General features: G+C 38.0%; 4 protein-coding genes across 5 annotated transcripts; all 4 read left to right on the forward strand.

Annotated features, from left to right (window-relative positions):
- The first annotated feature begins 15367 nt into the window (after positions 1-15367).
- Positions 15368-16306, forward strand: LOC101839052 (olfactory receptor 6C2). Its single transcript, XM_005079681.2, has one exon. The coding sequence runs from the start codon at positions 15368-15370 to the stop codon at positions 16304-16306; it is 939 nt and encodes a 312-aa protein (XP_005079738.2).
- A 23945-nt stretch (positions 16307-40251) lies between these two features.
- LOC101826289 (olfactory receptor 6C76-like) lies at positions 40252-42587 on the forward strand. Of its 2 annotated transcripts, XM_040754287.1 has the most exons (2): positions 40252-41177; positions 42566-42587. In XM_040754287.1, exons 1-2 carry the CDS (start codon positions 40258-40260, stop codon positions 42585-42587), a joined length of 942 nt encoding a protein of 313 aa, XP_040610221.1. In that variant the 5' UTR covers positions 40252-40257. The 2 variants fall into 2 exon arrangements, with proteins under 2 accessions (XP_040610221.1, XP_005079864.2); XM_005079807.2 differs by lacking the exon at positions 42566-42587 and having other exon boundaries at positions 40258-41193.
- An 18103-nt stretch (positions 42588-60690) lies between these two features.
- LOC101826553 (olfactory receptor 10P1) lies at positions 60691-61632 on the forward strand. Its single transcript, XM_005079808.1, has one exon. The coding sequence runs from the start codon at positions 60691-60693 to the stop codon at positions 61630-61632; it is 942 nt and encodes a 313-aa protein (XP_005079865.1).
- Positions 61633-70684: 9052 nt separating this feature from the next.
- On the forward strand, positions 70685-71623 carry LOC101839317 (olfactory receptor 6C68). The gene has a single exon (XM_005079682.4). It carries the CDS (start codon positions 70685-70687, stop codon positions 71621-71623), a length of 939 nt encoding a protein of 312 aa, XP_005079739.1.
- The last annotated feature ends 466 nt before the right edge of the window (positions 71624-72089 follow it).

The raw sequence follows: 72089 nt of genomic DNA on the forward strand, positions 1-72089 counted from the left end.
CAAGGGAACACATGTTCCCCCAAAGAAGGGGAGGGGAACAAGTACGCCTGAACACATCGGGGTGAGGGGGAGGAGGGAGGTGGGAAGAGAAGTAGAGGAGAATGGGAAGGAGGTAGAGAACAGGAGGGATCAAGAAGACTGAGACAGGAGAGGAACAGAGGAGGGCAAGAAAAGAGATGCCTTGAAAGAGGGAGCCTGTATAGGTTTGGAGAGATGTCTGGCACTGGAGAAATGTTCGGAAATTCACAGGGATGATCCAAACTAAGAATCTAGGCAGTAGTGGAGAGGCTGCCTTTGATACCCTTCCCCTATAATGATATCAATGACTACCTTGGTTGCTATTCCTAGAGTCTTCATCCAGTAGCTTATCTAAGCATAAGCAGGCACCCACAGTTAAACACTGAGCAATACTCTGGGAGTACAGTTATGGAGAGTGAGGAGGGATAAACAAAGGAGTCAAGACCATGCTGGAGAAACCCACGGAAACAGTTGACCTGACCTAGTGAGAGCACAGAGACTCTAGTCATAAAACTGGAGAACCAGCATTGGGTTGAACCAAGCCCTCTGAATGTGGGTGCCAGCTAGGAGGCCAGGGTAGTCTATGGGACCTCTAACAGTAGAGCCAGTGTTTATCTCTAGTGCACAAATAGGCCTTTGGAGCCCATTCCCTATAGAGAGATACTATTACAGCCCAGATATATGAATGACAGCCTAGGAACTCCCCCAAATGATTGGATGAACTTTGATGCCCCCCCTGAGGCTCACTATCCTTGGGAAGTGTGTGGGGGGTGGGTTGGTGTGGTCAATGGGAAGCATGGGAGGTTGGGAAGGTGAGGGGACAGAGGATTGATATATAAAATAAGACTGATTCTAAAATTAGAAAATATAAACAAAAAAAAGAATTCTTTCTCAGAATAAGGAAGTTTGCTTTTACTTCACAGGTATAACCTATTGGCATATTATAGTCCTGTTGTGGTGGCAGCTAATGACAGTGTTTTTATTTTTTTCTTCTTTTCTAAATTAGAAACAAGCTTGTTTTACAAGTCAATCCCAGTTCCCTCTCCCTTCCCTCCTCCCCTGCCCCCCAACAACCCCTATCCCATCCACTTTCTGCTCCCCAGGGAGGATGAGGTCTTTGATGGGGAATCTTCAAAGTCTGTCACATAATTTGGAGCAGGGCCTAGACCCTCCCCTGTGTGTCTAGGCTGAGAGAGTATCCCTCTATGTGGAATAGGCTCCCAAAGTCCATTCGTATACTAGGGATAAATACTGATCCTCTACCAGAGGACCCATAGATTGCCCAGGCCTCCAAACTGACACCCACATTTAGGAGATCTGTATCAGTCCTATTCTGGTTTCCCAGCTATCAGTCTGGGTTCCATGAACTCCTCCTTGTTCAGGTCAGCTGTTTCTGTGGGTTTCTCCAGCCTGGTCTTCACCGCTTTGCTCATCACTCCTCTCTCTCTACAACTGGATTCCAGGAGTTCAATTCAGTGGTTAGCTGTGGGTGTCTGCTTCTGTTTCTATCAGCTTCTGGATGAAGGCTCCAGGATGACATATAATGTAGTCATCAATCTCATTATCAGAAAAGGGCATTTAAGACAGCCTCGCCACTATTGCTTAGATTCTTGTTGGTGTCATCCTTGTAGATCTCTGGACATTTCCCTAGTGCCAGATTTCTCTTTACACCTATAATGGCTCCCTCTATTATGGTATCTCTTTTCTTGCTCTCCTCTATTCTTCCCCTGACTCGATCTTCCTGCTCTCTCCTGTCCTCATCTCTCCTCCTCTTTTCCCTTCTCTTTCTCCTAACTCCCTCTCCCCTCCCCCATGCTCCCAATTAACTCAGGAGATCTTGTCCATTTTCCATTCTCTAGGGGACCATATCCAAATAGAATTTTTAAAACAAATGTAATGTTAAATTAACAAAGCAGAACTTTTCAAATTAAGCTTCCAAAAGTTAAAGGACATTTCAAACATTGGAATGACAGGAAGGGGAAAAACTATTTGCAAACACAATGGCAAACAAAAAGTTTAGACATATGACAGAATATGAAACAAGGAGTCAAGAAAATTAAAGTGGAGTGCACACATAACTGGATATGTTTTAATTACAACTATGAGTGCCAAATTCAAAACAAAGAAAAACAAAGAATAAAATATCTAAAACAAGAAAATCTGGGTAAAAGAATGGCCAGTTAGAAGAACAAAGGTAAACTCACAGCACAGAGAAAATACATAGAAAAGAAAAGTGTGGAAAGAGAGACTGCTAAGGTCTATTTCATTTATTCTTCAGAGGGATGAAAAAATACAGACTTTCTCATACAAACAAAACCTGGGTGTTATGAGTGGATCTGACCTATCAGAAATGTTGTAAAAAGTTATTTAAGCAGATGGAAAATTGTATAAGTCAGAGACTCCATTCTACATGGAAAAGTGTAGCACAACAATAAATAATTTAATTAAGTTTTCTTTTTAAATATTTTGTAATACAAAACCATTTTGTTTTATATGTGAGGGTTTTGCCTACATGTATCTATGTTCTCTGCATGTATGCCCTGTGCCCACAAAGGTCAGAAGAGAGCATCTGATACCCTGGAACTGGAGTTATACACAATTGTGAGCTACCATGTGAGTCCCAGGGCTCAAACCCTGATCCTCTGTAAGAGCAACAAGTGCTCTTAACCATTGAGCCATATCTCCAATCAAGTAGTCTTAATGAACCAGAAAAACAAATACTATTCAAATAAATACTAGTAAATACTTACCAGTAAATAAGACATGAATATACAAAATGCATGACATTAATATCATAAAACTCAGAGTATATTGTCATAAAATACCACTTTACATGAACAGTGTAGTTTGGCTAAAATTAGTTTTTTAATATATATTGAAACTCTTTAGTAACTGTTTAATAAGCAAAATATACATCTGATAAATTAAGATGAGTAATAAAAATCATATAAATTTATTATTAAGGATGTAAAATAAGAATTCAAAGTAAGTATAAAAATTACAAATATAAGAGATATCTGAATTTTAGCAAACATTACTTTAAATGTTACTAATTGGACTGTATAAATTGAAAGGCTGAGATGATGAGGGGAATTAAAAATCATATTATTAAAAACTAAATTTAATGGGTTGGAGAGATGGCTCAGAGGTGAAGAGCACTGTCTGCTCTTCCAGAGGTTCTGAGTTCAATTCCCAGCACCCACATGGTGGCTCACAGCCATCTGTAATGAGATCTGGTGCTCTCTTCTGGCTTGCAGGGATACATGCAGGCAGAACACTGAACACATAATAAATACATAAATCTTAATAAATAAGTAAATCTTTAACTTAAAAACTAAATTTAAGTATAAAGACACATCTAGGTTCAAAGTAAAGGGACAGAGAGCCCAAAATGGAGCATATGTACTGTCCATACAGTATATACACAGGAAAGATACAAGAGCCTGAGGTGCTGGATGGCCACAAGAAAACAGTGGCTTCTAGACTCAGCAGGGACACTGTACAGATGAAGCCACAGGAGTTGTGACACCAAGTACGAGACTTGTGCATGTCTGAAACAGACCATCTCCCAGGATGGAGAGTAGGATCTATTAAGAACTGAACACTGCCATAAGAGGAAGGGTCAATTTTGTCTAAAAGTGTAGGCTCTCATGAGTCTATTACTCCAAGAGAACACCACTCACCCAAGAACATTTGCTTAGCATAAATTGTCATCAATAGGGAAACAAAAAATCACAAAGCTGCATGGGAAGGTAAGACGTGTGGAAAGGGCAAATACAACCAAAATATGTTGAACAAAATTCTCAAAGACTATTTTTTAAGTAAAGGAAGAGGGCCTGGGGATATAACTTAAAGGGTAAAGTGTCTAGCATGCAAAAAAGCCTTAGTTTCCAATGTCCTGCACTGTGGTGTATATCTGTGATCCAAATCCTTAGGGGACTGAAGCAAGAAAGTCAGAAGTTCGAGTCATTCTCAACTGCATATATAACAAATTGAGAAAAATTTTAATTAATCAAGTTGAACAGGCCCTAAAATTAACATCTATGCTTAGTCTAGTTAATAATTTGAAAATTATTTTAAATAATTTATCACATCACTAACCTCAAAAAGAAAAATTATATGAATAATTAAGAATTATTTTATATCAAGTGAAATATTCCTTTTAGAAAATTTATTTCATTTTTTCTCAGCCCTGTAAAAATGCATTTTAGTAGCATTATACAGACTGACCAGATTATAGGTAGGAATATATATGTATACATACATGTATGTAATAATAATAAAAAGGAGACCATAAATTTGAAAGAGAGAAGGGAAAAGTTTTGGGAGGGTTTGGAGGAGAAGTGATGTAATTATATGAAATCTCAAAACTAAAAAGATACGAAAATAGAAGGGGAGCTAGGTGGAAGTCAGAGAGCAATAAAGGGTAACAGTGGATGACCAGATTGAAACACATTGTCATGTGTAATAAAGCCCATTATTAAACATAATTCAGAGATACTAATTTAAGTACTAAGATTTGTTTCAGTGAGAAAAGTAATAAACATTTTATAAACTAAATGGAGTTTTATTCATCCACAAATTAAAACAAAATTCTGTCTTTTAAAAAAATGAGTGAAAGATTACATCCCTCATCTTGTTAAACAAAACATATGAGATTCAGAAAGGCAAATATGTGGTGGGTGTGTGTGTGTGTGTGTGTGTGTGTGAGCGTGTGTGTATTTTGTGTATGTATTGTGTGTATGTATTGTTTGTGTGTTTTGTGTGTGTGTGTCAGTAATATAGAAAGAATATTATGTTGAAAGACAAAGGAGCATAAAGATAGGGGAGAAAGAGATGGTATTAAGAGCTCTAAGAAAGACAATGTATCACATTTCTTTTCACAGACCTAGATTTACCTGTATATAGTACCTAGTGTGCATACATGAACACACACATAACTACACATATACATATCTATACATGCATACATATGACATGAAAACAGAAGGACTATTGCAGGGAGGAAAGAACCAGCAAATGTGGGAACAAGAGAAAGGGAGGGTGGGAGGTACAGGCAAAATAATTTTTTTATCAAAATGCCTTTTAAACCAATTATAAAATACCAATGATTAAACTTTAATTATAAAATGAAGTAATAAAATAGCGAAAATCATACAATATATTTTGGTAATGTTCCCTCAAAACCACTTTATTTACATGTGATATTATATTCTATATGGAAAACTCTGAAAAAATGATTGACATAGTACTTTTAAATATATGTAAAAAATAGATCATCCAGTGAATGAAATACAAGCAATGAAACTGTAGAAAATATTCACAAATAAATAACATAAAGAACTTTTCTCCAAAATGTACAAGAAATTCTCAAAGTGAGTAAGAAATTCCCTAAGCATTCCTTTTTGCTTTTCTTCTTATTTTTATTTTATTTTTTTGTGGTTTGTGGAGATGTTTTAATTGGAGGGATTTGTAGATACAGTGGTTAATCTGTTGCTCACAGTTCCTTATCAATGAGGCTGCATGCTGGGATACCCTAAATGCCCACTATCTTAACACAGGATGATCACAGACTACATTCTCATGTTACAAACTTTACATCTCTACTAAACCAAGGACTGTGGTATAAAACGAGTATTTCATAGCTGACAGTTTGCTAGAAACATCAGGTACTTTAGAATTTGTTTTTTTGTTTTTGTTTTTGTTTTTTTTTGGGGTTTTTTTTTTTTTTTTTTTTGCTTTTTCGAGACAGGGTATCTCTGTGGCTTTGGAGGCTGTCCTGGAACTAGTTCTTGTAGATCAGGCTGGTCTTGAACTCACAGAGATCTCCCTGCCTCTGCTCCTGAGTGTTGGGATTTAAGATGTGTACCACTACCACCAGGGCATACTTTAGAATATTTTATTATAAAAATAAGTTGAATTTCTGTATACTAACTGTGTGTGTGTGTGCGCGCATGCACATATTTGTGCCTATTACTAAATGCAGCCATTTGTAACAAAATAAGACAGTTTGGGACCAGGCTACACATGCACACCAGCCTGAACTCCCCAGGTAAGGCCCTGTGTCACCAACTGCAACAGTCCATCCAAATTCAACTCTAGACTGTACTTGTAGTTAAACACATCCACAGGCACTGGCAAACCAATCCATGCAGGTGCCACTAGCCATGAGGACACAAGTTACTCCAATTTCAGAGTGGAGACTTATGTCTACAGACTTATGCATGGGTTCAGGCCTCCCTTTCTTGGTCCCTACACTTGAGCTACTGGTGACTGTTCCCATGTGTCTTGGTTAGGGTTTCTATAGCTATGATGAGACACCATGACAATGGCAACTCTTATAAAGGAAAATATCTAATTGGGGTGGCTTATGGTTCAGAGGTTCTGTCCATTATCATCATGGTGGGACATACAGCTTGCAGGCAGACATGGTGATAGAGAGGGAGCTAAAAGTTTCACAACTTTAATATGCAGACAACAAGAAGTAAACTGAGACACTGGACATAGCTTGGACATATATGAGACCTCAAAGCCCACCAATACAGTGACACACTTCCTCCAACAAGGTCATACATACTCCAACAAAACCACACTTCCTAGTGTGTTTATTGGGACCAATTATATTCAGACTAACATATTCCACCCCCTGGACCCCATAAGCTTGCAACAATATCATAATGCAAAACGTATTTAGTTCGATTTCAAAAGTCCCCATAGTCTATCACAGTTTCAACAATGTTCTAAAGTTCAAAGTCTCTTCTGAGATTCATACAGTCTCTTAACTGTAATCCCCTATAAAATCAAAATAAGAAGATCACATACTTCCAACATATAATGGTATAGGACATGCATTGTTGTTCCAAAAATGTAGGAAAGAGAGCATAGCAAGGAAATACTGAACCAAAGCAATACTAAGAAACCAGCTGGGCAAACTCCAAACTCTGCATCTCCATGTCCCATGTCTAAGTACTCTTCAGATCTCCAACTCCTTTCAGCTTTGTTGAACGCAGCACACTGTTTTCTCTTGAGCTGGTTCCACTCCCTATTAGCTACTCTCCTTGGCAGGTATCCTATGACACTGACATAGCCAACATCTTTGGGTCTCCAAGGCAATCCAGGCTTCACCTTCACAGCATCACACAATGGCCTCTACAGGCCTTCATTCAGAGATACCCCTGAAACATGCCTGGCTTTCCTTAGTCAAAGAGGGAGATTCCATAATGCCTTTCTTTTATCCTTTATTCTAACACCAAAACCATGTGGCTGAACCTGCCAAGTTCTGCTACTTGTAAGGGCTCTAACATGGCCCCCTCATTCAATTACATCTTCTGTTTTCCGTGGTTTCCTTTGTTGCCAATGTTTGTCTGTTCTGGAGTTTGCTCTGTAGAATAGGCTGACCTCAAACTCAGAGGTCTGCCAGCCTCTGCCTTCCTAGTGCTGGGATTAAAGTTGTGTATCACTGCACCAAACTCTAAACTTTTCTTTAATTCCTTCTCACAAGTTGGAAAACTTATCTGGGTGGGATCTTACCCTGAGATCACCACACCCTTTATTCTGTTTCTGAATCTGTTTATCTTCTTGAACACAGGATTTAGTTCCTGGTACTCTTTTTCTCCTCAATTTGTACAGTTTTCCCCTCTTCCGCTTGCTATTTTTATTATAAATCTTCATCATTGAAAACACTAGTAAACACACAACAAAGTGTATACTAAGCTGTTTTGAGATTTCCTCTCATCAATGGAATTAATCCAAATCTCTTTACTTTAGCCTCAGGCAGACTCTTCAGACAACAGCAAAAAGCAGCCACATTCTTTATCAAAATTATCATAAAAATGATTTCTAGGCCACATACTAATATTCTTCTCCTCTGAAACCTCTTAACTCAGTCCCCACACAGTTCAATCACTTTAGCACTACTGTCTTCCATGCTCTTACTAGTATGATTCATTAAGCAGCACTTAAAGCATTTAACAGCTTTTCTAATTCACAGTCCCTAGGTATATATATTCCTTCAAACAAAAATATGGTCAGGCCTATCCCAGCAATACCCCAGTCCCTGGTACCAATTTCTGTCTTAGAGTTTCTATTGCTGTGAATAGATACCATGATCACAGAGACTCTTATAAAGAAAACATTTAATTGGGTGACTTACAGTACAGAGGTTCAGTTCATTAGCATTGTGGTGAGACATGCAGTGTGCAGGCAGACATAGTTCCAGAGAAGGAGCTAAGCATTTTTATATCTTTGTCTGTAAAAAACAGAAAGTAAACGGAGACACTTGGATTGAACATATGAGACTTCAAAACCCACCCACTTCTTCCAACAAGGTCATACCTACTCTATCAAAGCCACATTTCATAATGATGACACCCTCTTTGAGTTTATGGGGGCTAATTAAATTCGAACTACCGCACCATGACAAGTGCCTTCCAAGAAGACTCAGAAATAAGCCTGGTAGTGAAGATTATAATCCCTGGAAGCCCAGGGCTCTAAACAGTGAGAAGTATGCCTGCAATAAAACTAGTTCCTAGGGATTTACCAAGTACAAAAGTTTATCATTTTGCTGCAGTTGAAATGCTGACATCAGTATTAAAATAAAAACAAGTTTACATAACAATTAAAATACAAAAGATTGAAGGAACAGACCCTGTATGAAACACTGAACCAATTCAGTGAACCAAGATTGCATATGTCAATGGCAGAAAAGGAAAAGGCACCTATCCAACCCTGCCAGATGATTGGTAACTCTAAGAAATAACTTAGATCTACAAAAAGTTGTAAACAAGTTCTTGGCAAGCCAATCCCACTCATCATGGAGCCACAGGGCCTCTGTTTATGAAGGAGCAAACATCTTTGCTTATGCCTGAAGTGTTTTCTCATATTTTGCTCTGTTTGGACAGTAAATTATGTAGGCCTCTACCTGAGCTGAATATTTGGTTTATTTAGAAGTTCTTGTGTTCATAATAAGACCTGTTTGATCATGATAGTTGGCTTCCAGCCCTTGTCTTTCTCCAGGACAATCAGGAATGCTGTGTCAGAAGTATACACTTTTAAGTAGAATAGTGGTGGCTCAAAGTCACATTTTGGTGATGAGGATAGATAGTCATCTTTGAACAAGCCCCCTTCCCAATGGAGTCCCCTTCTTTCCAGGGATAGCACGCTCCCAGTTCATCAACTTCATTGGAATACCCTCAAAGACAAAGGGGATAGTCCTTCCTCCATGGCTTCTGTCTTGACTAAGTTAAAAACTTAGGAAGATAAGTCCCTACTGTTGAAGACCCACATACTTGGTAGGACTTAGAGGAATTGAAATAGCAATATCCAAACTCTCATCTCTGAACACTACCTTTCACAGTATGGGAAGGTTCTACACAAGATGCCAAGGGAGATCAATAAATCAATAGTCACATACATTATGATACTCATGAGCACCAGCAATGACCAGCAAGGCAAGATCTCTAAAGGTATAATATCAGCACTTATACAGCTCTCTAATTGGACGTAAGCCCCGTTCAATAGGATGGCAATCACACAATACTATAAACCTAGCCAACTTCCTCAGGGAAGTTGTTTATGGGTTTGTTGATGAGGTAAACCTATGATTGCCACTTTCATAAATGAGTATACTTCCTAACTGAATTCTAAGTATTTAACTTGTATACCTGCAGGTAAGTGTAGACCACACATTACTTATAAGAAGCTTTTTTATAAGAAAAATAGAGACCATTACAGACAGTCACAATAATGGGCAAAATACAGAGAAAAGATGATCATAGGCTGCCCAACACAAGGCAATACATCGACAAAAACACTCCCACACACCTAAGAGTCAGAGAACATGTTGAGAGGGGGAGGGAATTATAAGAGCCAGAGGACCAGGAAGTTTGCCATTAGATTTTTGTCTTCTAGCTATGGCAGGAAATTACACCCATGAAATTTCAACAATATGGCTGTCTAAACAAGACCGTAAGAGTAATAACACCAATTGACATGCCAACATGGATGGGAAAATCTCATGGAGCTCCACTCCTAGATGAAGACCAACAGGCAATGAACAACTGCTGGGAAGTGATTACTTCAGGGATAAGCTCCCTAACTGCTTATCCAATAGTCCTAAAACATATACATACAAGCAACATAAAAGGTATTCAATGTGATATATTCATATATATTCATATACATATATTGTGTATATATAATTAAAGATTAGTAGATTATGAATTTGAGAGGGAGTAGGGAGAAAGTGAGAAATAGTTATATTTTAATTTTAAAATTATTTTAAAAATAAAGCCTTTGCCTACACAAAAACTACATGTCCAGTTTATGACGCTACCCTAACTGGAAGCATTTAGTATGCTCATTAATAGATGAATGGATTACAAAATAGAGTTAGAGGCATACAAAACCATTTTTCAGTAGATAAAGCAAATAAGAAATTAATTCAGACACACATGAATGACCCTTGAATGAACACTGCTAAGTGATGAAAGCATACCTGAAAAGACAGCATAACATGTGATTCAAATGAAATAAAACTATTAGGAATGTAAAGATGTTAGTGGCTACCAGCAGCTAATGAGAAAAAGATAATTAATGTACTTTTTGCAAGTACAATATAACACAAGGAAATTATAACTAATAATTGAAAACTGTAGTTGTCAAAAAGGAGCAGACTCGGGGTGGACTAGGGGGATGTGGGGGAAGGAGGAAGGGTGAGAGGGAGAACTTTGTTTGAACTATAAAATGAGATTTAAAAGAATAAATAAATTTTAAAAAACTAAAATAAAAATGATGAATAATGTTTGGCAGAGAGTGTAGCAATAAAACTTGTATTTGCTAGATTTCTTGAAAACCCTTGGGAGAGGCACCAGAAGTTAATGCATGTGTCAGACTACAGCAGGCTGTAGTTGTGTGACACTGGCTAGTGTGCTTTGCCAGCATGTCAGTACCAGTTCTCCCAGGTCAGTAACAATCCCCTAAGTTTTCTGTGTAATTGTCCATTTCCTATGAAGATCTCTTGAAAAAGAACTGAGGTATGCTGTGTGTATCCTGTGAGACTCCCTAAGAAGGAAGAATTTGCTTTTTTTCCACACCCAAGGGCTCACATTATTTGCAGAAATATTTTTAAGAGTACAGTAAGTAAAACATCATTTGTACAACAAACTAATTGTTATCTCCTGGGGGACATGATAACAACTTCATTCAATGATGAAGAAATAGTAAGAACCCTGGAGACTATGCTTGCAAGGGATGCAAATGTTCATTGCTAGTGCTATAAATAATCAGTGCTGGATAAGGAATTGGGGTGCATATCATTCCATAATCAGAAGTACAGCCTTTTCTTTTGCTGAAAAATATACATAAGAGTCAGAAATGACATCAACACAATGAGAAATTGATGCAGGTAAAAGGAGCAACTAATGATAGTACTTTATTTGTGTCTCAATTATAAGATATATTTATGAGTGTGTATATATAGATGACTTCTTATGATATAGGACTGCAGTGATGGAGGACATAGATGACAATGTCAAGGTTGAAAAGCAAATATTTTCTTGCCTACGTGATTCTCTCACATTGCTCTTTTATGATACTCTTAAGCATCATACTTCAAATACTCTATTTTCTAATTTTTGCACTACTCTAAAAAACTTACTCCTCTAATTCCTGGTGAAAATGTAGGGATGCTGGCTGACTTTGGAACTGATGTCTGTGAGAGATATTTTGGTAATATTATTTACAGAATTTCATACATTTGGTAACAGTCGACTTCAGGCACTCTTGGAGCTAATGGTAAAGCATTAAAATCACGGGCATATCTTTAGTACAAATTAAATGTTTTAAGACATGGCACCTAACCAACTCCTATGCAAGTAGTAGACACCAGAGAAGATAATTTCATTTGAAATTAATTGTTTCTTATTTTCCAGCAGTTAAGGGGAAACAGACAACATAAAATTAAGTGATATCCTTTAATGTAAGAAGGATAGAGAGTTATTCACTCCTCAGGAAAACGAGAGCCAAGAAGGTGTCAGGTTAAACCACTCCATATAACGAATGTACACGATCGCTGTGCCTCAGGAGCCAGGCAAAAGGAAGCTTAGAGTTCAGGGAAATGACAATGGAGAACCAAGATTATAAAGTAAGCAAGACCTTCATATCACAGACTTCGCTATCCTGTACTTACAGAAAGAATCTGAGAAGATACAATCAATGCAAAATAGAAAGATTGGAGGAATCTATCTTCTGATATAGGCGCAATGTACTCACTCATACAAAAAAACACAAATATTAAAGGGAATTACTTCAAAGGAAAAAATAGAACACTTGTTAAATTTAAAGTTTATGAAAGGATCAAGTAAAAAGGGAGACATCTTAAATAAACAGCCAAATCTAATTTGGGGGAAATTCAGAATAAGCATCATACGACTTTTCTAAATGATGCTGATAACAGCGGATAGGATTGAATAACAACTTATTCACAAGGGACTGTGCAGAATCTGTCTCAACCTGTAAATAATTAAGGAAGTTACAGCTTATTTAAATAGTGCTATGGTTTTTGATATATACATTTCTTATTTTACAACTTTACTGGAGTACAGACAGATAATTATATAGAGTGATGTGACTTTAATGAGCTTGAACATTTTATATTCCCATGAAAACACCATGACAATGAAAACAAAGAACATGTACATTTTAAAAAAGTTTTTTGCATTTCTTCATAGCTTTTTCCTTTCCTTTGTTTAATATGTTGTAATACAGCTTAACATGCTAGCATTGCTCTTAATATTTTTCAGTGTACAGTAAGGAAGTATAAAGCATAACACAGTATAGTGCAGCAGATCCTAGACTTACCCATTCCTTACTAAAATTTTAAAGATGCAGAACATCACTCTATTTACCAATATCCCCAACACCTAGCCACTGACATTCAAGACCTCTTGCCTCTCACCTGTTGCCTCTCCCCTACATACACACACACACACACGTTGAATATTTCAGATATCTAAGATTTATTCTTTGTTCTCTAACTGGATAATTCACTTTAAAATGTCTTTCAGATTCATCCTTGTTGTATATTGTATGATTTTGAGATTTTAATACTCCTCCAATGTAGGTATGTTTCACTTTTTAAAAATTATCTATCTGTTGGGATATAGTAGCCATTTCTATATCTTTCCTTTTATGAATTACACTAAAATGAATTCAAAAAGCAAATGTTTCTTTGATAACTAATTCACTCTTTTGGATTATTTGGCAAGAAAATATATTATTGCTAGATTATATCAATAGCTTTGATTTTTTAGTTTTATAATTAATTAAATTCTTTTCATTTATTTTATATCCCAACCAGAGTTTTTCTTCCCTCCTCTTCTCCAATTCCCTCCCCCTGCCTCCCCTCTACCCCTTCACCCCATTCCTCCTCCATTCAGAAAGGGGCAGGCCTCCCATGGGCATCAACAATCATGACACAACTAGTTGAGGCAAGACCAAGCTCCTCCCCTATATGAAGGCTGGGCCAGGCAACCAGGCATAGGGAATAGGTTCCCAAAAGCCATCTCAAGCCCCAGGGACATGTTGTTTCTACTGCTCAGAGCCCCATAAACAAACCAAGCTACATATTGTCACAGACATGCAGTTTTTGTAACATTTCCAAATTCTGCATATACACAAGAATAATATATTAGTGTCCTAGTCATATGAAGTAACATCCCTTTATGGTTTTGATTTGTGTTTTTCTGATAGTTACTAATAGTAATCATTTCACATGTGTGTTGCAGGATTCATGCCTGGGTCCCATCGCCACATTAGCCCCCAAATAACACATGAGACACTCTATTAATTATGAAGCTGTTGGTAATTTGCTATGGTTTCTTAATGGCTAGCTCTGACTTAATTATTAACCCATAATTACTAATATATATTTTATAAGGACTTATCTTTCCACGGAAGCCCTTGTGATGCATCCTATCTTCCCTGGGATCACATGGTGACTCCCCACCCTTGACTTCATTTCCCAAAATCCTCCTCCACTCCTAACCCCACCTATCTTGCCTCCCTATTGGCCAAAAGTGCTATATTTACATACATACAGAAGGACTTCCCAATCACATGTGTGTTGGGCCATTTTTATGTCTCATTGGAGAAATATCTATGTATAGTTTTTGCTCATGAATTGCTTAGTTTTTGATTACTGTATTATGTGAGAACAAAATATATTTTGGAGACCAGTTCTTTTCAATATTTTTTCTGCAAATATTTTCTCCCATTTCATGGGTTGCATACTTAAACACAATTCTGAGAATTATTATTCTATGTTCATTTCATTTTATATTAGATTAGACTCTATATAATGTTAATTTATAGAAATGTAAATAGAATATTTTTACACTCTGATATTTGTATCTAAGCTATCCTATATAGCTACATATTTAAGTGTGCTTATACTTCTTAAGTGGCAGCAGGTTCACCAAAAATGCAAAAATTTTTTTATTAATTTTTTTATTTAAATTAAAAACAATCTTATCTTATATACCAATGCCAAGCTCAGACTGGGCATTTGTAACTAAGAATAAGCCTCTGTGTGTGATTTATTGAGGAACTTGGGGCCAAAAAAGTGAAAACATAACACAACAATCTCCCCCTCTCTAAGGAACTCCCAGTTTTCCTTTTCCCCATCAGATCACATGTATTTTTTTTTAAAAATCGAGAAGACACTGAAAAAAAGCATAGCCCATAAATACTTAATTAGTTGTACTGTGGATTTTATGTATTTGAAAACCAAATGACCACAATCAACTAGTAAAATATATAACAAAAGCACGTGAGTATATTCCTTCCATGAGAATATTGAATATAGCATTTTGTGGCACTAAAAATAAACAGATGCACCCTAATAATCTTTCAAGTAAAAATGATTCTATCATCTCTGTTGCTTGTTTTTCAGGGGAAAACATCTTATACTTAAAACAATACCCAAGTAATAACATTGAAGAAAATTTATGTTCTTAGATATCTACATGCATCCACTATCCAGAATTTGTCTGAGACAATGTTTCTCTAAACAGACTTGTAAGTCCTTTCCAAATAATGAATTAAAATCAACTACATCTGGAAATCCTTAAGGGCAATAGCTAATTCTTTAGACTTTACTCTTTTTATATTAACATGAATCCTTAAGAAAATCTCCACTGCTCATTTGAAAAATCCAGGCAATGGCAACACTTGTTATGATATAAACTTAGAAAATAAATACAGGCTCATTTGTTGACATCTGTATCGACAGGCCTTTGCTAGACTTTCACTAGCTGTGACTTTATAAAACCTTAATTTCCAACAGGCAGTAATGAGAAACCACTCAGCAATAACAACCTTCATCCTTCTGGGACTAACAGATGACCCACAACTTCAAATTCTACTTTTCATTTTCCTATTTCTCACGTACATGCTGAGTGTAACAGGTAACCTGACTATTATCATCCTCACATTGATGGATCCCCATCTTAAAACACCTATGTACTTTTTCCTTAGAAATTTTTCTTTCCTAGAGGTTTCCTTTACCACAGTCTGTATTCCTAGATTTCTATACAGTATATCAAGTGGAGACAATACCATTACCTATAATGCTTGTGCAAGTCAAATATTCTTTGTTATTCTCTTTGGAGCAACTGAGTTTTTTCTCTTGGCAGCTATGTCCTATGATCGCTATGTGGCTATCTGTAAACCCCTTCATTATATGACCATCATGAACCCCAGGATATGTACCTTACTAGTCATCTCATGTTGGGTGTCTGGTTTAATGATTATTGTCCCACCCCTTAGCTTGGGCCTCCAACTTGACTTCTGTGACTCCAATACTATTGATCATTTCAGCTGTGATGCAGGTCCCCTTCTAAAGATCTCATGCTCAGACACATGGGTAATAGAACAGATGGTTATACTTGTGGCTGTCTTTGCACTCATTATTACCCTAATCTGTGTGGTTCTATCCTACACATACATCATCAGAACAATTCTGAGATTCCCCTCTGCACAGCAAAGGAAGAAGGCTTTTTCTACCTGCTCCTCTCACATGATTGTGGTTTCCATCACCTATGGAAGTTGCATCTTCATCTACATCAAGCCATCAGCTAAGGATGAAGTAGCCATAAATAAAGGTGTTTCGGTTCTCACTACTTCTGTTGCCCCTCTGTTGAACCCTTTCATTTACACCTTAAGGAACAAGCAAGTGAAACAAGCTTTTGGTGACTCTGTAAAGAGGATTGCATTTATATCAAAGAGCTAGAAGTCATGATGAATCAGATTCTCTGTTATCACCTTTCAGAATTAACCTTTGCAATGACAACTAACATTTCACCCAGAACTTACCTTTAGGAAACTCATTCTTTAAATTAAGCTCATATGTGATATTATCATCAATCATGCTCAAACTATAAAATGTTCATCCAAGAAATCAAGGCTTTCTCCCTTCTTGTCTTTTCATTACTCTAGGGAAGAAATGAGAGTAATGATATTTAAAAGTGTATTCATAAATAGTGCCACTCTCTTTCTTTGGTATAAAGTTATCAAAATTAACATCACAAACCCAAAAATCAGAGCAGCAGAAATGGAAAACAACATCAGCAGAGATTTATTAAAAGCAAAGAAAATAAGCCACTGTAGACTAATTAAAATAGTTGGGGAAAAAATAAATAGCACCCTGTGGTTATTCAGTATTGAAAAAATGTGTCCGCAATCACTAATATGATGTATTTATTATTTATTTATATTAAGTAAGAGAGGTTCTGAAGCTTGAGAGATGACCAGTGGTTAAGAGAACACACTGCTCTTCAGATGACTAGATTTCACTTTCAAGAACCTCTGTTAGGTAGTTCACAACCACCTATAACTCCAGATCCAGTGAGTTAGATACACAAACCCTAACAAAACAGAAGTAGAAATTAAAAATATCCCAACCAAAAATGAGCCCAAGGACAGATGGTTTCATGGAAGAAGTCTACCAGACTTTCAAAGAAGAATGGATATCTATAATGCTAAAATAATTATACATAAACAGAAGCTGAAGGCATGTTTTCTAATTCTTTTTATTATGTCACTATTAACCCAATACTAACACCACACAAAGACACATATAAAAAGAAAATTTTAGACCAATAGCCCTTGTGAACATAAATACAAAATTCTCAATAAAATATTTGCAAACCAAAATCAAGAACACAACAAAAAAGATTATCCACCATGATCCAGTTGGCCTCATTTCAGAAATGAGAGAATAATTCAACATACATAAATCAATAAGATAAAGACCTCCCCAAAATCACATGATTGTCTCATTAAATGCAGAAAAGGCCTTGACAAAATCCAACATTTTTTCCATGATAAACGTTCTAGAGAGATGAAAAATACAACAGTCATACCGTAACATAATAAAGCCAAATTACAGCCATCTGGCAGCCAACATCATCCTATGCAGATATAATCTCAAAACATTTTCACTAAAACCAGGAACAAGACAAGGTAACTATTCAATATACTACTTGTAGTCTTAGCTAAAGTAATAAGATATCTGAAAGGGAGAAAGGGGATACAGGCAGGGAAGAAAGTGATCAGTGTCCTTATTTGCAGAAGATTATTATTTTTTATGAAGATTTTTATGTTACTATTCTTTTTTATATCATTTTTTATTTTAATTTAAACAGCTTGTTTTACATGTCAATCCCAGTTCCCTCTCCCTCCCCTCCTCCCTCACTCCCCTTCCCCCCCACCATCCCACCCTATTGCCAAATCCTTCCACATAGGGGATATCTAGAGTCTGTCATTTTACTCTGGGTAGGGTCCAGGCACTCCCCTAAGAGTCCAGGCTGAGAGAGCATCCCTCTTTGTGCTACAGGCACACAAAGACTGTTTGTATACCAGGGATAGACACTGATCCACAGCTCAGGGCCCCATAGGTGGCCCAGGCCTTCTGGCTGACACTCACATTTGGGGGGTCCAGATCAGTCTCATGCTGGCCTCCCCACTGTCGCTCTGGGGTCCAAGAGCTCTCCCCTGTTCAGATCAGCTGTCTCTGCTGGTTTTGCCAGCCCATTCTTTGCCAATTTGCTCATCACTCCTCTCTCTCTGTCACTGGGTTCCTTGGGTTCAGTTCAGTGATTAATTGGGTGTTTGCCTCTGCTTCCATCAGTCACGGGATGAAGGCTCCCGGATGGTTATAGACATCAAGTTCATTATCAGGAATGGGCATTCGGGTGGTCTCTCCACTATTGCTTAGCTTGCCAGTTGGTGTTATCCCTTTAGATCACTCGAGGTCGCTCTGGTGCCTGATCTGTATTCGATCCTATGATTCCCTCTTCTCCCTATTCTACCCCCACCCCCTCAACTTCCTGTTCCCCCATGACCAACTCTCTTCCTCTTCACCCCCTCTCTTCTTCCCAGGTCCCGCTCCCCCCCCCCAACCCTCGCCGTGTTCCCCATCCATTCAGAGGATCTTGTCTCCATCCTCTTCTCTTGGGTACTGTGCATATATGCATATCTTTTAGGTTCTTTCCTGTTTCCCACACTCTCTATCAGTGAAAGTGCAGACTGGCACTATCCTGATCCATGTCTAAAATCCATATATGAGTGAGTACATACCATGTTTGTCTTTTTGCGACTGGGTTACCTCACTCAGGATGGTTTCTTCCAGTGCTGTCCATTTCCCTGCGAATTTCATTGTTTTTTTTTTCTGCTGAGTAATACTCCATTGTGTAAATGTATCACATGTCTCTATCCACTCTTCAGTTGAGGGGCATCTAGGTTGCTTTCAGGTTCTGGCTATTACAAATAATGCTGCTATGAACATAGTGGAGCAGATGCCCTGGTTGTATGAACTTGCCTCATTTGGATATATGCCTAAGAGTGGAATTGCTGGGTCTAGTGGTAGATTAATTCCCATTTTCTGAGGAATCTCCATACAGATTTCCAAAGAGGCTGTATGAGTCGGCACTCCCACCAGCAGTGGAGGAGTGTTCCTCTCTCTCCACATCCTCTCCAGCATAAATTGTCTTCGGTGTTTTTGATTCTAGCCATTCTGACAGGAGTAAGATGGTATCTCAGAGTTGTTTTGATTTGCATTTCCCTGATGGCTAGGGATGTTGAGCACTTTCTTAAGTGTCTCTTGGCCATTTTAGCCTCCTCTACTGAGAATTCTCTATTTAGCTCTGTACCCCACCTTTTAATCGGGTCCTTTGGTGTTTTGGAGACTTGCTTCTTGAGTTCCTTGTAAATTTTGGAGATTAGCCCTCTGTCAGATGTAGGGTTAGTGAATATCTTTTCCCATTCTGTGGCCTGCCTTTTTGTCTTTTTGACTGTGTCCTTTGCCTTACAGAAGCTTTTTAGTTTCAGAAGGTCCCATTTGTTAATTGTCGATCTCAGTGCCTGTGCCACTGGTGTTATGTTTAGGAAGTGGTCTCCTGTACCAACTCGTTGAAGACTATCTCCCACTTTCTCTTCTAAAAGTTTCAGTGTGGCTGGATTTATGTTGAGATCTTTGATCCATTTGGACTTAAGTTTTGTACAAGGCGATAAACATGGATCTATCTGCAGTCTTCTGCATACCAGTACCCAGTTATGCCAGCACCATTTGTTGAAGATGCTTTCTTTTTTCCATTGTACAGTTTTAGCTTCTTTGTCAAAAATCAAGTGTTCATAGGTGTGTGAGTTAAAATTAGGGCTTTCGATTCGGTTCCATTGGTCTACCTGCCTATTTTTGTGCCAATACCAAGCTGTTTTCAGGACTATAGCTCTATAATAGAGCTTGACGTCAGGTATGGTGATGCCTCCTGAAGTTCCTTTATTGTATAGGGATGTTTTAGCTATCCTGGGCCTTTTGTTTTTCCATATAAAGTTGATTAATGTTCTTTCCAGGTCCTTGAAGAATTGTGATGGAATTTTGATAGGGATTGCATTGAATCTGTAGACTGCTTTTGGCAAGATTGGCATTTTTATTATGTTGATCCTACCAATCCAAGACCATGGGAGATCTTTCCATTTTCTGGTATCTTCTTTGATTTCTTTCTTTAAAGACACAAAGTTCTTGATATACAGGTCTTTAACTTCCTTGGTTAACATTATCCCCAGATATCTGATGCTGTTTTTGGCTATTGTAAAGGGTGATGTTTCTCTGATTTCTATCTCAGTCACTTCATCATCTGTATATAATAGGGCCACTGATTTTTTTGAGTTTACCTTGTATCCTGCCACATTGCTGAAGGTGTTTATCAGCTCTAGGAGTAACCTTGTGGAGTTTTTTGGGTCACTTATGTAAACTATCATATCATCTGCAAATAGTGAAAGTTTGACTTCTTCTTTTCCTATTTGTATCCCCTTTATCTCCTTTTGTTGTCTTATTGCTGTAGCTAGAACTTCAAGTACAATATTGAAGAGATATGGAGAGAGTGGACAGCCTTGTCTTGTTCCTGATTTTAGAGGAATTGCTTTGAGTTTCTCTCCATTTGGTTTGATGTTGACTGTTGGTTTACTGTATATAGCTTTTATGATGTTTAGGTATGTTGCTGTTATCCCGGATCTTCCAAGACCTTTATCATGATGGGGTGCTGGATTTTGTCAAAGGCTTTTTCAGCATCTAGTGAGATGATCATGTGTTTTTTCTTTTGCAGATTGTTAATATGGTGGATTACACTGATAGATTTTCTAATGTTGAACCATCCCTTCATCTCTAGAATGAAACCTACTTGATCATGGTGGATGAGTTTTCTGATGTGTTCTTGTATATGATTTGCCAGTGTTTTATTGACTATTTTTACATCAATGTTCATGAGGGATATTGCTCTGAAGTTCTCTTTATTAGTTGTGTCTTTGTGTGGCTTGGCTATCAAGGTTACTGAAGTTTTTAAAAATGAGTTTGGCAAATATCCTTTTTTTCTATTGTGTGGAAAAGTTTGAGGAGAATTGGTATAAGCTGTTCTTTGAATTTCTGGTAGAATTCTGCACTGAGGCCATCTGTTTCTGGGCCTTTTTTGGTTGGGAGTCTTTTGATGACTGCTTCTATTTCATTAGAGGTTATAGGTCTATTTAAATTGCTTATCTGTTGTTTATTTAATTTTGGCAAGTGATATCTATCCAGAAAATTGTCCATTTTCTTTAGATTTTCAAATTTTGTGGCATACAAAATTTCAGAGTATGACCTGATGATTCTCTGGATTTCCTCAGTGTCTGTTGTTATTTCCCCCTTTTCATTTCTGATTTTGTTAATTTGCATGTTCTCACTCTGTCATTTTGTAAGTTTGGATAAAGGTTTGTCTGTCTTGTTGATTTTCTCAAAGAACCAACTTTTTGTTACATTGATTCTTTTGTATTGTTTTCCTGGCTTCTACTTTAGTGATTTCAGCTCTCAATTTGAATATTTCCTTGCTTCTCTGTATTCTAGGGCTTTCAGGTGTGCTGTTAATTTTCTAGAGTGACTGTTCTCCAGTTTCTTCATGAGGGCACTTGGTGCTATGAACTTTCCTCATAGTACTGCTTTCAAAGTACTCATAAATTTGGGTATAATGTGTCTTCATTCTCATTGAATTCCAGGGAGTCTTGAAGTTCTTTTTTTTAAATATTTGACCCAGGAATGGTACAATTGCACATTACTCAATTTTCATGAGTTTGTAAGTTTTCTGTAATTTGTGTTATTGTTGAATTCTAACTTTAGCACATGGTGGTCTGATATGATAAATGGAGTTATTCCAATTCTTTTGTGCCTGTTGAGGTTTGATATTTTGCTAAGTATGTGGTCAATTTTTAAGAAGGTTCCATGTGGCACTGAAAATAAGGTATGTTCTTTTTTATTTGAATGGAATGTTCTATAAATGTCTACTAATCCAAATTGTGTAGTAACTTCTTTTGCTTCTTTGTTAAGTTTCTATCTGGTAGTCCTGTCTAGTGATGAGAGTGGAGTGTTGACATCTCCCACTATAAGTATATGAGGTTTTATATGTGATTTTAGTTTTATTAATGTTTCTTTTAGAAATGTGGATACCTTTGTATTTGGGGCATAAATGTTCAGAATTGAGACTTCATCGTTGTGGATCTTCTTAGTGATGAGTATGAAATGACCTCCTTCATCTCTTTGGGTTGCTTTTAGTTTAAAGTCCAATTTGTTAGATATTAGGATTGCTATCCCTGCTTGTTTCTTAGGTCCATTTTCTTGGAAGATCTTTTTCCAACCCTCAACTCTGAGGTAATGTCTGTCTTTGAAACTGAGATTTGTTTCTTTTATGCTGTAGAAGGATGGATTCTGTCTCTGAATTCATTCTTTTAGCCTGGGTCTTTGTATGAGCAAATTAAGCCCATTAATTTTGAGGGATATTATTGACCATTGATTGCTCATTTTTTTGGAGTTTTTTATTTTTGGTGGTGGGATTGTGTGTGGATTTTCACTCCTTCTTTTCTTTTGGCTATTGATAATGTGAGATTATCTTTTGCCTATGTTTTTCTGGTTGTAGTTAACTTCCTTGGGTTGGAATTTTCCTTCGAGAACTTTCTGTAGTGCTGGATTAGTGAATATGTACAGTTTTGTCATGGAATATCTTGTTTTCTCCTTCTATTGTGAATGAAAGCTTTGCTGGGTATAGTAGTTTGGGCTGGCATCTATTGTCTCTTCGTGTTCATAGAATAGCTATTCTGGACCTTCTGGCTTTCAGAGTTTCCATGGAGAAGTCAGGTGTAATTCTGATAGGTTTGCTTTTGTATGTTACTTGAGGTTTTTCCTTAGCTGCTCTTAATATTCTTTCTTTATTCTATATGTTTGGGGTCTTAATTATTATGTGGCCAGGGGATTTTTTTGTCCACTCTATTTGGTGTCCTGTAAGCTTCTTGTACCTTCATTGGCAAGTCTTTCTATAGGTTGGGAAAGTTTTATTCTATGATTTTGTTGAATATGTTTTCTATCCCTTTAAGGTGGTTTTCGTCACAGTCGTCCATACCTATTCTTAGGTTTGGTTGCCCGCAGGGCACTGGAAATTGTGCCAGAGATAGGCCTAGGCCTACCTAGTTCCATGGGTGGAGAAAGGGACAAGGATGCTGACAGTCTCTGGGTGGGTTGACTCCCACCGAGGTGGGAGCCACAGTGTGCAGTCCCCTGGCCTTGGCTAGTTGTGCACAGAGCAGTGGAAAGTAGGCCAGAAACAGATCCAGGCCTACATAGTCCCATGGGTGGAGAAAAGGAATATGGTGCTGGCAGTCTATGGGCAGCCTGAATCCCATTGGGAAGGGATCTGCAGTGTGCAGTCCCTAGGTCTCCCATCATTCTATACAGGGTCCCAGAAGGCAGGCCCATACTTACCTCACCTGTCCTGTGGGTGGAGAATGGAACTTGAATGCTAGCAGTCTCTGGGCAGGCTGGCTCCCATTGGGATGGGATGCTCAGCATGGAGTCCCCAGGTCACAGCTGGTTGCCTGAAGGGCACTAGAAAGTGGACCGGAGTTAGGCCCAGGCCTACCTAGTCTTTTGGGTGGAGAAAGGGACCAGGATGCTGGCAGTCTCTGGCAGGGTTGACTCCTGCCATGGTGAGAGACACAGTGTGCAGTCCCCTGGACTCAGCTAGTTGTGCTCCTCTTCTATCCATATTATTCTTAGGACTGGTCTTTTCATGGTATCCCAGATTTACTGGATGTTTTGTGTTAAGAATTTGTTGGATTTAACATTTTCTTATATATATATATATATATATATATATATATATATATAATTTAAATTAGAAACACTCTTATTTTACATATCAATCCCAGTTCCATCTCCTTCCCATCCTCCCATGCTCCCCACCAATTCTCCATCCCATCTCCCATCCACCATCCACTCCCCAGGGAGTGTGAGGTCTTCCATGAGGGTTCATCAAATTTATCACTTCATTTGGGTAGGGCCTAGGTCCTCTCCTGTGTATCTAGACTGAGAGAATATCCTTCCATAGGGAATAGGCTCTCAAAGTCCATTTGTTCACTAGGGATAAATACTGGTTCCACTGCCAGAAGATTAAACATTTTCTTTGATGAATTTATTTCCTCTATTATATCTTAAACTCCTGATATTCTCTCTGTGTTCTGTTGATTATGCTTGCATTTTAGTTCTTGTTCATTTACACAGGTTTTCCATTTCCAGAATTCCCTCAGTTTGTGTGTTCTTTATTGCCTCTATTTCAATTTTCAAGTTTTAAACTGTTTGAATTGTTGGCTTCACCTCTTTCATTTTTTTCTTGATTTCTTTCAAATTTTTGTTTGTCTTTTCCTCCATTTCCTTAAGGAAATGTTTTATTTCCTCTTTATGGGTCTCTATCATCTTCTTGAAGTTAAATTTAAGGTCATTTTCTTCTGCTTCTTCTGGGTTAGGATGTCCAGGTCTTCCTGTTGTGTGACCACTATATTCTGGTGTTGCCGTATTGCTCTTTAGGTTGTTGAATATATTCTTGCATTGGAACCTACCCATCTCTTCCTCCAACTGGTGCAGGCACTTAGTCCAATCTGTGTCTTAAGGATCCTCTCTTGAACTGATCATTGCAATTGCTGTCTGTGTGTCAGGGAGCTGCTTTTGATTTGCTCTGTAAACCATTATCTGTGCTTTGGAGAGCGACTAAAGTCTCCAGGGATTGGGTGGGTTGGGGGGCAGAGTGGGGCTTATAGATTACAGGTTCTAATGGAGGGGTTATGGAAGAGGTTGCCTGCAGGTGGTTTACTCACTGACCTGTTGGTGCAGTGGAGGCTGGTGGGGGAGGTGCCAGGATTTTGCTCTTGGGTATAGGGCCTAGATACTGGGCTGTCCAGCTGGGGGGTGAGGGCTGGTCACTCAACCCTTTGTCCTCTCTGTGCAGTGCCTTATTTTTTAATTGTGTTGTCTTGGTATCTTTGAAATCATTCATGTATCTGTGTGTTGATGTAATATGTCCCATTTCATTTGCATTTAAGATTTGGAATTCTTTTTAGAAATTTATTTTTCATATAACATATGGTCTATATAATCGTATTTTCCCTCCAAACTATTCCCAGGTCCTCCCTATCTCTTACCCACAGACTTCAGGTTCTTTTTACCTCTTTCCTTATTTTCCCCAAACCAAAAAAATTATCAAAACAAACACATATATAAACCCAACACATAAAAATTCAAAACAAAAAAGCACAAGTGAGAGTACATGTGTGTGTGTGTGTGTGTGTGTGCGTGTGTGCACACACACAGTTCATTTTGTGTTGGTTAACAGTCCTAGGCATGGGGCCTGCACTAGAATGTGGTCGGTATAACCCGTGACACTCAATTGAAGCAAACTAACTTTCTCTTTCCCACTAGGTATCAGATATGAGTAGCTTCTTGATTAAGGGTGGAACTTTGCATCTATGTATCCTTCTCTGTGCTGTTTTTTTTGTCTGTTTGGAACCCATGCAGGTGTTTTGAATGCATGCATTCTGCCACAGTCTCTGTAAGTAAATGAGTGTATAAGGCTTATTTTGTTTGGAAGGCAATGTTTTCTTTTAATCTTTCCATCCTCTCTTACAAATAGATCCCTGAACCTTACTGGGAGGAGTTTGATAAAACATCCCCTTAGGGTCAAGTCCTCCAAGGTCTCTTATTTTCTATATAGTGTTCAATAGTGGGTCTGTGTTAATTGTCATTTATTTCAAGTAGAAGCATCTCTGATGAGGGATGAATGATTTTCTGATCTAAGGGTCTGGCAACGTATCATTAGAAGTCATAGTGCTATGTTCCTCAATAGAATAATAGTAGTAGGTTTTCCCCTAGGGTTCATGACATATCTAGTCTCAGTTTTATGAACACTTAATTGTGTCAGGTATGGGTCCCATCTCATGGAGTGTGCCTTAAATCCAATTTTAAGAAGTGGTTCATTATTCCTATAACATCTGAGCCACTACTGCACTGTATCTTGAAGCAGGTTGCTATTATAGGTCAGAAGATTTGTAGATATTAATGATTAGTTTTCTGCTCTGCTAGCATGCAAAGTAGCTCCTAGCACTGTGAATGTAGTAAGTAGGAGTGACGCCTGTAGTTTGTAACTATCTTGATTTCAACACATTCAGTGACACAATTAAGTTGTATCTTCAGCAATAGGGCCTTACCATTATGTTGTGTTGGGGGGTAACTAATAGACTTGCCAATAGTTGCTGTCTATGGGACCCTTTTGCAGAAGATTCAACAAGATACAACCCATTTATGGCACCAGAGGTCTTATTTGGTAGCACAATATGTCTAGCTAGGGCACTGTGTGTGTGTGTGTGTGTCTGTGTGTGTGTAATTTAGGAAGCTTCTACAGTGGTGGGGTTCCATATGGTTTGTCAAAAGACTTTTCATGTTAGCTGTCTGTCCCCATATTCTCTCATTTTCTCTGCCTTCCTCTCCCCCTCCCCATTTAATACTCCTATTCTTATTTTCTTCCTTCCTTCCTTCCTTCTTTCTTTCCTTCCTTCCTTCTTTCCTTCTTTCTTTCTTTTTTGTTTTCTTCCACACAGGGTTTCTCTGTGTAGCTTTGGAGCCTTCCTGGAACTAGGTTTTATAGACCAGGCTGGTCTTGAACTCACAGAGATCTACCTGCCTCTGCTTCTTGAATGCCAGGATTAAAGGCATGTGCCACCAATACCTGGCTTAATCCTCCTATTCTTATTTCCCACTTATCTCTTTGTAACATTATATTCTATTTATCTTCCTCCAAAGATACTTTCCTTCATGTCCCCTTACTAGCTACCTAACCTCTGAAACACATATACCTAAAGGTTAAAAACCAAAATCCACAAATGAGATAAAACCTGAAATATTAGTTTTTTGGGGTCTTAGGTTATCTTACTTATGATTGTTTCTAGATCAATTCATTTACTTAAAAAGCATGATTTCATTTTTCTTAATATCTGAATAATATTAATAAAGTAATAATCTATTATACAAGTGTATGACATTTTCATTATACATTCATACATCAATGAGCATGCATGACTAAATATCTCTGTAGTAAGATGTAGAGTAATTTGGGTATTTCAAAGAGTGGTATAGCTGGATCTCCTGGTAGAGCAATTAGCTTTTTGAGGAAATTCCATATTGTTCTCCATACTGACACTCCCAGAAGCAATGTGTGTTTCTCTTACCCCACATTCTTGCCAATTTGTGTTGTTATTTTCTTGATCCTGGCCATTCTGACTGAATAAAGACAGAATATTGAGTTAGTTTTAATTTGCATTTACCTGATGCCTAAGAATGTTGGAAATTGTTTTAAGTATTTCTCATCGAATTGTGTTTCATCTTTTGAAAGCCATCTGTTTAGTTCTATATCTAATTTTAAGGTGAATTATTAGCTTCCTTGGTGGTTAATATGTTTTATGTCTTTATATATTCTAGATACTAAATACTCCATCATATGTAAAAATCAGTCAAGAATTTTACTATTATGTAGGCTTCTGCCACCTATGTTATTAGTGTCCTTATGACTTTCTTTTCTATAAGATTCAGTGTATTTGGCTTTATGTTGGTGTCCTTGATTCATTTGGAATTGAGTTTTGTGCAGGGTGGTAGATATTGATCTTTTTCATTCTCTTACATTTGCCCATCCAGTTTGATCAGCACCATATTTTGAAGATGCCTTTTTCCTGTGTGCTGTTTTGGCTTTTTTTGGCCAAAATTTAGTTGTCTATAGGTATGTAAAATTTGTCTAAAATTTCAATTTGATCCCATTGACCAATGTGCCTGTTTTTATGCTGATACCATGATGGTTTTATTGCTGTAACTCTATAACACAGTTTAAAATCTGAGATGATGATACCTGCAGGAGTTTTTAGTATTGAGTATATTTTGACTACCCTACTTTTTCTGTGCATTTCCATATGATGTTGAAAATTGTTACCTTAAGTTTCTGTATAAATTGTATTGTAATCTTGATTGAGATTGCATTGAACTTTTAGATTGATTTTTGGCAGGATGACCGTTTTCACAATATTAACTCTACAGATTCATGATCATAGGAGATAGTTCCATCATCTGGTATAATCTTTTATTCCTTTCTTCAATGTTTTAAAGCTTTTATTGTGCAAGTCTTTCATATGCTTACTTAAAATTACCTCAAGGTATATTTTGAGGTTATTGTGAAAGGTGTTTTGTTTCCCTGATTTCTTTCTTAGTCCATTTGTCATTTGTATAGGTACTTATTTGTATGTATTAATTTTGCATCATGCAACATCAATGAAAGTGTTTATTAGATGCTTAACTTTCCTGGTTAAGTCTTTCCTTGAGGTATTTTATATTAAAAATAATAAGCTTCGATCCAGAAGACCTGCCCACACAGGAAAGACATCAGCCCTTCCAAGACCCCAACCCCAGCGAGTCCAGGTTCAGGTGAGATTGGGTCTCCAGCGGGGACCGCCCGCCCATCACCCATCCCCCTTGATCTTCCAGGCAGCTCCTGGCATCCAGAAGACCCGCCCACACAGGAAAGACATCAGCCCTTCCAAGACCCCAACCCCAGCGAGTCCAGCTTCAGGAAAGACATCAGCCCTTCCAAGACCCCAACCCCAGCGAGTCCAGCTTCAGAAAAGACATCAGCCCTTCCAAGACCTCAACCCCAGCTAGTACAGCTTCAGGAGACCTGCCCACACAGCAAAGAAGTCAACAATTCCAAGACCCCAACCCCAGCGAGTCCAGCTTCAGGAAAGACATCAGCCCTTCCAAGACCCCAACCCCAGAGAGTCCAGCTTCAGGAAAGACATCAGACCTACCAGGAACCAAACTCCGTGTCAGCATCCCCAGCTTCAGCTGCAGGAAGGAAGGAGACCAGTGGAGATGTAAAGACCCCCCCAGCACCCACTGGAAGAAGAGATGGGAAGAAGACAGAATAAAAGACCATTCAGCAATAAAAACACCAACATGACCCCACAAGAATCCAGGGATCCAACACCAGCAAGACCCGAAAAGCACTACATAGACGAAGAAGAGGAGACAGACCTTAAAAATTATTTCATGAAGATGATGGAGACCCTCAAAAAAGAAACAAGGAAATCCCTTAAAGAAATAGAAGAAAAAACAAACAAAAAATCCATGAAATGGGGGGAAAATTCAAGAAATAAACAAATCTCTCAAAGAATCTAAAGAGCACCAAGAAAAAACAACCAAAAAAATTAAGGAAACAACTCAAACAGTTGAAGGATTGAAAGCTGAAATAGAAACCATAAAGAAAACACATAATGAAGGGATGCTGGAAATAGAAAAGTTGGGTAAACGATCAGGAACTAAAGATGCAAATATCACCAATAGAATACAAGAGATAGAAGAGAGAATCTCAGGTATTGAAGACTCACTAGAGGATATAGAGTCGTCAACCAAAGAAAATCTCAAAACCAACAAATCCTTAACACAAAATATCCTTAACACAAAATATGGGACACCATGAAGAAGCCAAACCTGAGAATAATAGGTATAGAAGAAGGTGAAGAAATTCAACTTAAAGGTACAGAAAACATATTCAACAAAATCATAGAAGAAAACTTCCCTAACCTAAAGAAAGATATACCTATGAAAGTACAAGAATCTTACAGAACACCAAATAGGCTCGACCAGAAAAAGAAGTCTCCTCGCCATATAATAATCAAAACATCAAACCTACAGAGTAAAGAGAAAATATTAAGAGCAGCTAAAGAAAAAGGCCAAGTAACATACAAAGGCAGACCTATCCGAATTACACCTGACTTCTCAATGGAAACGATGAAAGCCAGAAGATCCTGGACAGATGTCCTACAAACGCTAAGGGAACAAGGATGCCAGCCCAGACTACTATATCCAGCAAAGCTCTCAATTACCATAGATGGAGAAAACAAAATATTCCATGACAAAGCCAGATTTAAACAATACGTATCCATGAATGCAGCTCTACAGAAAATGCTAGAAGGAAAACCTAGAGCCAAGGAAGATAACTACATTCACAAAGACACAGGCAATATATAATCACACTTTAAAAAACACCAAAAGAGAAAAGGAGGAGAAACTACACAAAATAACTTCACTAACAATAAATCAAGCACAAACAAGGATCACCAATCAATGGTCATTAATATCCCTCAATGTCAACGGCCTCAACTTGCCTATAAAAAGACACAGACTAGCAGAATGGATACGAAGACAGAACCCTTCGTTCTGCTGCATACAAGAAACACATGTCAACATCAAAGACAGACGTTATCTCAGAGTAAAGGGTTGTGAAAAGGTCTTCCAATCAAACGGTCCCAAGAAACAAACGGGTGTAGCAATCCTAATATCTAACAAATTAGACTTCAAATTAAAATCAATCAAAAGAGATGAAGAAGGACACTTCATATTCATCAAAGGAAAAATACATCAAGACGAAGTCTCAATTTTAAACATCTACGCCCCAAATACAAAGGCACCTACATTCGTGAAAGAAACATTACTACATTCGTGAAAGAAAGAAACTCAAAATGCACATAAAATCTCACACACTAATAGTAGGAGACTTCAACACTCCACTCTCACCGCTAGACAGGACCTCCAGATAGAAACTTAACAAAGAAACAAAAGAACTAATAGAAGTTATGACCCAACTGGGTTTAACAGACATCTATAGAACATTCCACCCAAATACAAAGGGATATACCTTCTTCTCGGCACCACATGGAACCTTCTCTAAAATTGACCACATTATAGGAAACATAGCAAATCTCCACAGATACAAAAAAATTGGAATAACCCCCTGCATCTTATCAGACCACCATGCATTAACATTAGAATTCAACAATAACACAAATCGCAGAAACCCTACAAACTCATGGAGATTGAACAATGCACAATTGCACCATCCCTGGGTAAAGGAACAAATAAAAAAAGAAATGAAAGACTTCCTCGATTTCAATGAGAATGAAGACACAACATACACAAACTTATGGGACACTTTGAAAGCAGTGCTGAGAGGAAAGTTTATAGCACTAAGTGCCCACCTGAAAAAACTGGAGAACAGTCATACTAGAGAATTAATAGCACAGCTGAATGTTTTAGAACAAAAAGAAGCAAACTCCCCCAGGAGGAGCAGACACCAGGAAATAATCAAATTGAGGGCTGAAATCAATCAAGTAGAAACCAGAAAAACACTGAGAAGAATTAATGAAACAAAGAGTTGGTTCTTTGAGAAAATCAACAAAATAGATAAACCTCTGTCGAAACTAACCAAAAGACAGAGGAAGAGCATGCTAATTAACAAAATCAGGGATGAAAAAGGGGACATAACAACAGACTCTGAGGAAATCCAGAGAATCATCAGGGCATATTTTGAAAATATGTACTCCACAAAATCTGAAAATTTAAAGGAAATGGACAATTTCCTGGACAGATATCACTTGCCTAAACTAAATCAAGAACAGATAAACAATCTAAACAGACCTATAACCCCTAATGAAATAGAAGCAGTAATCAAAAGTCTCCCAAACAAAAAAATGCCCAGGCCCAGATGGCTTCAGTGCAGAATTCTACCAGAAATTCAAAGAAGAGCTAATTCCAATCCTCCTCAAAGTATTCCACACAATAGAAGCAGGAGGCTCACTGCCAAACTCTTTCTACAAGGCTACAATGACTTTGATACCCAAGCCACACAAAGACACAACTAAGAAAGAGAACTATAGACCAATTTCCCTCATGAACATTGATGCAAAAATACTCAATAAAATACTCGGAAAGTGATTTCAAGAACACATCAGAAAAATCATCCACCATGATCAAGTAGGCTTCGTCCCAGGAATGCAGGGATGGTTCAACATTAGAAAATCTATCAGTGTAATCTACCATATTAACAATCTGCAAAAGAAAAAACACATGATCATCTCACTAGATGCTGAAAAAGCCTTTGACAAAATCCAGCACCCCATCATGATAAAGGTCCTAGAGAGATCAGGGATAACAGGAACGTACCTGAATATAATAAAAACAATATACAGTAAACCAACAGCTAACATCAAACTAAATGGAGAGAAGCTCAAAGCAATTCCTCTAAAATCAGGAACAAGACAAGGCTGTCCACTCTCTCCATATCTCTTCAATATTGTACTTGAAGTTCTAGCTACAGCAATAAGATAACAAAAGGAGATAAAGGGGATACAAATAGGAAAAGAAGAAGTCAAACTTTCACTATTTGCAGATGATATGATAGTTTACATAAGTGACCCAAAAAACTCCACAAGGTTACTCCTAGAGCTGATAAACACCTTCAGCAATGTGGCAGGATACAAGGTAAACTCAAAAAAATCAGTGGCCCTATTATATACAGATGATGAAGTGACTGAGATAGAAATCAGAGAAACATCACCCTTTACAATAGCCAAAAACAGCATCAGATATCTGGGGATAATGTTAACCAAGGAAGTTAAAGACCTGTATATCAAGAACTTTGTGTCTTTAAAGAAAGAAATCAAAGAAGATACCAGAAAATGGAAAGATCTCCCATGGTCTTGGATTGGTAGGATCAACATAATAAAAATGCCAATCTTGCCAAAAGCAGTCTACAGATTCAATGCAATCCCTATCAAAATTCCATCACAATTCTTCAAGGACCTGGAAAGAACATTAATCAACTTTATATGGAAAAACAAAAGGCCCAGGATAGCTAAAACATCCCTATACAATAAAGGAACTTCAGGAGGCATCACCATACCTGACGTCAAGCTCTATTATAGAGCTATAGTCCTGAAAACAGCTTGGTATTGGCACAAAAATAGGCAGGTAGACCAATGGAACCGAATCGAAAGCCCTAATTTTAACTCACACACCTATGAACACTTGATTTTTGACAAAGAAGCTAAAACTGTACAATGGAAAAAAGAAAGCATCTTCAACAAATGGTGCTGGCATAACTGGGTACTGGTATGCAGAAGACTGCAGATAGATCCATGTTTATCGCCTTGTACAAAACTTAAGTCCAAATGGATCAAAGATCTCAACATAAATCCAGCCACACTGAAACTTTTAGAAGAGAAAGTGGGAGATAGTCTTCAACGAGTTGGTACAGGAGACCACTTCCTAAACATAACACCAGTGGCACAGGCACTGAGATCGACAATTAACAAATGGGACCTTCTGAAACTAAAAAGCTTCTGTAAGGCAAAGGACACAGTCAAAAAGACAAAAAGGCAGGCCACAGAATGGGAAAAGATATTCACTAACCCTACATCTGACAGAGGGCTAATCTCCAAAATTTACAAGGAACTCAAGAAGCAAGTCTCCAAAACACCAAAGGACCCGATTAAAAGGTGGGGTACAGAGCTAAATAGAGAATTCTCAGTAGAGGAGGCTAAAATGGCCAAGAGACACTTAAGAAAGTGCTCAACATCCCTAGCCATCAGGGAAATGCAAATCAAAACAACTCTGAGATACCATCTTACTCCTGTCAGAATGGCTAGAATCAAAAACACCGAAGACAATTTATGCTGGAGAGGATGTGGAGAGAGAGGAACACACCTCCACTGCTGGTGGGAGTGCCGACTCATACAGCCTCTTTGGAAATCTGTATGGAGATTCCTCAGAAAATGGGAATTAATCTACCACTAGACCCAGCAATTCCACTCTTAGGCATATATCCAAATGAGGCAAGTTCATACAACCAGGGCATCTGCTCCACTATGTTCATAGCAGCATTATTTGTAATAGCCAGAACCTGAAAGCAACCTAGATGCCCCTCAACTGAAGAGTGGATAGAGACATGTGATACATTTACACAATGGAGTATTACTCAGCAGAAAAAAAAAACAATGAAATTCGCAGGGAAATGGACAGCACTGGAAGAAACCATCCTGAGTGAGGTAACCCAGTTGCAAAAAGACAAACATGGTATGTACTCACTCATATATGGATTTTAGACATGGATCAGGATAGTGTCAGTCTGCACTTCCACTGATAGAGAGTCTGGGAAACAGGAAAGAACCTAAAAGATAGGCATATATCATAGTACCCAAGAGAACAGGATGGAGACAAGATCCCCTGAATGGATGGGGAACACGGCAAGGGGTGGGGGAGAGTGGGACCTGGGAAGAAGAGAGGGGGTGAAGAGGAAGAGAGTTGGTCATGGGGGAACAGGAAGTTGAGGGGGTGGGGGTAGAATAGGGAGAAGAGGGAATCATAGGATCGAATACAGATCAGGCACCAGAGCGACCTCGAGTGATCTAAAGGGATAACACCAACTGGCAAGCTAAGCAATAGTGGAGAGACCACCTCGAATGCCCATTCCTGATAATGAACTTGATGTCTATAACCATCCGGGAGCCTTCATCCTGTGACTGATGGAAGCAGAGGCAAACACCCAATTAATCACTGAACTGAACCCAAGGAACCCAGTGACAGAGAGAGAGGAGTGATGAGCAAATTGGCAAAGAATGGACTGGTAAAACCAGCAGAGACAGCTGATCTGAACAGGGGAGAGCTCTTGGATCCCAGACTGACAGTGGGGAGGCCAGCATGGGACTGATCTGGACCCCCCAAATGTGAGTGTCAGCCAGAAGGCCTGGGCAACCTGTGGATCAGTGTCTATCCCTGGTATACAAACAGTCTTCGTGTGCCTATAGCACAAAGAGGGATGCTCTCTCAGCCTGGACTCTTAGGGGAGTGCCTGGACCCTACCCAGAGTGAAATGACAGACTCTAGATATCCCCTATGTGGAAGGATTTGGCAATAGGGTGGGATGGTGCGGGGGAAGGGGAGTGCGGGAGGAGGGGAGGGAGAGGGAACTGGGATTGACATGTAAAACAAGCTATTTAAAATTAAAATAAAAAAAGAGTTCTACATCTAGTACCACAGACAGAAGGAGGAGAGCCACTGGGTCTGACTTGAACTTCAAAGCCTACCTCCAGTGGCACACTTCCTCCAAGAAGGCCACACCTCCTAATACTTTTAAATAGTACCACTTCCTAGTGATTAAGTATTGAAATCTATGCACATATGGGGCCATTCTTATTAAGAACACACACCATCTAATCCATCCGTTCATGGTTCAGGGACCCCAGCATAAGAGGAAGCAGAAAATGTAAGAGCCAGAAGGGGTGGAGCACACACACACACACACACACACACACACACACACACACACACACACACATACACATTGCACCATGCCCTCTTCCTAGTTTCTTTCCACCCATCCCTCATCTGGATTGATCCCCTTTCTGTCTCTCATTAGAAAACAAACGGGTTTCTAAGGGAAGATGAAATAAAATAAAATAAGACAAAACTAGCACATCATAGTTGGACAAAACAAACAGATGGAAAGGAGCCCAAGATTAGAAGAACCAGAGGCTGTTTTAGTTAGGCTTTCTATTGCTATGATGAAACACCATGACCAAAGGCAAGTTGGAGAGGAGAGGGTCTATTCTGCTTACACTTCCACATCACCGTTTATCATTGATCCACTAGGAGGAGTAGATGGAGGAGAAACCATCAGGATAAATTATATGAAGGAAAAAATCCATTTTCATTATAATGAAAATAAATGTATGAAACAACATGATATATGGTGATTCACATCAATTTCACAGATACTGAACTTGTATACAAGATTAAGAGGAAGAAGACAGTTGTGAAACACACATCATTAGCTGGGCATTGGTGACACATGTCTTTAATCCCAACACTTGGGAGGCAGAGGCAGATGGATCCCTGTGAGTTCCAGGCCAGCCTGGTCTACAGAGCTAATTCCAGGACAGTCTCCAAAACAATAAAGAGAAATCCTGTCTCAAAAAAATATATATACCTATGTTGATTAATCTATCTTTATTGATTTCCTTAGGTCAAAAGGTAAAATTAATAAGAAGGGAATATAAGAATAGGTTTAATAAATAGCATTAATTAAATTACAATTATTATAGTTAAGAGATATAATTAATTATAAAAATTAAGAAATAAGGAATACCAAATTTTGTCACACAAAATTTAATAATTTGATCTCTATGTAATGATTTATGATACAAGCATTTACCTCCATATATTTGATTTAAGAAAAATAACAACTCATAAGAAATATTTAAATATCATGAACAATCTATGAAAAATGATAAGAATGAAAAATAACTGGTAATCAGCAAAGAGAAAGCTAGGAAGGAAGAGAGAAAGGGAGGGAAGAGGAGGATAGAAAAATGGAAAGAAGGTGGAAGAGAGAGAAGGAGGGAGAGGAAAGACTAGCTACAGTGTCTTAGGGTTTATTACTGTGACAAGACACAATGACCAGGGTGACTCATAATTAAAGCATTTAACTGGGGCTGGCTTACAGTTTCAGAGGTTTAGTCCATTGTCATCATGACACAAAGCATGGCAACATCCAGACAGACATGGTGCTGGAGGAGCTGAGAGTTCTTATCTTGATCCACAGGCAGCAGAAGGAGACTGTATGCCACATTGAGAGTAGCTTGAGCATGTAAATCTTCAAAGCCCACCTCCACAGTGACACACTTCCTCCAACAAGGCCACACCTACTCCAATAAGACCACACCTCCTAATACCTAACAGTGCCACTCCTTATGGGCCAAGCATTCAAACACATGAGTCTGTCAGCGGCCATTTCTATTCAAACCACCACACACAGGAAAGTGTAAGTCTCCAACTACTTTCAAAATGTGGAAGAGTGAAACTACTCTGGCACAGAAATAATGATGTGAAATTCAGTGGAAGAAAGGATGGAGGATATCAATGAAAGAAATGGAATATTTGAAATGATGGGGGAAATGGATCAAAAGCTAAAAATATTGTAGAGCATTGGATGTTTCTATTACACACACAGAAAGAGAGTGAAAAATATACATGTGCAAATCATGATGCTGTTTCATTTTAAAACATGAAAACTCAAGAGAATCAAAGAAATCACATTATCTTATAGAAATACCTTGCCAGATGTTCCCTACTGAAAGTACAAATATATGGGAACACACAAATACATCCACACACAACTATGCAGACCACCACATACTACATAGGAGGCTTAACAAGGAATAGGCCATGTGGCTCCTCTTTAATAGACATTAAGTATACAATGTTAGGTTATGAAGTACACATTAAACCTAGTCAATATATTAATATACTTCTATCTCAATATTTTGCATTAACTCATGTTACCCTGAGTATGCCTTCTGTGGTATTGCAGGTCTTTCTATCCTGATATTTTTCAAAGAGGGGCAGAATTTCCATAAATAGCTTCTGTTAGGTTATCCTTGTAGGAGTGAGCCCACAGATGAGGATAAAAGAAAAGGGAAAACAAAAGCTTGCTCTCTTGGAAGCCTGCCATGATTCTCGTCATTCCAGCTTGTGTGTAAGTTCCCTCTGGTTAATAAATATATTAATTTCCCCCATTACATTGATTTCCCTTCTCATATCCTTATGAAGAAAAGGGGAAACAGCCTCTCCATGGTAGCAGAAAATTCAACTGAAGCCGTGGTTTAACTCTTTCTTTCAATAAATGTACTCATAACATAACATGAGCTAAGATACCGTATTTCTCTCTGTAGAGTTAGCCACTATTAGTGCACATAAATGCAAATAGAATTTTATGAACAAAAAAGTCTCAAATTCAGCATCCATAACCAACATACTGTAGTTAAAACTTTAGTGGCTCACAGAAATAAAGCAGACCCCAAAATGCCTAACAGAGAAAAAAATCAGAGGACTTTAATGGAAAAAGGGTGAACTTGTTTTTTTCTAACATGAATTATATAATCACCAAGAAAATATTTAGAATACAAGTTTTGTGAGTTGCAAAAATATTGTCTCTCAGTTTTGTTGCATCTTGATGATATGCCTATCTTTTATTATATCTTGCCCACCCAGTATGTTTTCTTATCAAATAAAATAATTACATGGCACACTTCATGTCCCAGTGGATATTTCCTTTTGCTATTTTCTATTTCACTATATGAAACAGGATTGTGTTATCTTTGCAAATTCTTTGTATTAAAAATATTGACTATAGGAAATACAAAACAAATTTGGTGTTGTTTCTTCCTGTTTGTACTCTACATTTCTCCAACATGGGATCTTTCAAAAGCTAATTTCTGTAATTTACCTAATTATTCAGCTTAGCATTAGGGCATGATCATCAACACCATCTCTCTCCAGAGACGTTTTAACTCTGCTTTGCTGGAAGAATCCCTTGTGTCTGTTTTAAGGAGATGAAATCATAAAACAGAAATGCTTCTTCTGCAAAGACTATTTAGAAAAAAACATTTTCTAACAGTGGTGAAAAAGCAAAAACTTTAAGTTACAACCCATCTTTCTTTCCCAAGAGTTACCGGAAGCCAAAGTGGAAAATGGTGTTCATTGGTTTTCATATTTCCCACGGTAAGGGCTTTGTTCTTTCTTGGAATTGTGGAAAACAGGTACTTACTGTTAGACTTAAAACTGGGAATTCCAAGTCACGTTCTGTCTCAACAACTTTCACTCATAGGTCATGTAGCTCACTGTCTTCCAAGATGTTGATTCTTGATTCTCACTCATACTTAATGTCTTTTCCCCTTTTACCAGATAAGAACTTCAACTGGGGAGCAAACAAAATATACAGCTTTATTGCCTCTTAGCTGTGAGTATTGCTTCAAGTACTTTGAAAATATGCCTGCCTCCTTCCCTTTTTTCTTTCTTAGTTTTGTTCCTTTCTTCCCCTCTTCCCCACCTTTCTCTCTCCATCTGTCTTAAATGATCTTGAGAGTTCCAAGATACCATGACCTCTGATTCAGAATTCCTGTTGTCTGCTTCACTGTTCTGTTTCCACAGCCTTTAGGTTTATTACTAAATAGTAACTGCAGCCAGAGACACTTTTACTCAATTAAAAAATACTTTTTTCAGGGGGTCAGACCCCCTGAATGTGAGAGTCAATGAGGAGGCCTGGGCTACCTATGGGGTTCTGAGCAGTGGATCAGTGTTTATCCCTCCAATACTAACAGATATCATGTGTCCATAGCACAAAGAGGGATGCTCTCTCTGCCTGGACTCTTAGGGAAGTGCCTGGACCCTACCCTGAGTGAAATGACAGACTCTAGATATCCCCTATGCGGAAGGAATTGGCAATAGGATGGGAGGATGGGGGGATGGGGGGGTGCGGGAGGATGGGAAGGAGAGGGAACTGGGATTGACATGTAAAACAAGCTATTTAAAATTAAAATTAAAAAAATACTTTTTTCAGTTTGGGACTGTCACCCATAGTGTGCATTGACCAGGGAGTACCTGCCTACTGAGCTTTTTGCTGCTCATTGGGACCCAAGGAATTCTCAACTTTAGTAGATCACTAATTGTAGAACACATTACTTTGGTGAGTTTGGCTTTTATCTTTTCTACCAATACCCAAGATCATATCACCTGTCAGACCTCTCCTACTTTAGAGATTTTCTTTATAGTCATCCCCATAGCATGTTCCTGCTACTGTATTTAGTCCAATTATCTTTCAAAATTTAAGTTATACAATGAATAATCTTGTTATGTTTGAAAATCACAGTAGACATAAATGAAAAGTGTGAACAATTGTCCAAAACCAAGGCATCAAACACTGACAGTCGGGTTTTAAAAAAACCCACTGAGCACTGGGTTTGCACTCTTCAGGCATGTCCACACTACATTATACAGTGTTAAGTCTATTTTTCTGTTCCATGGTTCACTTATTCTTTTTCCATTTTCTAATTATTCTGTGCCCTTGTTTATTATCTAGCTATTAGAATCTCATCTATAAAGTGAAAAATATTATTTAATTCAATAAAGAAACACTAAACAGGTTTTTAAACTTTGGAAATTATTAATTCTTCAGTCAAGAATATTTGTACATATTTTCTAAAATTGACATTTTAAATGTTTTATACACAAAAATAAGTGGGATAGTTTTGAGATTAAAATAATAAATAAAAATAAAATAATATTTTTCATTTTTAAGTAGTTTCATCATTGTCAGATATCTCTACTCATATACTACAACAAAAGACCTATAGTGGCATGATTTTCATCTGTTGCTGTACTTGCTATATTTATCAAGTAAATACTTTGATACTAAATAGCTCTATATTCAAGGCAATCATCAGACGTGTACTTGTTTGTGGTAATTAATATTCACTTTTAGAACTCAATAATTTGGTGAATGATTTACTATTGCTTCAGGTTGTTACAAATATTGCTACAAACACGTATCACAACACAAATATAATTCAAATTTATCCTGACTCTCTAATTCATTTCACAATTCTAGACCTGGCAGAGCACAAGAAGAAATGAAAAATCGAACATCTGTGAGGGAGTTTATTCTTTTAGGATTAACAAATGACCCAAAGCTAAACATTTTTGTTTTCATATTTTTACTTCTCACGTATATTTTGAGCATTACTGGAAATCTGACCATTATTACCCTTACTCTGGTAGATTCACACCTCAAGACACCCATGTATTTCTTTCTTCGGAATTTCTCTTTCCTAGAAATCTCATTTATAACAGTTTGTATTCCTCGGTTCCTTGTGAGCATTGTGACAGGGGATATGACCATCTCCTACAATTCTTGCATGGCCCAGGTGTTCTTCTTTATACTCCTAGGTTCGATTGAATTTTTCCTTCTGGCCGCCATGTCCTATGACCGATATGTGGCCATCTGTAAGCCCTTACATTACACCACAATTATGAACAGCAGGGTCTGCATTCAGCTTGTAATAAGCTCCTGGTTGGCTGGGTTTCTCATCATCTTTCCACCTGTGATCATGGGGCTTCAGCTGGACTTCTGTGACTCCAACATCATTGACCATTTTGCCTGTGACTCCTCTCCCATGCTGCTCATCTCATGCACAGACACGGCCTTCCTAGAGATGTTGGCATTCTTCCTGGCAGTATTCACTCTCATGGTAACCTTAACGTTAGTGATTCTCTCCTATCTATTCATCCTTAAGACAATTCTAAGAATCCCTTCTGCTGAGCAAAGGAAAAAGGCCTTCTCCACCTGTTCCTCACACATGATTGTTGTCTCCATATCCTATGGAAGCTGCATCTTCATGTATGTCAAAACCTCAGCAAAGGAAGGAGTTGCTTTGACAAAGGGTGTAGCAGTGCTCAACACCTCTGTTGCCCCAATGTTGAATCCTTTTATTTACTCCCTTAGAAACAAACAGGTGAAAGAATCCTTTAAGAACTTGATCAAAAAATATATGTCAAATAAAATGTAAGGGTAAAGAAATTCACTGCTTTAATTTAAAAAAACTATATTGTGTGTATTCACATTATTGGATTTTCCTATTTACTGCTGTATTCAACTTAGCTGAATGTTATTTTGACATGATTTTTTATTTTAAAACAATCTTTTCTCATTTTACATACCAATCACAGTTGCCACTCCCTCCCTTCTCCTTCTCTCCCAGCCTTCCTTCCAGCCCCATCCACTCCTCAGAGAGGGTAAGGTTTCTAATAGGGAGTCAACAAAGTCTGGCACATCTCTTTGAGAAGGACCAAGGCCCTGTCCCTATATCTAGGCTAAGTAAGGTGTCCCTTCAAAGAGAATGGGCTTCAAAATGCCAATTCAAACACTAGGGATAAATCCTGGTCCCACTGCCAGTGGCCCTTACAGACTGCTCAAGCCACACAACTGTCACCCACATTCAGAGGACCCAGTTCAGTTCCATGCAGGTTCCCCAGCTATCAGTCCAGGATCCATGAAATCCCACTAGCTCAGGTCAGTTGTCTCTGTAGGTATCTTCAAACTGGTCTTGACTTCTTTGTTCATATTATCATTCCTCCCTCTCTTGGACTGGACACTGGGAGCTCAGTTCAGTGCTTAGCTGTGGATCTCTGCATCTGTCTCCATCAGTTGCTGGATGAAGGTTCTCTGATGATAATTCGGGTAGTCATCCATTTGGTTACAGGAGAAGGCTAGTTTAGGAACCCTCTCTACTAATGCTTAGCGTCATAGTTGGGGTCATCCTTCTGTATTCCCAGAAATTTCTTTAGTGCCAGGTTCCTCACTAGAACTTAGCTGAACACTTTTATCTTTTCTATTTCAGCTTTACTTGACACAGTTATCTTTTAAAATTTAGATACCCCTTAAATTTTTCTGAGTGTGATTGATTTGATATTGCCAAAACGGGAATGACATTTTAAAAGAATGAATTTATTTTCAAAGAATTTATCCTTTGGGCAAAAAGCAAAAGCTAAGAAAAGAGCAACAGGTAACTCTGAAAAATCATTTTCCCAGCACTGATTAAAATGAGGCAGTGTCTCCTGCCTCTGCTGTGTGGCTGCTTCTCATTGTATCTACAAAGGTCTACTCAAATTAAATACTGCCCTGTGTGATTCAATGCATTGATTATATCTTGGTTTTATATTCCACTATTCCACCCTTAATAATGGTAATATGTGGGACTAGATGCTTTTTTTTGGCTCAAATTCCAAAAGTTGCTGTATTACTGGGAGCTGAGGAGATGACTCAGTGGTTAAGAGCACTGGCTGCTTGTTCAGAGGTCCTGAGATCAACTCCCAGAAATCACAACCATCTATAGTGGGATCGGATGCCCTCTTCTGGCATAAAGTCATACATGCAGATAGAGCACTCATATCCATAAAATAAATAAATAAATAAATATTTTAAAAAATAATTACTATGGCCCCAAGCCCTGACCATTAAGCATACATACATTGATTTGCTCACCTCACGTTTCCTTGGAGAGAACCTCTATCAGTTTCCTGATGTGTGGATTTCTCTGGCTGTGAAAACAAGTATTTGTTCCATGCCCTAGGTAGTCCTCAAAATTCCTGGCATAGTCATAATAGCTTAAGTTGTCTTTCAATATTTCTATGGTTCAGTCTTTTTTTAAAAGTATTGGCTTTTTGTAGACTTTGAAGCATGTGGGGCTAAGAATGTTTGCTATATACACTAATACACACTTTTCCTATAAAAAGATGTTAGACATGTGTGCGTGCATGCGTGTGTGTGTGTGTGTTATGTGTAACTAATCTGCCCAATCTGTATAATATTACTTATATGTATACATTTTCAAGATAAACTACACAAAACTTAGCTGAAAAGGCTTATGTTAATAATCAATAAGTGAAAATAAGTACAACTCCAGGTAACTTTACTGAGAAATGATGAGGTATGAAACCCACAACTAAATATTTTCATAATAAAGTTTAGCTGCTTTTTCCTCATCATCTTCTTTCTAGACTTTTTTAGATTATATTCTAGAGTTTAGAAAATTAATTTGGAGCCAGACATAGTGGCTTAGGCCTTTAATCTCAGCACTAAGGAAGCAGAGGAAGGTAGACCTTTGACAGTTGAAGGCCAACCTGGTTTACATAGTGAGTTCCAGGACAGCCAGAGCTGTATAATAGAACTACTCCATCTCAAAAACTCTTGTCTGTCAATCGTTCTAGCTTAATGGTTTGTTCAATTTGGTGACTAATCTTTTGAATTCCTTGATCTAGAATTATTTTATTATTCCAAGCATAAATATTTAGTTTGATAATGGACTAAAATACCATTTTATGAATTTTTTCCTGAAGTAAATTAGTCTTAACAAAGTGAATATGGTGTCCTCCAAGTGAACATTTTCTTAGAATTTAGTTCAACCCACTTTCTTTAAGGTTTCTCTTTTTGTTGTTGTTGTTTTAAGAGTGCATTTAATATGTGTTTGTTCATGTTTAGAATTCTTTTTTGAGTTATTTTTATTTAAATTAGAAACAATCTTATTTTACATATCAGTCCCAGCTCCCTCTCCCTCCTGTCCTCCCATGCCCTCAGCCCCCCAAGATTCATCTTAATATAAAAGAAATAATGCTGTCATCAAGAAAATTAAAGCAGCAAATAGTGACAAGGATATAGGAGGAAGAATCCTTATACATTTTTATGGTAAATGTAAATTAATCCTGATCCTATAGAAAATAATATGGATATTAAGAAAAAACTTGAAATTTGAGCTGTACAAACGCTGGGTACTCAACTGAAGGAACCTAAACCAACATACAACAGAGGTACCTGCATACCTGTGGACTATTCAATATTTGCAAAGTCGTAGATTCAACCTAGAATTCCTTCAACAGATAAAGATAGAAAAACATGGCATATGTACATGATGGGGTATTATTTAGCCATAAATAATTATGAAATATATCATTTTCAGAAAAATGGCTAGAACTGGATATCATCAAATTAAATTGGAAAGAGAAACTCAGACAGGAATCCCATGTTTCTTCTCATATACTGAAAAGCAGAAGGAGTATTTGAGAAAGGGGAGAGGGACATAGGGAGACCAAAGGAGACAAAAGAGGATAAGAAGAAATTAAAGTGATCAAATTACATTATACACTGCTATGAAAGTGACATAGTAAAATTCATCATTTTGGACAAATAATAGAAACCTAATAATTTTAAGAAACAAAGAAAAGAAAAAAGGTTGAATGTTAATGAGTGTATCCAATGTCTGAAGATCAGGATTCTGTGACTAATATTAATATATGCATGAGATAGATTTCCCAACTACACTCAGCCTCCTGTGATTCATGTGCCTGATACTACGACTTCAGCCCCACAAACACTCTATGCTATCCCAACTATTAAGTACCGTTTTCTCTTTATCATTGCTTAGTATGAACCACAGGCTAGCATTCCCATGATTTGGATGCCTGCATTCATTGGAAGCCTGGAATGTATGGTGCTAATGAATTGTCTAACTTTAACTGTGAAATAGCTAGTCTCAAAACAGACTCCTCATTGTGTCCTTCTAAATCTTAAATGGCACTTATTCTCCTTTGAGAAGTTTTTGGTACTTCTCAAATTCACTCAACTAGAACACATTGTCTTTCCCAAACCCTTCATATCAACATTTAAAAATCATCTCTTGGTTTTGATTTGTGGTATAGTTTATCCAGTTGGAATTTGTTTTATACACAGCTATGTTCCAACACTGCAATTCATGTTTTCTTACTAAAAACTACTTAATAACCAAAGTGAGTGTCCTTTCACTAACAATATTGAGAGGATAATTTGAGGCAATTTCTCAGCAAGCAATCTGTCCATCAGCAGTCTTTTTCTTTGCTTCATGTGAAAATGACATTCTATATTCCTACAGTGCATAATTACTCCCAGGGGAACGAGACTAAAGGACTGCCAAAATTAATTAGCCAGACATGCACTTGTTTTTCTATCTCTGGGGATGCATATGCTATGTTTCCCTTTCACAGATTCCTCTAGTTTTATATTCCCAAAAATGCAAAAGTGACTGTGGGTTTGGGGGAGACTTTTGAAAAGCCTTATGACTAAACAACATCGGATAAGTCAAAATATATACAGTACTCATATGACATGACAAAAATTCTGGAAGTATGGTGACTCAATTTTCTTATCCTAACTAACTGAAGTTTAAATTAGACAGAGATGATTTATATCAATGAAGAACACTTTACAATGCTTAAATTTTAGTAATAAAGTGACTTAGTCTGATAGAAGGAATAAGAGTGAAGCAACATTTCTTACCTAAAACACTATATGTCCTCTATTACAGATAATCAGCAAAGTAAATTGAGAGCATGCCTGGAAAAAGACAAAATTGAGTATATATGTAGTTTGCATCTACCCTGGCATTTACCTTTATAAATCAAAGAATTCAACCATTATTTTTTATTATGTCATGGAGACATTTAGTCAATTCCTGCCTTGGTGTTTCTGCCTAGATAGTCCTCAATTTGTTACAGCATAGTTGAGAAATATACACCACCAGCTTCAGGAGAAAGTACATCTTACTAGTTAGCTTAAATAAAAAATTTACATGGTACTTTCTATTATGCTAGAGAGGATGTGGAGCAGGAGAACACTCCTCCATTGCTGGTGGAAGTGCAAACTTGTACAGCCACTTTGGAAATCAGTAAGGCGATTTCTCAGAAAATTGGGAATCAACCTCAAGGCCCACCTATATTACTCTTGATTATATACCCAAAGGAAGCTCAGTTATACCACAAGGACACTTGCTCAACTATGTTCATAGTAGCATACCTAACAACTTTGGCTACAAGCTTTCAATTCAAATAGATAACTAGTTTGCTTTTTACTGTCTAATAACATACAGTTTTTACATTCTAATTATTTCTTTTATTTAGAGGTTGTAATATAGTTGCATGGAGAACTTCAGGGAGAGTTCTGGGTTCCATTAGTTCACCTGTCCCAGGGCAGATCTCAACTCCGTTTGCCTCTGCCACTCTCCAATGCACTGAGAACCGTCCATAGGATGGATATCAGTCATTCAAAAATGCACAGACAGTCTCTGTGAGTGAGAACCTGCTTAGCTCAGAGGCCACACTGAACAGGGTGGCTGGTACACAAGTAAAAAAAAAGTAGCTTCTAATGTGAATGCAGCTAAAACATACCACTGTCTCTTGACAAACATAGGCTCAGCACCAGCCTCAATGGTTCTGGAGGGACCAACCTTCAAGAGCTTAGGAATTTAAGGGGAGCCATGAAGTTGGTTTTCCAGATTGAACAAAAGATGGAAAACTTATCAGAATATCCTTTTGAAAGTAGGTTAGAATTACTAAGTAAATGATAAAAATATGAAGAGCATGATGGTATTGATGCCTGATGCTAGATTGCAAAAAATATTTGACTCATATTGGGTTCTCTCTACTTCTATTTTTAAAAATTATATTATTCTATTTTGATATTATATTATAATCATCATAATTCTTCCTTTACTTTCTTTCCTCTAACACAACTCTTGTGCCTTTTTCCTCTCTTCTAAATTCATGATCATTTTTTCTTTGTTTTTGCATTTTCATATTTCTTATGTTTCCATTTTGTGATTTATGCAGTTACTGAATTGGGTTTTTGAACTTATTTTGGGGGAGAATGAACCTTCATCTGACCTAGATATTCTACTCTTTGGCATATACCTGAAGGACTCAGGACCCTACTACACTGATACTTGTTCAGCCATGCTCATTGCTGCTCCATTCACAATATCTAGAAAATGAAAATAACCTTAATGTCCTTCAACTGCTGAGGAAAATGTGGTGCACATATGCTGTGCAATACTATTTGGCTATAAATAAAAATGAAACCATGGACATTAGAGGTCAATGGGTCGAATCAGAAAAGATCATATTGAATGAGGTAAGCCAAACCCAGGAAGATAAAGGTCACACCTTCTCTTTCATCACAGGCTCCTATCTCCAAATTTTCAAATGTGAGTACATATCATGAAGCAACTACAAAAACCAATAGGGATTGTGGTAGTTTGACTATAATTGGCCCCCACAAATTCATAAGGAGTGTAACCAGTAGGAGGAGCAGCTTTGTTGAAGTAGGTATGGCCTTGTTGGAGGAAGTGTGTCACTGTAGAGATAGGCTTTGAGACCACAAGCTACCACCCAGATATACTACCTGTTGCCCTCTGATGAAGATGTAGCCAGAACCATGTCTGACTGTACATTGCCATGCTCCCCACCATGATGATAATGTACTAAACCTCTGAATTATAAGTGAGCCACCACAATTAAATGTTTTCCTTGTAAGAATTGCATGGTCATGGTGTCTCTTCACAGCAATAGAAACCCTAACTAAGATAGGGACCATTGCCAATGTAGCAGGTGTTGAGAAGCAAAAGAAAAGGGAGTAGCAAGATTAAAAATGGTCTGATAAGGGAAATGGGAAAATGAGACTCTTCTTATTAGGGAGGCATATGGAAGATCAATGCAGAAGAATGAGAGAGGAGGGTAAAAAATATTAGTAAGGATAACATGAAAGGTCATAATAAATCATCCTGTCGCTTGGTCTCCTGATGGGGAAGTCCTGTGTGTATGTCAATAAAGCACTGTTGGCCAATAGGGAAGCAAGATAGGTGGGACTAGGAGTCAAGGAGGATTCTGGGAAAGAGAAACACAAGGAGACATCATGTAGTCGCCATAGGAATAAATGGTCCAGACACTTTTCTCCGGTAAGAGAAAATACTTAGATTAACAATTATGAGGTAAATACTTGAGTCCAAGATAGCCAGTAAGAAACCAACCAAACATCCACAAGCTTCATAATTAATATAGCCTCCTTTGTGTTCATTTGGGATTGATGCGGCTCTGGAACCAGAATGGCAGGAAAGCAGCCCTCAATAGTCTCCCTCTGCCTTCTGCCCTCTGCTTGAGTTGCCCTGTGCTTGAGGTGAGTGTGGGATCTTCTCAGGGCCCCAACTCCCAACATCCCCCTGCTTCCATCTTCCTGGGCCTACTCCACTCCTAGAGTGTCTCACACCTACCTGCACCCATCATGACACCCATAGAGATATTGAACCTGCTTGAGATCACCAGAAGAGAACCATATACCCATACCCACCAGGAGAGGAAGAGACCCCATAAGCTACCACTGAAAGAAGGGATTGGAAGACAGCAATACAAAACCGCAGTCAACAACAGAAAAGCCAATAGGAACCCACCAGAGTCTAGGGACTACATCAGCAAGACCTGAACATTCCAACACATATGAAACAGAAAAGAATGCCTTTCAAAACAACCTCATGAAAATGATAGAGGCCCTCAAATCAGATATGAGAAAATCCATTAAGAATTAGAAGAAAAAAACAAACCAAAAAATGAAAGAAATCAACAAATATCTTTTTTCTTTTTTTATTTAAATTAGAAACGTGTATGCTTCAAATGTCAATCCCAGCTCCCCCTTCTCTGCCCCAGCCACAACCCTACCCCAAGGAGGGTGAGGCCCACCTTGGGGGATCTCAAGAGTCTGTCATTTCATCCAGGGCAGGTCCTAGGCCCTTCCATATGTGTCCAGGCTGAGAGAGCATCCCTCCATGTACAATGGGCTCCTAAAATTCATTTGTATGCCATGGTGAACACTAATCTACTACCTATGGCCCCAGAGATTGCTGAGGCCTCCTCACAGACACTACATTCATGGAGTTTGGATCAGTCCCCTGTTGGCCTCTTAGCTATCAATCTGGGGGTTCAAGAGCTCCCCCCATCCAGTCAGCTGTCTTTGTGGGTTTCACCAGCACGGTCTTGACCACTTTGCTCATCACTCCTCCATCTCTGTCACTGGATTCCTGCGGGTTAGTTCAGTGTATAGCTGTGAGTATCTGTCTTTGCTTCCATCAGTCACTGGATGAAGGCTCTAGGATGTCATATAAGGAAGCCATCAAGATTATCATTAGGTAGGGGCTATTAATGTAGTCTCTCTGCTATTATTAGTTTTCCAGTTGGTGTTATCCTTGTAGATCTCTGGAAATCTCACTGGTGTCAGCTCTCTCCTCAAAGCTATAATGACTCCAACTATTATGGTATCTCTCATCCTGGTCTCCTCTATTCTCACCCCAACACAACCTTCCTGTTCCCCCATATCTTCTTCTACCCTCCTTTTAACCACTCTCTTTTTCTTGGTTCCCTCTCCTCTTCCCCCATGTTCCCAATCTTCTCAGGAGATCTTGCCTCTTTCCACTTCTCTGGGGTATCGTGCATCTCTCTAGGGAAACTCCCAGTTTCCCAGATTCACTGGCCCTGGGATTGTAGGCTGACACTCCCCTGATCCATGTCTAAAATCCGTATATTAGTGAGTACATACCATGTTTGTCTTTTTGTGACTGGGTTATCTCACTCAGGATGGTTTCTTCTAGTGCCATCCATTTGCCTGCAAATTTCAAGATTTCATTGTTTTTTTCTGCTGAATAGTACTCCATTGTGTAAATGTACCACATTTTCTCTATTAACTTTTCAGTTCCGGGGCATGTAGGTTGCTTCCAGGATCTAGCTATTATGAATAATGCTGCTACGAATATAGTGGAACAGACATCCTTGTTGTGTGAATGGGCATCTTTTGGGTATATGCCTAAGAATGGAATTGATGGGTCCTGTGGTAGACTGATTCCCATTTTCCTGATGAATCTCCATACTGATTTCCAACGTGGTTGTACAAGTTTTCACTCCCACCAATAATGGATGAGAGTTCCCCTTTCTCCATGTCCTCTCCAGTATAAGCTGTCATTGGGGTTTTTTATTTTCAACATTCTTACAGGAGTAAGATGATAACTTGGGGTTGTTTTGATTTGCATTTCCCTAATGGATAAGGATGTTGAGTACTTTCTCAAGTGTCTCTCAGCCATTTTAGTCTCCTCTATTGAGAATTCTCTATTTAGTTCTGTACCCCACTTTTTAATTGGGTCCTTTGGTGTTCTGGAGAATGGCTTCTTGAGTTCTTTGTAAATTTTGGAAATAAGCCTTCTGTCAGATGTGGGGTTAGTGGATATCTTTTCCCAATCTGTGGGTTGAATTTTTGTCTTGCTGACTGTGTCCTTTGCCTTACAGAAGCTACTCAGTTTCAGGAGGTCCCATTTATTAATTATCAATCTCAGTGTTTGTGCTACTGGTGTTATCTTCAAGAAGCTGTCTTCTGTACCAATTCGTTCAAGGGTACCTCCCAATTTCTCTTCTAACAGGTTCAGTGTAACTGGATTTATTTTGAGGTCTTTGATCCATTTGGACTTAAGTTTTGTGCATGGTGATAGACATGGATCTATCTGCAGTCTTCTATATGGCAATATCCAGTAATGCCAGCACCATTTGTTGAAGATGCTATCTTTTTCCCATTGTATAATTTTAGCTTCTTTGTCAAAAAACAGCTGTTCATAGGTTTGTGGATTAATCTCAGGGTTTTCAATTTGATTCCCTGTCTATTTTTGTGCCAATACCAGGCTGTTTTCAGGACTATAGCTCTATAATAGAGCTTGAAGTCAGGGATGATGATGCCTCCAGATGTTGCTTTGTTGAGTAAGGTTGTTTTAGCTCTCCTGGATCTTTTGTTTTGCCATATAAAGTTGAGGATTTTTCTTTCAAGGTCTGTGAAGAATTGTGCTGAGATTTTGATGGGGATTGCATTGAGTCTGTAGATTACTTTTGTCATGATTGCCATTTTTACTACATTGATCCTACCTATTCAAGAGCATGGGAGATCTTTCCATTTTCTGGTGTTTCTTTAATTTCTTTCTTTAAAGACTCAAAGTTCTTGTAATACAGGACTTTCACTTGTTTGGTTAGCATTACCCTAAGGTATTTTAAGTTGTGCGTGGCAATTGTAAAGGGTGATGTTTCTCTGATTTTTTTCTCAGCCCTCTTCTCATCTTTATATAATAGGCCTACTGATTGTCTTGAGTTGATCTTGTAGTCTGCCACTTTGCTGAAGGTGTTAATCAGCTGTAAGAGTTCCCTGGTAGAGTTCTTTGGGTCACTTATGTAAACTATCATATCATCTGTGATATGTTTTATGTGAAAACAAATAGTGAAAGTTTTATGTCTTCCTTTCCAATTTTTATCCCCTTGATCTCCTTTTGTTGTCTTATTGTTCCAGCTAGAACTTTAAGCACAATATTGAAGAGGTATGGGGTGAGGGGACAGCCTTGTCTTGTTCCTGTCTTAAAGAAAGCAAGGAAAACCAAGAAAAAGTAATCAAACAGTTGAAGGAAACAATTCAAACAGTTCAAGACCTATAGTTTCACATATAATGAGGGAGGCAATATCCCAAATACAAAGGCACCCACATTCTTAAAAGAAACATTACTAAAACTCAAATCACACATTAAACCCCACACACTTATAGTGAGAGGCTTCAACACCCCACTCTCACCACTGGACAGGACCACCAGACAGAAACTTAACAAAGAAACAAAGGAACCTAGGCTCTGCCTGAGAAGATATGATAGACCCTGAAAATCCCTCATGGAAGTCCCTAGGCTCCCTGGGGAGCAGAAGGGGGATGGAGTGGGGGGGTTGGGAGGATTGAGGGCTTGGGGGAGGAGGGGAGGGAGAGGAAACTGAGAGTAACATGTGTAAATAGTTAAATAAAAAAAGGAAAAATAAGAAACAAAGGAACTAACAAAAGTAATGACACAATTGAGTTTAATAGACATCTATAGAACATTTCATCCAAACACAAAAGAATATACCTACTTCTAGAAAAAAATTGGAACAATTCCCTGTATCATATTGAACCACAATGTCTTAAAATTAGAATTCAACACCAATACAAATTGCAGAAACCACAAAAACTAATGGAAATTAACAATGTTCAATTGTATCCCTCCTGGGTAAAGGAAGAAAGAAAGAAAGATATCAAAAACTTCCTGGAATTCAATGAAAATAAAATAATAACTCTGAAAGCAGTTCTAAGAGTTAAGTTCATAGCACTAAGTGCCCACATGAAGAAACTGGAGAGTAGCCACACTAGAGGATTACAGAACACCTGAAAGTTCTACAACAAAAAGAAGCAAACTCAGACACCAGGAAATAATCAAATTGAGAGCTGAAATCAAAAAAGTAGAAACAAAGAAAACAATACAAAGAATCAATGAAACAAAGAGTTTGTTCTTTGAGAAAATCGAAAAGATATGCAAACCTTTATCCAAACTAACCAAAAGGCAGAGAGAGAACATGCAAATTAACAAAATCAGAAATGATAAAGGGGGACATAACAACAGACACTGGGGAAATGCAGAGAAATATCAGGTCATACTTTGAAAACCTGTACTCCACAAAATTAGAAAGTTTAAAGGAAATGGATGATTTTCTGGATAGATACCAGAAGGAGAATGGGACAGGATCTCCTGAGAGGATTGGGAAAATGGGGGGAGGAGAGAGGAAACTGGAAGAAAAAGAAGGGGAGAAGAGGAGGATAGAGGAGGACTTGAGGGAGCAGGAAGAATGAGTCACTGGAATAATAGAGGAGAGTAGGATCAGTGATACCATAATAGAGGGAGTCACTATAGGTTTGAGAAGAGATCTGGCACTAGGGAGATTTTCAGAGTTATACAAGGATGACAGCAACTGATAATCTAAGTAACAGTGGAGAGGCTACCTTAAATACCCTCCCCTGATATTGAGATGGATGACTACCTTATATGCCATCCTAGAGCTTTCATCCAGTGGCTGATGGAAGCAGAGGCAGACACCCATAGCTAAACACTGAACTGAACTCCTGAAACCCAGTTATAGAGAGGGAGGAGTGATGAGCAAAGGAATCAGTATCTGACTGGTAAAACCTACAGAAGCAGCTGACCTGAACAAGGGGGAGCTCATGGACCCCAGACTGGTGACTGAGAGGCCAGCATGGGACTGATCCATATCCCCTGAATGTGGGTGTCATTGAGGAGGCATCAGAAATCTATGGGGGCTTGAATAGTAGATCAGTAATTAGCACTGATGTACAAATGGACTTTGGGAACCCAATCAACATTGAGGGATGCTCTCTCAGCCTGGACACATGTGGGGAGTGCCTAGGCCCTGCCTGAGATGATATGACAGACTTTGAAGTGGAGGGGGTATGGGGTGAGGGGTTGGGGTGTTTGGTTCCTGTGGGGGAGGGTGGGGAGTGAGGGGGCTGGGATTCACATGTGAAGCAAGCTTGTTTCTAATTTACATTAAAAAACTAAATCAAAAAAGAAATAATCCTATCATTATCTATTGAGAAAACCAACATCCATAATTCAGTGTATAAATACAATTGTGTAATTAACAAACCTTTCTCACATGGACTGATAATAATCCCTTAAGAGCCAAAGACCTCCTAAAGAACTGTCTTTTGAGTTGTTAGTTATGTTTGTCCAAAAGATTACCCCCACAAAAAATTACAAGCTCTCACTGTTGCCCTAGGTTGCCTCCCAGAGGTGAAAGTAAGCCCATATTAAGATACCATGTACTTCAGAGAGAGGCCCCAGGGATCTCTGAGCTAAAACTGACCTAATGCCTCCTTCCTGTGGACTAGCTTTCAGGGTACCAGAAGGCACCATGTAAGATTCTAGAGGAGAGAGACAACCCTGATATGGTGCCTATGAACTACAATAACTACCATCATGGCACTATAAGCCTAAGGGTGCAGTAGAGGCACACATACCTTGATAGTAGCCAACATCTCTTTCTTTGGACTCAAAGTTGTTCCAAAAGAGGAAACCATCCCCAGTTCTAGAAACCTCACTGACTACTCAGAGATAGTACAACCATGGACCTTGGAGGAGAACCTATAACCTTGACTTACTAAACCAGTGTGAACCCTACAACAATCTACACATTTGCTCTTAAACCCACAGACCAGAGTAGCCCTCAAACCTCATCAGGAAAACTTCACTTTGCAACAGATGGAGATTGATACAGAAAACCACAAATAATCAAAGTGCACAGATGTCAATCCCAGCACAGATGGAGACTTTACAACACTCAAATATTAAGGCTAGAGAAGCACATGAAGAAGGAGTAGAGAGATTTTAATAGCCAGAGAATCAGGGAGTTTGGTGCAAAACTGTGAGTCCTAGTAATGTCAGAATCTACACACAGAGTCTCACCAAATGACTGCCCAAACACGAGCTGGACAAGGGCAATAGACATGTCAAAGTAGATAGGGGAAAGACAATGAGGGCTCAACACTACGCAAAAAATACAGACAAATAAGGAATGCTGAGAAGAGAAGAAAAAGTCTTCCCCAGGGAAGAGCATATCCATTTATTATCCAATGGTCAGCCCTGAAAATATCCATACAAGTAATATTATACAAACTGAGCAGGTTATATTTAAGAATATATTTGTTTATATAAAAAGAGGGCATGAATTTAATAGAGACTAAGCAGGGGTATATGAGAAGTTTTGGGGGCCGGGCATTGGTTGCCCACACCTTTAATCCCAGCACTGGGGAGACAGAAGCAGGCAAATCTCTACGAGTTCGCAGCCAGCCTGGTCTACAGAGCAAGTTCCAGGACAGGCTCCAAAGCAATATAGAGAAACCCTATCTCGAAAACAAAAAAAGAAAGAAAAGAAGAAAAACAAACATGAGAAGTTTCTGGTGAAGTCAAGAGAAAGGGAAAATGATCTAATTCTACTATAATCGCAAAATATAAAAGAAAAATGCTTTTTTAAAAAGAAGATGAAACACTGTACCTATTACCATCTCTAAAACCATGTTACTTCCATCTTTACACATCCCTAGAAAGATGTGTGTAGCACATCTCATGTTTTCACCTCACATGTTGAGCAGCTCCATCACCTTAAGAGTCAGAGCTAGACTTAATGGGTGGGACAAGCATAAACAAGATAAACTTCCGTCTCGCTCCTGCTTTCCATCCCTCTGCAGGAGCTCCAGCCTGGCAGCAGCCATATCACATGTAGAAGCAGAGCTATGAGCGAGCTTGGAAGCCTTACTGTTTAGCTTTCTAAACGCCAGAAGATAGAAGAGCAGGCATCTAGCATGAGTTGAAATAGAATTAAACGAGGGATCTGCGATTTGTGCCAAAACATTCCTCTGTGCACCAGCCTCTTCCAACCCTAAAACAATCAGTATAAACAAAACAACATTTTTTCTATCTCTTGTAGTGGAACAGCTAAGCACCCAAATAAGAAGCAAATATGACCATTCTCTTGGAGATGTGTGAAAGTAACATTATAAGTATTAAGGTAGCCATAGTATGTTCAAGGTCTTTCTAAATAAGTAAAATAAATAAGTTTCAATTTCAGTTAAGACTTCAGCAATGAAAATTTATAAATGCATGTAATAAAAGCTGAAAAAAGAGGACATCAATTTGAAGGAGATTGGGGAGGAGTGCATAGGAGAGTTTTAATGAAGGAAAGGTAAAGGATAAATGTGACTAAATTATAATTTCAAAAACAAAAAATAAAACATTTAAAAGTCATGTGTATTTAAAAGTCATGTGTATTTAAAAGCTGTGTATTGCATAAGAAAAGAATAAATTTTTAAGTTTTTTAAAAGAAAGAGAAGATTCACAGCCAGATTAAGCAATGAGCAGCTAGTTGGTGATTTCAGTAAGAGTGGAGTGGTAAGGACAAATGGAGACAGTGAGAGGAAAGCAAAGGTATCAGAGACTGAGGAGAAAGTCCAGGTAGCCGCAGACAACACAATTTATTCTATTCTAGACTTCGCCAGCTTCCATCGTCTACTACTCCTTCCCCAGACTAATAATATTAAAAATGCTGAACTCTGTTTGAGGTTCTACTGGGTAAACCCTAAAGTAACCACACAGGTGATGACCTCACTAGAACACTTTCATTTGCAAAGTGAACCAAGCAGGAAGAGCAATCTGACTAAGTCAAGATTTGGTGATTAACTAACAGTATCTGCTAATTTAGCAAGGATGTGAGATTTCATACACAGGGATAAATGTCCCTGGGGAGGGTCCACATATGAGGCAGGGAGGCCCACAAGCCTCATGACATCTGTGACCAAGAAAAACAAAGAGAAGGCCATGGCGTACAGGAGTGGGAACAGGAGAGATGAAATCAGGGGGACCGTTGGTTTTTAATTTAAGAAAAAGGATGGCTACAGCCAACATTGGAGACACAGACACAATTATCTCACCCAATGACACTACCGTAGCTCAGGGCCTCCAACGTCCCCTGGGGAAGAAGTCATTCAAAATAGTTGTGGGCACCAAAGAGACTGACTCAAAGAGGAAGAAAGAGGGAGTAGCCTCTCCTGTGCCCAGCATCTCTTGCCCTGACTGGGTGACCACTTTCACATATCTTGGGTACGCACTTGAGCTTTGTCTGATAAAGCTAGACTCTGCCAGAGACAGAAAGAGAAGGGAAAGGGCAGAGGAGGACACACTTGGATCATAGACCCCTGTGTTTTGAAGAATAATACCTGTTCTTGGGGACAGTAGAAAAGAATCCTGGAGAGGGTTTCTGAGTCTTGACTATTTTCTTTACAGATGTACGATCCAAATGTCACACCTTGGTAAGGAGAAAATCTTGAAAGGATATAGGGAACAGGATATATAGTGATATAAAATTGCACATAACAGAGAAAAGATGATACATACACAGCCAGACAATGCAAACCTTTGATGTGTAAGGTAAGCAAATGCACTGTTGTTGGGAAGACATGCCATGAGATGTGATGTGGGTATATGCTGTGATTTATGTGTTGTGATTATATGCTGTGATTTTATCTGTGCTGTGTAGGGTGAAACAATGGGTTGTATGTGGGTCTAACAATTTCCATGTCTTTGACCTGTAAGGTGGTAATCATAGCTTCCATATTTCTATGACAAACATTTTTAGGGTCCTCTCAATGGTCTCCATCTCAGGGTTTACAGATAGAACTGCCTGCATTCTACTTCACTGTCCTATACCTGCCCTGATGATGAATATGCGCTCTCTCTCTGTCTCTGTCTGTCTCTCTGTCTCTCTCACACTCTCAGTCTGTCTCTGTCTGTCTCTCCGTCTCTCTCACTCTGTCTGTCTGTCTCTGTCTCTTCTCTCTCTCTCATACACACACACAAAATGGGTGCATGCACATACATACACACACACATAATGCGTGCGTGCACATACATACACACACATAATGCATGCGTGCACATATATACACACAAGCTCATTTTTCAGTTATAGCTCCTAGCTCTTACTGATATTTTGGGCAAAAATCAAAACCTGACAAACCAAAGAAGAAATGTCTTGCAGTGCTCGCTGCCCTCACTGATCCATCAAGACCGTCACCCTCCTGTTTCCCACATTCCCAACTATTCTCCAGAATCCCTGTATTCTTTGTATACAAGACACCCAGTCTATCCCTCAAGAGTTGTTTTTTGCTTTTTCCTATTCTATGTTTGTTATATTCACCCTCTAAGATCCTCAGCCTTTACATTCAGAGATAGCAGGTCTACCAGGTATCCAGATAGCCAGACACATCATTTTCCCTAACTGGTCAACTTATCTGACTGGTTGTGTCACTGAGATATTTTTTGGAGGTGCATGGGAACCAGATGTGGGAAATTTAAATAGAGAATTTATGAATGGGTACATTCAATGCTTTAGTTTTGAAAGATGAAAAAATGGAAGTTTGTTGCAGATAAATAACAATATGCTTAACAGTCCTGAAGTATGAACATTAAAATGGTAAGCTTTGTATGTCTACCAAAATTAAAAATAAAAGTTTAAACCTCAGACAAGAGCCTTGTGAGTTCATGGGCTCTCACAATTGTGAGATCTTCTTTTCAAAGTCAAAATAAACAAATATATATTTTTTAAATCCTCACCTCTGTCTGCGGCCCACAGAGTAGTAATTCTTTGTCATAACTGGTCTTCTGGGGGAAATTTTGAAAAGCGGCTTCATTGCCAGTGTCTCTGTGAAGACAGCCCCAAATGTGTCAGACAAATGACTGATAAAACAAGCTAAAGAAAGAAGTATACAGTGAGAGTAGAAACAGTAAGGGGAGGCTGATGTGTAGGGAAAGAGGCACTAAGGATCTGGTATCCACCACTTACATACCAGAAACTATGGTATCCAACTTTAGATGACATACTGAGGCAAAATTTAGTCACTGTGAAAAGATGATCACAGTGTGGCAAATCTGACATGGAAATGAAGGAGAGGAGAGACAGGTTTTCCCAGCTTCCTTGGGAAGGAAGATTGGGATTGCTTTCAGCAAATCTTCAGGAGATTTAAAAATCATATAACAGAGCAGAACACACAAAAAATGTCTACACAACCAATTCTTCTATTTCTGGAAATTTACCCTAGAAAAATATGTTAACAAAAGTAAATGGAGATACCCACAAAGATATTGTTTGCATCACATATAATATCCACAAAATATAAACGGTAAAAGTATACATTGAGGCTATTAAGCATTATTGGAAAAAATCAATAGATTACTACAAGAACTGGTGTTTTTATTGTTATTGTTTGTGTTTTGTTTGTTTTGTTTTGTTTTCAAGGACCATTTGGATCATCATGTAATTTTCTGGTAAAGTGCCTACAGAAAATATTGAGATGATTGGAAAAAGGCAAAACAGTTTATATACTTTAGTTATAAACATATACCATAGGTGTTCAGTGGAACACAGGCTTGAGAGAAATTTACAGGGAAAGAATCCAGCAAAGGTGATCAAAATTACAAAATTTCTTTATTCCAAATATTTCTTAAAATTTTAATTGAAAAGATACACCAGAAGTTGTTTTTTTAAATCAGAGGATATATTACATGTTATCTAAGTGGATGTGGGTACTGGAAGGATCCATGACCACTGAGGTTAGATACTTCTGTTCAAACATCTTACTCAATTCAAATTCATTTTTCTAAAGTAACTGGCTTAAATATACAATCTATCTTTGATACCCACTATCTGATCTTAGGTGGGTAGTTTAAACCTTAGGGCTCTAGTTCCTTTTCTAGAATGACAGACAATTAGATTAGAACTTGCGTTTCTATACAGACAACTGAGATACCACAGAATTCCCAGCATGCGGCAACCTCTAAATGTAAGCTTAGGAAAACTGTATGGTGAAAGGACAAGGGACAGTGAAGGTTCGGTGCATGAGAAAGCAAGTAAGCAAATGGTTAGACTAAGCTCATGTAGGATTTTAGTGAATAGAGAATAAACATTTATAAATCCTAGGACCTGTGGCTTCTGGAAACTGAAGACATGATGTTCTGTCTTTTCTTAACTAGTTACCTACCTTTAAATTAGTCATTTAATCTTTGTTCACGTGTTCCCATCTGTATAATTGGAGTTTATTAAACCATCTTGTATATGTCTGGGAAAGACTTTGCATGTTTCAAGTACTGTGATAGTTAAATTAACCTCTGTGATACTTGATAATTTAGTGGCTATGGATTTCATCCAGATCTTATGAGGTAGATGTCTTGGGAGGAGTTAAAGTTACAAAAGCTGTCTGTAATTCCATTCCCTCATCTTCAAAACAGAGAAAAGGAAGGTTATATACTGTGCTCTATCGGTGATGAATATTAAGCCTTAGACAGAATACACTATAGCAACTAGTTGAGGACCACATGGTAAAAGAGTATATAGAATGTCAATTATCAACTAAAAATGTGTCCAAACACACTGTAATTAAGATTTTCCTATAGCCAGAAAAGGCCAATGCTGGAAGGAACTGCCTCAGCCCATAAGTGAGTCCCCTGTCACTACTTACTACTGTTCAAACACACTGAACAACAACTTTCCAAAATGTTTTACATAAAATGTTGATGTTGGTCATAGAAATACTTAACCCTAAATGTCATTTTCAATCCTGAAATTCCATGGATAAATATTTTTAAATATAAGGAATACACATGCTACCATGGGGATTGAACTGAAGCTTGAAGGATAAGTGGGATTTTAACTCACACAGTGTGCTAGGCCAGTCAATGTGTATAGAAGGCCCCTAGGATGCAGGTAAAAAGAAAGGAATTGGGAAGGTGACAGAATCCCTAATTATAATGTGGCTATGCTGTGATGTAACAAATAGTCACATTGCTGTGGGACTTCCCAAAACCTAGGTACAATGTGATGATCAATAGACACTCCCTTGGGGCAGTTCCTATTGTGGCCATTTGAGTTTCAGTTTCAGTGTGTTGAGTACAACGGGCACAACAACTGACTGCTTCTCTTACAGCACAAAGTTGGGTCTCTCCATGTGGGAGCTGAGACAGAGAAAGTGAACATGGAAGATACACAGGCTTTGGAGTCAAAGGCCTGGATCAAACCACAGCCATGCTATTTCCTCATTATCAACTCAGATGAGTTTAATCTCTGAGACTTATAGCCCACCTGAAAATGGAAGACCCCGGCTGTCTTGATTTGAGAAGGAACTGTGTGAAAAGTGTTCTACAACATTACAGAAATGTTGGATATTTCAAAAATATTTCTCTTTCTCAGCTATGCAAAGCTTATGTCCTAGAGTGATGGCTGAAGAAAACCAAACTTCAACAGCTGAGTTCCTCCTACTGGGGTTCTCTGACCTCAGAACCCTTCAAGGGCCACTATTCTGGTTGGTGCTTCTGGTCTACCTAGTAACTTTGCTGGGAAACTCACTGATCATCTTTCTTACACAAGCCAGCCCTGTGCTGCATTCCCCCATGTACTTCTTCCTGCGCCATCTCTCCTTAGTGGAGCTTCTCTACACCACAGACATTGTGCCCAGAATCCTGGCTGATCTGACCTCCTCTCACCCCCAGATCATTTCCTTCTGGAGCTGTGCAACCCAGATGTATTTCTTCATTGTCCTGGGCATCTCAGAGTGCTGCCTGCTCACAGCCATGGCCTATGACCGTTATGCAGCCATCTGTCAGCCTCTGTACTACTCCACCCTAATGAACCAGCAGGCCTGTGCAGCCATGGTTGGAACCTCGTGGATCATGGGCATCATCACGGCCACTACTCATTCCTCCCTCATCTTCACTCTGCCTTTCCCCAGACGCCCCATCATCCCACACTTCCTATGTGACATCCTCCCCGTACTGAGACTGGCAAGTGCTGGGAAGCACAGGAGCGAAATCTCTGTGATAACAGCCACTGTGGTCTTCATCATGATCCCCTTCTCTCTGATAGTCACTTCTTACGCCCGCATTCTGGGAGCCATCCTGGCAATGGCTTCCACCCAGAGCCGCCGCAAGGTCTTCTCTACCTGCTCCTCCCATTTGCTTGTGGTCTCCCTCTTCTTTGGAACGGCCAGTATCACGTACATCCGACCCCGAGCAGGCTCTTCTGTCACCACAGACCGCATCCTTAGTCTCTTCTACACAGTTGTCACACCCATGCTCAACCCCATCATCTACACTCTCCGTAACAAGGAGGTGACAGGGGCTCTAAAGCACACGATGAGGAGGTGGGTTCCCCAACCCTGAGGGGAACTGAGACGCTCTTCTCCTTCACTGTTCTTTCTCCCAGCATTCAGGTGTTCAACTTAAACTTCAGCCTAACAGAATCCTTAAAGAACCCTCAAATAAATAAGTCCTCCTGATAGAAAGTGCTGGAATAGAGACACAGATATTTATCTTACTTCTGATTCCATACCCCAGATACTCTCTCAGACCGAGGGTTACTAGGAAAGAGCAGAATGGAAGAGATCCTTGACTTGGGAAAAGAAAATTATCTAGATTGTCCTAAACCCTGGGCAATCTTCCATGTCCACATCAATAGCCAGAGAATCATGTAAGTCATGAAGGCAGATGTCTATGAACTTGACTTCCAACAGGCATCTATAACCTGGAGGAATTAACTAGCTTTTGGTTACATTTTCTGCTACTTGTGCCAGCTTCTGTCTGCTTAGTGATACATTTGCTTTGGTGCCCCTTTCACAGATATTCCTCCCATGGAGGAGTAACTTAACTGTAGGAATCCTCTGTATTCCATCCTGTCTCCTCATTTAAGTTCATTTCTACAGAGCCTCCTGTTCCCATTAAGTCTTCCTAAAACTCTGTGTCTTTCAAAAGCAATTATTTCAGAAATTCTTCATATTCATCTTACCCATCGTGTCCACCTACCAAGCCCCCATTATTATTATTCCTCAATTATTCCTCCATAAAATTTGTTGCCTAAACACATATCATTAATACATTATGCCACAACCATTATAAATCTTTTACAAAAACTGTAATTGTTTTATATTTCTTTTCTCTTTTTTTTGGTTTTTCGAGACAGGGTTTCTCTGTGGCTTTGGAGGCTGTCCTGGAACTCGCTCTGTAGACCAGGCTGGCCTCGAACTCACAGAGATCCGCCTGCCTCTGCCTCCCGAGTGCTGGGATTAAAGGTGTGCGCCACCAACACCCGGCTGTTTTATATTTCTTAATTTATTAAGTATATAGGATACATAGTATATATACAGTATATAATTTGTATATATATATATATATATGTGTGTGTATAAAGCACTAATATTTGAATAACACTAAAGGAAAAACTGAAATGGCTTTTAAAATCCAGTACATCCTTTTACTTTATAGTTATAAGGAAAATAATATACATACCAATACAGAAGTCTTTTAATGTTGATTTTATATAAAACTTGCTTCTGTGAACACAAATTTTGTAGTTGAAATTTTAAAACACCACTTCTTAGGTGTATCTCTGTCTAAAGGATTAGGTCAGCAAAAAGATACCTGTACACATGTTTATTGTGACACTACTCACAGCAGATAAGAAACAGCTGAGGTATCCATCAACAGATGAATAAATAAAGAAAATGTGGTATATATACAAATGGGGTTTCACTCTGACATGAAGAATAACATTAAGCTATTTGCAGGAAAATGGATATTACTGGGGATCATAACACTAAGGAAGATAAGCAAAAATCAGACAAATATACACTTTCTCTCACATAGAGAATATATGCGCTTTAGACATAAGATATTAAAATAGAGGTAGGAACAGTTGGAAGGGGGAAAGATACCATCATGTGGGGGAGACAACAGACAGTAATGGGAGGAGTAAATATGATCAAAGTACATTATATACATGCATAAAATGTGATAGTGAAAATCCACTGTTTTATAAAATATATGATAATTAAAAAGAAATAAAACATGTTAAGAGAAAAGGTTAAATGCATTTAAAATATAAGGAAGACTTGCAAAATCTAGGAAGTTTCTGCTTACCTCAGAAGCTGTAAATAATACCCACGAGTTTCATGAGTCACTACCGTCAGTCACTCTTGCATTCTGGATGCTTCTCTTTAATATGCGAGAATTTTTGCTTCCTTCTTTCCATAAAAGATTATCTTCTGGAACATAAATGGTACAGTTTTCTGCCGACTCCAACTCGTTTTTAAATAGTTCTTGCTCTTAATTTGATGGTAGCTCTATCGAGATACAGTTAATATTCAAGAAACTGCATTTTAAGGCATATAAACATCCATGAACCCATCATCACAATCAAGTTAATAAAGATATCCAACAACTCCAAACCACTGCCTTCTCCCATTTATCTTTGCTTTATAATTTAGAAAGAAGGTTTAACATGAAATCTACCATTACAAAATGTTAAGTGAACCACATACTACTGTCAACTATGAGGATAATGCTGTAGATCTTTAGGACTTATTCAACTTGATAACTAAAATGATGCAATCATTCACCAGAAACTTCCAACATCTCTAATTCCTCACATCTGACAACTACCCTTCTACCCTTCTACCCTTCTACCCTCTGTTCTGAGATGAATTACAATGACTCCTACATTATTTGTCACTCTATGACCTGATTGTTTGGTTTAGAAGTGTCTTCCAAGTTCATTTATGTGTTGTATATGTAAATATTTCCTGATAATTTATGGATGAATAATATTCTATTTTATGTTTTTCATGCATTTTCTTTTTAAATAATTTCTTTTATTTTGATATTATACTATGACTTCTTTATTCACTAATGTTCAGATAGACATTTAGAATATTTATAGGTCTTCTTAGTGTAAATAATGATGAAAACACATGGGTATAAAAATGTTTATTAAAGGTCATTGTTTCTGTTCTTTTGCAAGTATATCCAAGGTGGGATTTCTGAGCCATATGGTTTTTTATTTTGTTTTGTTTTTTGGATTTGGATTTGGGTTTTGGGTTCTGGTTTTGTTTGTTTTTCTTTTTTGTTTTTGTTTTCTGTTTTGTTTTGTTTTGTTTTTGTAGCTCAGTTTATAATGTTTTCAGGAACAGTCATGTTGTTCTCTGTAATGACGGAACCATCTTACCTTCCCATTAACCATGTATTTATCGTTGTTTGTTTGTTTAATGTTGTCATTATTGTCACTGAGATGAAGTCAAACTGTATTTCAAAGTCAAACTGTAACTTCAGACTGGCTTTGATCATATGATCCTTGAGCATCCACCTCCTCAAAGCTAAGATTATAGACATGAGCACTGTGCCCTCCCTGTGATTTTGATTTTTATTTTCTGAATGACAGACACTTCGAGTCCCCAAGCAAGGTGTCTCTCTGAGTATACTTAGGTCCACTGCCTGCTTTGTCAATTGAGATATTCTATCCTTTTTCTTCTTTTTTTATTTAATTTAAATTAGAAACAAGTTTGCTTCACATGTCAACCTCAGTTCTCTCTCCCTCCCTTCCTCTCCCGCCCCCCTTCAATCCTCCCTCAACCCCTGCCCTAATCCCCACTGCACTCTATAAGAAGGATGGATGAGGCCCTTCATGGGGCATCTCAAAAGTCTGTCATATGATTCTGGGCAGGGTCTAGGCCCTCTGCCATGTGTCCAGGTGGAGAAAGCCCACATGGAATGGGCCCCAAAGTCCATCTGGATGAGACAGGGCTAAATGCTGATCTATTGCCTGAGTCCCCAAAGAATGCTGAGGATTCCTCACTGACACCCACATTCAGGGGTCCAGATCTGTCCCATGATGGTCTCTCAGTCATCAGTCTGGGTCTATGAACCCCCCTTGTTCAGATCAGCTGTTTCTGTGGGTTTCACCCACCAAGTCTTATCCCCTTTGCTCATCACTCCTCCCTCTCTGCAACTGGGTTCCAGGAGTTCAGTTCAGTGTTTAGCTGTGGATGTCTGCTTCTGCTTCCTTAAGCCACTGGATGAAGGCTCTAGGATGGCGTACAAGGTAGTTATCAGTCACATTATCAGGGAAGGGCATTTAAGGTAGCCTCTCCACATTTATACATACTGGATTTGTACCTGATTTTAATTTACTACATTATTTATTGATTGTGTTATTTATATTTATTAGTTTTATTTTCATGTAAAGTATAAGGTAAATTGGAACTAGAGAGATGGCTTAGAGGTTAAGAGCACTGACTGTTCTTTCAGAGGTCCTGAGTTCAGTTCCCAGCAACCACATGGTGGCTCACAACCATTTGTAATGAGATCTGGTGCCCCCTTATGGCAGGCAGACATAAAAGCAGGCAGAACACTGGATACATAAAATAAATGAATCTTTAAAAATATATATATATATATTGTAAATCACTGTGAAACAATCTTTGTACATTATAAATATATATTACTCTCATTGGTTAATAAGGAGCTGGCTGGCCTACAGCTGGGCAGAACAAGATTGAGCAGGAGAGTCAGACTAGGAGGACACTAGGAAGAGGGAAGTAGAGTCTGAGGAATCTCCAGGCAGACACAGAGGAAGCTTGAAATGTAGCAAATGAGGTAACAAGCCATGAGCCACGTGGTAGAACTTACATAAGAAATATGGGTTAATTTAAGTTGTAAGAGCTAGTAAGTAACAAATCTAAGCTTGGATTATTTTCTTCCTTTGTCCTTTTGGGTGTAGTTAACCTCTTCAAACTTAAGTTTTCCCTTTAGTACCTTCTGAATAGCTGAATTTGTAACTAGAAATTATGCAAATTTAGATTTACTGTGGAATGTTTTTCTTTCTCTGGTAATTGTGATTGATAGTTTTGCTGAGTATTGTAATCTGGGTTGGCATATATGGTCTCTTAGATTTTGTAGAACATCATTCTAGGCCGCTATGGGTTTCAGAATCTGCACTGAGATGTCAGGTGTTAATGTAATGGGCCTCCCTTTATATGTTACTTGGTTTCTTTCCTTTTTTTCTGGACATTTAGTGTTTTCATTATTTTGTGTCCTAGAGAATTTCTGCATGATTCTTGTTCCATGATAGACATCTCTTCCTTTAGAGTATTGAAATTATCTCTTATAACTTTGTTGAAAATATTTTCTGAGCTTTTGACTTGAATTTCTTCTCTTTCCTCTATACTTATTAGTCATAGATCTGGTCCCAGATTTCCTGTATGTTTTGTGACTTGATTATTTTTTCATTTTTAGATTTAACATTTTTGACCAGGTTATCCATTTCTTTTATCCCCAAGTTAACCATACCAACTCTATTATTTTTCCCACACTTATAGCTCACAGATTTTTTAACATATCTGATAAAAACAACCACATAAACATGAAATGCTTCTACCTGAAATGAAGAATGCCTGTATGAATGGTGTGGTAGACTACTAATCACACATGACAAAATGGTCACACAAAACCTTGAAACAGTGTGTTATTGCAAAGACGCAATGATAACAAGTGTGTATACTAACAGTGAACATTAAAAATGTGATAATAAAATATAATTTCCATCACACAGAATAATATCCAAAATATTTTTCAGGTTTCCTAGCCTAATTGTTGAGTTTACTTCTATTTTGTTTTATATGTTTTTTCTTTTATTATAGAATATTTATAATGTCCATGAGTTACTTTGTAAAGATAACGTGATGTTATGTCATTTTTATTACCATGGACAATATGGGGAAAACTTTAAGTAGTATTGTTTGACCCCTACCAACAGTGTGTCTAATGTAGCTACATTTTCTCATCCCCTGGGCCTTTCCCTGTTATTGTATGTGAGGAGTGGAATACTCCCCCCCAAAAATGATTATCATGATTCCTGAGAGACTTTAAACATGAGGCTCCAAGGATTCTTTTGTTTCTTGTCTCCACTGTCTTCTATTATGGTTGGAATATATAAGATAATAGTAACAGTCTTTAGTGCTAAATATATGCAAAAGCTCACCTATCCTTAATTAGCCAACTGCTTACCACAAAACCAGCAACTTTGTGCATTGCTGAACTGTAGCTAGCAAAAAGCAAGGAAACATCTTCTCTGCTTTAAATGGCAGACCCTCTCTCAAGTAAAAAGCCTGTGCCAGGGGCTCAGGTGCTTCAGCGACTGAGTATGTTTCCCTGAGAAAACTTCGTGTCTGCATCTCTGATGCAGTGTCACTGTTCATCCTGGACCTTGCTGGTATCACCTACAGATAAACTGACAACAGATTTCATGCAATGACCTCCAGCTGAAGGGTAAGTATGAACATGTTTTGACTCCACTTATGTTCATGTGTATTCTTGTATGTTTTGTATACACACTTGCAGGAAAAGCTGAGTGAAAAATATAGTGGTGTGTTTTCCCATTTAATAAACGTTTTAGAGTTAGACAGTCAATGTTGAATGTTTGCATTAGTATTTCATGAAGCAAACTTACAATCATTTATGAAATTTTTGCTGGAATGATGACCCTAGAATTTATGACCATTCCTGATTTAGAAAGATCCAAAAGTAGAATTCCTCATAAGCAGACATACACCCATATTTTAAAAGATTTTTAAAATTAAATATATGTACACATTATTTTTTGGTCTATGGAAATAAATATTGAAAACATCACTTTGTCAAAATGAATATTATGGGATTATTAAATTTTAAACATTTGTTCATGTCTGAGTTTAGAAAAAAGCCATAGACATATGATTAAAAGTTAAAGGTAGTCTTGAGATCTAAGCAAAGCTGAATTCAATATCAAAGGATCTGGGTAGTGAGTTGAGAGTATGAAAGGAAAAAGATGTGGACTGAAGTGGGGACTGTAATTCCCATCACTTAAGATGCAGTGACAAGAGGGTAGCAAGCTTGAGGACAGCATGGGATAGACAGTAAACACCTATGATTTGCAAAAAAACAATATGTTCTAAATTATATGTATTTCATAATTATATAAATTATATAATATTATATATAATATATTACATTTTATATTGTATATATGGGGAAGCTCAGTGAGAGATTTTCAGGGTATGAGCGGCAGTCACCTTCTGATGACAATGAACTAATCAAGTGGATGTAAGCTCACTATCACATTTTATTTCCCATTCCATTTTTTAAATTTATATTTACATTCATTTATTTTATTTGTCTGGGGTCCCAGTCAAATGGTGATAATATATACAGGACCAGTAGTAGCTGAAGTGCTCACTCATACCAAAAAAAAAGTAGAAAGACATTTTTCAAAGGTCTACAAGTACATGAATCTAGACTTTCTGAAGTCAGTAGATTCAGCAGTACAGTTACATAGGGGAAATAAACTCTAATGTTCTAGAGACTGCAATGCCCTGAGATTCCATGAAAATGCATATAAACTTTTGAAGGTTCCTAAGAGAAAAAAATGATCCTTGGAGGGATAGACATGCCACATATTATATGCCAGGCTGAAATGTTCCATTAAAGGCCATAAATATATTAGTTACTATGAATCAGTTGTATAAGCTACTAAATTTTAAAAATAATTCTCTGATAGAAATGTTTCAAAACCATAGGAAAGCAGCTGAATTTCAAAATAGTTACTTTATTTTTAGTCAAGAAAAAATCTTTGGTTAGAAAACACAATTTATAGAAAAATAATATCTATCAATATAATTGGGAAAACTTTACCTTAGTCTAACTAATGATTTTATCATTAACAAATCCCTAGCTTCTGGTCTTAATTCTTCATGGAACAAAATACTGAACAAATGTAGACTACTCAAATTATTAAACAGTCTAAGAAATAAAAGAGAAAATTAGTTATAGTTGGTATTTTTAATCTCTTTCAGCCCTGATATTAAGCATTAAGTAAACAAAAATTACATAGAAATATACATTTAAGTTTTGCCAATAACTATTCAGTTTCACCAGTTGTACCAACATGATTTCTAACTGTGCCTCCCTTTATTTCTCAAGCATTTGGTTTAGACAAAAATTCACACTAACTCTTCCTATGTTTAGACAACTAAAGCAAAGCACTATGTTTGTGAATATGAAACATCAGTTAAGCATATTCTAATAATGAGAAGTTAGTAATGAAGACATATTAAGACTCTGAAGACTGACTTGCCACTAATCTAGAAAAGAGCAGGCACATACTTTACTTATTGGTGTCTCAGATTTCCCATTCTCAAGTGAATATAGGGTCAATAAGATGTCTGTAAGTGTCTCTTGTACTTTTTCTTTGTGTCTTGTTTATGTTTGTTTCTTTTCTTGTTTGTTTTCTCCTATTCTCATTTGTTTTTATTTTACCTTTTGTATTATTATTGTTACTGTTATTATTATGAATTGTTTTATGTGTTTGTATTCTAACGAGACAGAGATAAAGGGTGTAGATTTGGGTGTATGAGGAAGTGGGAAGGATCTGGGAGGAGTTGAGGATGAGAAACTGCAATCAGAATACACTGTATGAAACAATCTATGTTCAACTTAAAAAATTAAGCGATATGTCTCAGTGGGTTAAAGGTTCTTATCTCCAAGCCGGAAATCCTGAGATTAATACTTGGGGCTCACATGGTAGGAGTATAGAACCAAGTACCACAAGTTGTCATCTGACCTCCACATACATATACTATAGCATGTGTATACACACACACACACACACACACACACACACACGAGTAAATACATTTATAAATATAAAAATAAATAAATTACATGGAGATAATAGACATTCATACTTTGCAGGTTATTGTAAGGTAATACATATGTGGCCAGGCATTGGTTGCACACACCTTTAATCCCAGCACTCAGGAGGCAGAGGCAGGCAGATGTCTGTGAGTTCAGAGCAAGTTCCAGGACAGCCTCGAAAAAAATGCAGAGAGACCCTATCTCAAAAAAAAAAAAACAAAAAAAGTAATACATATGTGGTACAGTTGGAATACTATTTGGTGTATATAAAACATTTATATTTGTTTAATCGTTTATAATGAGTTAAATCACAGGAAGATATGCAATGGCACATTTTAAGTGAATAAGAGTAGAAGCTGGATAGTAACACTTAGATAACTAAATAACTGATGTAGAATGTAGATCTGAAGTAAAGGAGAAGGGAGGAATGCAGTTTTGTGGTGAGGATATTTTGCAGCTTTCTTCTCCATAATAATATGTTTTATAAATTTGAACTCACCTGCACACCCAACTAAAACCATGAATATATATGGATATGTAAGCACATATCTTCTCACTCTATAAGTCTTCACATTAATAAAAATAGCACATAGGCATTAGGTGAGTTGAATGAATTTTTATGAAAATGCTTGTCATTGATGATTGTTGTCATTGAATTCTACAGGCCCAATCTCCATGACACTAACTAAATGTCAGAAAATCCCTGATATTGATAATGAGAAACCACACATCAGTTACAACATTCATACTCCTGGGACTCACAGACGATCCTCAGTTGCAGGTCTTGCTCTTTATTTTTCTATTTATCACCTACCTATTGAGTGTAACTGGTAATTTAACAATCATTACCCTCACCACAGTGGATCCCTACCTTAAGACTCCCATGTATTTCTTCCTCCAAAATTTTTCCTTCCTAGAAATCTCCTTTACAAGTGCCTGTGTCCCAAGATTCTTATACAGCATTTCAACAGGTGACAGAACAATTACATACAATGCATGTGCAACTCAATTATTTTTTACAGATCTCTTTGGAGTAACTGAATTTTTTCTTCTGGCTAGCATGTCATATGACCGCTATGTGGCCATCTGTAAACCTTTGCATTATATGACCATCATGAACAACAAGGTATGCAGAACAATGGTTATTTCCAGTTGGATGGCAGCATTCATGATTATCCTCCCACCACTCAGTTTAGGTTTTCATCTGGAATTCTGTGACTCTAATATCATTGATCATTTTGGATGTGATGCAAATCCTATTCTGAAAATATCATGCTCAGACACATGGTTGATTGAGCAGATGGTAATAGTCTCTGCAGTATTAACCTTCATCATTACTCTTATATGTGTAGTCTTTTCCTACATATACATAATAAGGACAATTCTAAAATTCCCTTCTGTTCAACAAAAAAGAAAAGCCTTTTCAACCTGTTCTTCACACATGATTGTGGTCTCCATCACCTATGGCAGCTGCATCTTCATCTATATCAAACCATCTGCAAAAGAAGAGGTAACCATTAATAAAGGTGTGTCAGTACTTATTTCTTCCATATCGCCCATGCTGAATCCTTTTATATATACTCTAAGAAATAAGCAAGTTAAGCAAGCTTCTCATGGATTACTCAAGAAAATTGCATTTCTTTTAAATAAGTGAAGTGTGCCCAAGATGACAAATTAAAGTTTCCTCTCTCCTTATTTTTCATTATAAATAGCAAGCTCTATACTTTCTTACACTATAGGCAATCATGCGACCTCATATGGTTTTTGTTGGTTGTGGTGTTTTTGATGTTTGTGGAATACCCATTGAAATAATGAAACTGATGAGGGACTATGGGGGCCATGGGCTTTTAAGAAAGGAGAGATACAATTCCTATGGTATGAAGGGAGAATTGGGGATAACAAAACAATGAATGTTAAGTGTGGTAGAAGATAGAGCGAAAAGACAGAAGGAATGTGAGAGACCATAATTAACTATAAAATTCTTTTGGAAAGAAAAATGACAACCTATGATTTAGAAGCCTCTTAAAATATATATGTACACATACATAAAAAGAGTTTAAATGGAATTAAGCTATAATGGGGTAACACACACCACAGGCTAACAAATAAACAAATAAAAA

Source organism: Mesocricetus auratus, unplaced genomic scaffold, assembly GCF_017639785.1.
Source record: "Mesocricetus auratus isolate SY011 unplaced genomic scaffold, BCM_Maur_2.0 Super-Scaffold_100011, whole genome shotgun sequence".
Taxonomy (NCBI): domain Eukaryota; kingdom Metazoa; phylum Chordata; class Mammalia; order Rodentia; family Cricetidae; genus Mesocricetus; species Mesocricetus auratus.

What these genes read in the sequence shown, in the direction of transcription:
- LOC101839052 (XM_005079681.2), top strand. Translation starts at nt 15,368, where the DNA reads ATGAGAAACCACTCAGCAATAACAACCTTCATCCTTCTGGGACTAACA.
- LOC101826289 (XM_040754287.1), top strand. Translation starts at nt 40,258, where the DNA reads ATGAAAAATCGAACATCTGTGAGGGAGTTTATTCTTTTAGGATTAACA. An exon ending in AACTTGATCAAAAAATATAT is followed by an intron (nt 41,178 to 42,565) that starts GTCAAATAAAAT and finishes ACATGCAGATAG; the next exon opens with AGCACTCATATCCATAAAAT.
- LOC101826553 (XM_005079808.1), top strand. Translation starts at nt 60,691, where the DNA reads ATGGCTGAAGAAAACCAAACTTCAACAGCTGAGTTCCTCCTACTGGGG.
- LOC101839317 (XM_005079682.4), top strand. Translation starts at nt 70,685, where the DNA reads ATGAGAAACCACACATCAGTTACAACATTCATACTCCTGGGACTCACA.